This window comes from Haliotis rufescens, unplaced genomic scaffold (assembly GCF_023055435.1).
Source record: "Haliotis rufescens isolate VD_foot unplaced genomic scaffold, xgHalRufe1.0.p SCAF_12, whole genome shotgun sequence".
NCBI lineage: Eukaryota > Metazoa > Mollusca > Gastropoda > Lepetellida > Haliotidae > Haliotis > Haliotis rufescens.
This window is the reverse complement of record NW_025963802.1, coordinates 22,110,908-22,171,855: the sequence shown is the minus strand read 5'-3', so window position 1 is coordinate 22,171,855 and position 60,948 is coordinate 22,110,908. Positions and strand designations below refer to the sequence as shown.

The 60,948-nt window shown below is 40.1% G+C and overlaps 1 protein-coding gene across 1 annotated transcript; it reads right to left on the bottom strand.

Moving 5' to 3' along the window:
• Positions 1-7,959: 7,959 nt before the first annotated feature.
• LOC125378231 (QRFP-like peptide receptor) lies at positions 7,960-46,253 on the bottom strand. Its single transcript, XM_048393437.1, has 2 exons — positions 45,667-46,253; positions 7,960-11,977 (listed from the first exon to the last, which is right to left on the bottom strand). Exons 1-2 carry the CDS (start codon positions 46,208-46,210, stop codon positions 11,199-11,201), a joined length of 1,323 nt encoding a protein of 440 aa, XP_048249394.1. The 5' UTR covers positions 46,211-46,253; the 3' UTR covers positions 7,960-11,198.
• Positions 46,254-60,948: the final 14,695 nt, after the last annotated feature.

The following is a 60,948-nucleotide window of genomic DNA, read 5'->3' as shown; positions in this document are numbered from 1 at the left end:
GTGAATTTTTTTTTTGACTCAGTATATTTATATATATATATATATTCAACAATTCTTCTAGGATTTTTAAAAGAAAGATGTCTCCTAGAATGTTTGAAAAGCTCAATTTCAGCTTCAGACAGATTTAACATATCTACTGTGTCATTGACACTGGTACCGTTGTGAAGACTAATAAGAGGTTCAATGGTAAATAAATATTTAACCCCCCTTTAACACAACTGTAGTCTTTCTATAAAACAGATAGAAGGTTTAACATTCAGAACGTTGTATTCATTGCTCTATCAAACATGGTTTTATGGCACACACAATGAGTTTTGTTTTTTCCAGCTGATCCGAGGCAACTAGTACATGAATGATTGGCTTAGGGAATACAAGGGTTGACTGATAAGTTCTGAGCCTCACATAAAAGGTATTGCATAATAGTGAACTCTTTCGTTGTGGACATACATGCATATTCACAACACTTGAGACAGTTGAGCCAATTGTGTCACTGTGACAAGTCGGTAAAATAAGCAGGGATCTGTGCTCTTTGGAAAATGGACAAACGTGAGGAACGGGGAGTGATCAAGTATATACTTGCAGAAAAGTACACCTCTATGGAGGGATGCCCCTTCCTATGCCATAAAGTGGGGTGTAGCAGAGTTTTAAGCGTAGCAGGGAGAGCTTTGAAGAGGATAACCGTCCTGGAAGAAATAATCCAGAAAATCCATGACCTACCGCCAAATTTATATCCAGTGCAATAGGCATTTCGCAGGAGAGAGAGCCTAAACAACAATCAAATCAGTAGAAGCATTTGACATCACCACCACTAAAGAGAGTAAAGACTGTCCCGGAAGACTGTTCAGGAATACTGTGGGTGTCATTATAGTGGACTGTCTTCCAGAAAGCCAGACAACGACGGGGCATATTTAACGCTCTTTTCAGACAATTACCTGATGAAATGAACACTAAGAAACGTGGCAATTTGTGAAAATGTGCGCTCTTCCAACAGGACAATGCACGACTGCACAACTAAGTCATTGCCATAGGTACAATCCACCAGTGTTGCTTAGAACTCCTTCAGCACCAGGTAGAGTCTCGAACTATTACGTTATAGGACCTGTGGAAGTAGTTCTATATGAGTCCGAGAACTTCAGTCAACCCTCGTATCAGAGTCCCCCGGAAGTGGTGTAAAATCAATCTGTACCTCCACCTATGCCATCATACAGACAAACTATGCAGGAAAGTATGAAAGTATAAACATAATCAAAATGTTAAATTTATGGATGTTAGGATGAAGATGAAACTTTGTGTTAATGTATAGTTGTATTCATTAACTGTACGTGTGCTGAAACACACAAAAAGAAAACGAAATTCAATTTCAACGCAGTTTATGTTACACAGTTTATATGTACTTAAATGTCCAGTTGTATTGAAGTGACGCCCACACGCAATACCCAAACTTAAACGAAAACGAAAAAGAGCAATTTTGAATTTGCTTTTTTTCGAACTTCAAATATCTGATCAAATGTATAGAATTTTGAATTTTGCATTATTTGCCATTTTTGACTTGCAGGTCAATGTACCAAATTTGTTGGAAGATGCCATTTAAACGTTGCTGAAACATATTTAGAAATACCTTTTTTTGTCTCCAAATCCTAATATATACAGACAAATTCTAAACTTAGTTTTCCAATTCATCCTTGCTCATACAAGCATATCATAACATTTTTTAACACTATGAATGGAATATACACCACACTCACCTAACCCCGCGAAGCCCGAGGCAGACAGTTTTAAACTAAAACATCGTTTAGGTGCTAACACTTGCACCCCCAAAATTCTGCACCATACAAGATATGCATATGATATTGGCATATGTTGGAAGAAATTTGTTGAAAAAAGTTGCAACGAGTGAAACTTCTCAAAATATTTATTAATACCTTTGGCTTGCGGTTCTCTTTTGTCAGACGTTTTAGATCAAGCCTCTTGATAAACAATAACAAGGAACAACTTCAACTACACTGTTTTAATAAAACCATTTCTCAAAACGAGACAATCAACCACCAGTTTTTAAAATTTTAGTTTATACGATTTTAGACATATTGACCGACAAACGTATCACAGAAATTTTGAAGAATATATTGCTTTTTATTTTAGAAACAGTATCACCATATAGTATTAATTCATCAGCAAATAAAAAAAAGTAGAATCTGGATGTAACTGGACACACATTTTCCATCTCAGGAACTAATTCATTGAAGAAAAACTGAAGCAGGAAGTGACTTGTCTTAAAGTAAGTGAACGATCAAATGCATCTGACATAATTATTAGGCTGGACACTAGATTTTACATGTTCATAATCTGACTGTAACATTTTACCCATTTTTGAACTAATTACATGTTTGTAAAACAAATTCCATGACAAAATTCCCTTTTGTTTGAAAATACTGAGAATAGCTGCGCATCATGGACTTCAAACCAGCAACCGACTTGATCCCTCTTCTCCCCGTAACACCTCTACGTGGTTTTAACTGACGCCTGGGTTGCGTTCGGCACTCAATTTAATTGTTTGTCCTCATTACCCCATCGCTAAGATGTTTGGATTCCTTTATTGTCTGGAAGTATTTTCAGCTGAACCTTTAGTAACTTTGCAAGTTCTGATATAGGTAGATAAAGATGACCATTTATACAGATTCCCAGGCAGCAATTAAAGCTTTAAAAACTGATGAACATGGGTCCAAAAATGACATTACTATGGGATATTGATGTTAGATACATCCTTAAAAACGAAGTCCATTGCAGGCAATATTGTTTGCGGATCAGCGTGTTGAATATATTTGGCCAAATCTGGAGTACAAAATCCTGAATTTATTATATCATACATTTAGCCTAGCCCTTAGCAACAATCTGTTTTATGTTGCCACCAATTGTTGGATACAGGCACTGATTGCCTACATGTGTTCCTAAAACCTCTCATACCGAACATAGATTCTTTGCTGTGACTGGTATAAATTCAAGACGTGTATTTCCTTCGGGATAATACAGTGTTAACAGAAACGGTTCGACCAACATAGGGAGAGGTTGTCAGTTGGATATGGTCGAGATACATTTCGGTACTGGAGTAAAAAAAGAAAAAGTTCAGCGGGACAACTTTTTAGTCAATTTGACAATAATAATATATATATTGCTTCACGACGCATGAGCAATCTTACTGATATTCACATATCCTTCCCTACCGACATAGAAACAATAACAGTGATGTTAAAGATCACTATAATGTCAGTAAAAAATCACATTCAATGGTGAAACTCACACTTCAAATTAAGATCTGTCTTTTATCACAGCGAATAATTTCTTTCAAATATGCTCAATTCACGTTGTTAGAAACAGTTCTAAAATGTTCGGATATGTTTTGAGCATAGTCCGACATGTGCAAAGTCAACACAACCAAGAAAAAGTGATTGATAGGGATTGAAGAGATGCATTCAGGAGGATCCTCCCCTTTCAGTAAAGAGTATGTGTATAGTTACCATGTCCTAAACGGCATCGCTGCATGGCAATGTCATCATGACGAGTTAGTCCAGTAAATTAAAATGACATTAACACGCAATTCCAACAATAGACGGATGCAGTTTTAGCTCCAGAATCCGCTTTGGAGATATGTATACCGGTGAGGTTAAGAAGCCAACAGAACGCGATATTCCTACCAGCCACAGATAAGTCCAGATGATGACTTAAAAATGCATCTAAATAGTCTCGGTTTGTTAACGGTTCTGTGTTGCCTTTAGATCAGGCAAACTATCTGAAAAGTGTGTGCAATATATTTCAGGACCAATAAACCAGCCATAGTAAACATGGAACTTCCATCAGTTAATCTGATAGAAAATGTGCTATTTTCATAAAAAGCTGCTGCTAATACTTTATCGCTGTGTTCGATTAATTGGTAAACAGACCTTTGGTAGAGAGATATTTATGTTTTGTTTCCAAAAATGCTTATCTGTAAAATGATGTATTTGTAACAGCCTTCGTTGGTTTCGTCAATTGTAAAATAACGTCAGGCTGTATGAGATTGCGATGGTTGTATTTCTGACAAGTTAAATTGAGAAATATTGATATGATCCCATTGTATGTGTATACAGAGAGTTGGAGTTAATTTGTAAATCATATTAATTCTGATAATCTGGTTTAAGAATAAAGGGACAAGAAGAGCTAGATGGATTTGAGTGAAGATTGGAAATCTATTGGAGAGTACGACTTACTCTTCTTCACATTGAACACGGTGCATACACGTAACCATATAAGTTTTCAATGGGAGATATTTTTTTAAAAACCCAACTAATTCTAGATTTCTGATACCACAATTGTAAATTTTATCAAGCTCTGGGATATACGACTTGCGAGCTGACCATACAACAAGCCTCGATATGATCAATAATATATAGAGTAGAGGAAGGGGTGTTTCTTGATCTCCAACATATTTAGTATTTGACTTAAAAATAGAAAGTGTTTTTTAATGTGGAATAAAATATATTATTACTTGCCCGTGAAGAGATCACCCGTTTAATAAACATACAGCTTTATTACACATTGTGTAATACCAAAACGCGTGCTTATGTACTCTCGGAACACGTTTCACGAACAAATATTGAAAACTCTCAACATCCCTTGGCGTATTCAACGACATTGTGTGTGGAGATGATAGATCACTGGGAGGAGGCTATGCACACTCGATGACCCCAGCAACCTTGTTGCTAGGCTGACGTCACATTGCTTTGACTCGCCGATGGATCTTGCAACAAAATTCAACAAATTACGTCATCGGGTATTGTGACGTCATTGTAAACTTTGAGGTGCAAGGCCCCGTTCCACAAGGCGATCGTACTCTAGCGCAACGAGAGTCTTTAGTCTAAGTTAAATTATGTGAGTTGTGATAGCCTTAGCACTACGATAATTTTGTGGGACGAACGCCTGAATTCTAAAGGTGGCCCATTGTATGATATTAAATTCATACGTTTCAACTTTTGACGTGTTTGAAGTATTATTCTGTTAAACTCAATTGGATTATGCCATGGATCGTGTAGGTGTCAGCCTATTTACACTCAACAGTATAATTCTAAAAACATTATAAATGACAAGTAATAAATAAAATACTAAACTCGCTCTCGTGTAAAACCAATTTTATGAAACTCGTGAATAGTTGTGGTATCTGACTCGCTTTGGCTCGTCAGATACCAGAACTATTCACTCGTTTCATAAAATTGGTATTACACGGGAGCTCGTTTAGTATTCTATATTTTTGTCTTCAAATGTGATGCCTTAAAATGAGGTTTATTAGCAACTTATATTGGAGTCCTTATCCGTTTGCATTTGTTCCAAAATGCACACATCATGTTTCAGTTTTGTGGACTTAAAACTGTTTTTCACTGACCACCTGCATATCTTCCGGAGCTGTAATTTATTTCAATGCTATTCATGTTGGGACCACGCCATGGGATAAGAAGATCGTCGCCACAGACTATGTTGCAAAATATTTGTTCTTCATTTTTCACAGTGGACCTATTGCACTTTAATTATGTTCTAAAAGGATGTTGCAATGTTTTTATGTCTATGGTACCAATGTCGTCGAGCATTGAATTTTGGCACCATAATTAGTTTGAAGCGTCATTAAATCAACAAAATAACGAATGTAATTGTTTTTAAATATATAATAAAAATATTAAGAATTAAATATTATTCAACAACCTGTTTTCAGAAAGCAGATAGCCAAGAGTATGGAGACAATAAATTATACCATTAGTGTGGAGGTCAATGTCGCCAGATATTAAATGTTCACTAAAGTGTTTGGTTAGAATTTCACATTTTTCGTCACTAAACTTTGTATATAACTTCGTCTTTGAATAGGATAACTTCACATGGGTAATTATGTCTGTCAAGATAAGTGGTAAAGAAGTCCTAAACATGCAAATTTTGAAATTAAGAGAGTTCAATTTTCATTCATATGAACACATCTGATAACTTGATTGATAAAGGTTTTCCTCATTTCTTTAATTCTACAAATCCCGTAGGTCAAAAAGGGCCCTTACCATACCTTGTATAACAACAATGGTATAGGTACGCTTGCACTGTTGCATATTAAAAAATTGTTGAAATTTGATGCATATTTGTCAATACGCAATTCCCAATAATAGTCGAAAAATATAAACATTTCAGTTAGCTGACTGTTTATCTAGGTGAGCTACAGAACTAATTGAATGTCACGCACATAACAACATTGACAAGGACAGTGTTTTGGGGCAAAAGATGTCAAATCCTGCAGTAGATCAAAATACGAATCAAGTTAAGTATTCAAATAAACGTTCTAAGGTGCATGGATATTGTGTTGATGCATCTCTGGTGTTTCGTGAAACTTACATGGCCTATTGCGAGACGATAATCTGCCTGGGAGCAAAGTGGGTAGCTGCAAGCGCCATCTGTCTCTCCTGAGAAGTCTCGTGTCGTTGACCATGAACAGCAGACAGCCAGTAGGCCGGTAGAATTCGACGATGACAACCTTGTCTACCCACCTCCTCTTATTCGAATGACCAGTTGATCGTGTTAATACACAATGTGTAATGTTTATAAAACATTCTACCGTGACTTTGAAGAATGCCTGATTCTGACTGGTAACTTTATAAGAAGTAACTTTATACATGACAACATTTTGTTTGCAAACCCTTTTGTGATCGATAGTCATTGCCGTCTCCGTCAAACACCACCGTCAGGATTTGGCATAAGTTGATTTGAAAGTCAGAAAACACTCCTACCTTCGAAAGGCCACGAAAACAAAATTGATGAAATTCATTTCAAAACACGCACAATTAAAAAAACACTGTTTCTGGGCCACAACTGTCTCTCTGATTTCACACGCTGGTTTTGAATCCGTCAAATTTTAAAATTGACAGGTCAATTCAGATTCCGCGTGTGAAAAAAGGGGACTCGTCTGCAGCCTAACAAGCGGCTGTTTAGTCATACTCAGTTCCATTGGCAATCACGTGTACCATCAGGCTCATTCCCAGTAAATCTACAGGTTAATGTTGAACCACATCATAGATCGGGGTTGTCATCTTGCTTCGAGAATGTAAACGACAACAATGGCAGCCGTTTTGAGGGATGAGTAACCGTGATGTAGGTCAAGTTCTGCTACATCCAAGTTCGGGGTGGAGAGGCATTTATTTTGATTTTTTAAAAATTATTTACTGGGGTCAACAATTATTGCTGGTTTACTAATAAGACGTACACATGTAAAATAAATAGTAAAATGTAAATTCAAAAAGTTTGTTGGAAAAATATATTCGTTTAGTATTCTTAAACAATTTTTACAACCTGTCACCCCTACAATGGGAAATGGCACATTCGATTTTTAAGAAATGACTTGTCTCGCTGATTTCCAAGAAACGCAGGTTGCGATGAAATTAAAACATGTATCTCTGGACTAAGTTTGGAGGGTTATTTGTCAACTTCTTTTTGAACACTTATTATGAATTAGCCAAGACTATGGGTATTTTAATGTTGAACTTTATATTTGTTACAAATGAAAGAACTTGTGACCCCTTTTAGGAATGCTCTAAGATGGCGAACCTATGTACCCTGTGTAGTTACGGGTTGCAAGAGAGCACCGTTTTCAAAGCGCTGTTGCCGTCATGGTAGATTGGCGATAAACCTACTCTGTTTTGATGTAGTCCCATTGTAGAGTGGATACCTCTTATTTATCTAAAGCGCTCGGTACCAAATTAAAATAAGAGGTAACTACTCCACAGTGGGACTACATCAAATTTCCAAACACAGTAGGTCTATCTCCTAAATGGCATCTTCAACAGGTGAGTTACAAAACGAAATTCTTGAGCATTTTTACACCACGACCGCAAGTTGTAAGAGGTATGTAAGATAGCCAAGACACGAGGAAAGATGGATGCATAAAGTAATACGTACCACGTGAGAAGTAGATTATATAGCTATTTATTATTTATTTACATTTAATAAACCAGAAAACAAATTCAACAAGTTACAAAAGGCAGGAATAGGTTATAAGCTTTATTGTTACCAAAGGTATTTAAAGAAGGGAGAGTAAAGGGAATGCACAGCGTGTTTTAATACGCCCAGCATATAAAACCGTGACCATTCGCTTTTATGTGATACACGAAAGTCGTAGTAATTGTCTGTGTGGTAGTAGAGACTGTGAGACTGCCGTCTCACGGTGGGCAGAGCACTTTGGTATTCATAGCAGCCTTGGGTGGATAAAAAGGATAACCTTTCCCTTTGTAATGTGAGAATCCTTTTTACGACAAGGCAACGCCACAAAAAAACCACAGTATTACTTTGGGTTGGTCTGCAGTTACCTGACATGCACCAGGGACTGTGATGGTCAACAAGGTTGTCAACAGTATTCAACCAAGACCATCATGTATTTCACACAAAAGTCTCCTAGCTATTCCTATCAGGTGTATTGAGATATGCTTAAGATATGTAAGATATTCTCTTTGACATATTAGCCATGTAAAACTACGAACTTGGCGTATCGCCTAGATGTATCACTCCTGCCTTGTATGTTGAAGTTTTGTATGTTTTATGGCATACAAAAAGAACCAGTTTAATTACACATGACACATACATATAGATATGTAAACACAGATAATATACATACAGTATAATAGTATCAGCGGTAACAATGATATATAATATTGAGCAACAGCTTAGATACAATATTGATGAAAACAATGCCCCAGCCAATAATATGCTACACATATACTATTTCCAGAGTATGACCTTGGGCACACCTGCATATTACGTTGCATACATATTACACACTACTGTTCACATTCAGGTTATTACTGAGCTAGGGTTAAACACCACTTTGAACATTATGTCAGTTACATCACGCTGCTCGTAAATATTTATAAAGAACTACCGCTAATGTTACGCAATGTATAAACGTAATCCTGATGAAAAGCAAGCTGTTTATGGCAGGCATAGCTTAATAAAAGTGAATAGTCCGAACAAAACACATTCCGAAAACATCGTCCAAACACGCGAACAACCAACAACTTCTGAAAATAGACTCTACAATGATTATGAAAAGCGATGTAACTTAGGCAACCTATCAACACACAGGATTAGACAGAGGAGTACCCTAACAGCGGGGGTATTAGTCCAAGGCTTGCAGATGGGCAGGAGTTACATGAGAAAGGATGTAAGTTCATCATTGGCAAGTTGAGTGTTGTGAGGTGCGCCTTGATAATGGCCATATCATGAGAGTTGGCATGTGTAATTGGACGTAGAGACTAATATCACAGCTGAAACCTAGCAACCTTGCCTTCTGCCTTCATTTCATCGCCTACTAACTTGAAGTACTAGAAGAATGGTCCTGGACGTGTGATATCATTAACAAGTTAAGATCGGACCATATGCTTTGGTTATTATAATAATCGTAATATCCATGCTTAATCATTCGGTTCGAAGTTGGAAAATACAACAAAATAGAATCAGATCAGTAAATGTATCATCGGCGGTACACACGACAATTTCACTTAACAAGTAATGAAACATATATAGGCTTTACCCTGTTCATTTGTACATGAATTGTTTTGTTAGGACAAGTAGAAATGAGAATGTGGGTGAATTATATACTCATCGCCAAAAGAAACGCGAACCATAGAAACATGTAGAGAAGTATATATGCGTCAAAAAGACATGTTTCCAAAGACAAAACTAACAATAAGTCTAGTGTTACCACAGTGTTATTCTTATCACGATATTCACGTGATTTCCAAACTTTACACACTAATCCTGCACAAGATAAATGGTGCATGTCGAGTCATTGATCTGTGACGTCATATGTGATGCGTTCATGAGCGTTCGTTCACACAACATAACAGTATATTCGTTTGTGCATCGATCCATTCTAATGTCTCTTGAATATGAGTAGTTCTTCATATATTAACCAACATGTATGGTATTTGCGTTTCTTTTCTCGGTGAGTATGTAAGATGAGTGTGAAGTGTCAGTCCCGTGGACGTGTATATAAAAAGTAAGATAATGTAATGAGGAGAGTGAAGGGTCAGGCCCTTGGACGTATATATAAAAAGTAAGATAATGTAATGAGGAGAGTGAAGGGTCACTAGTCCCGTGGACGTGCATATAAAAGGTAAGATACTGTAATAAGGAGAGTGAAGGGTCACTAGTCCCGTGGACGTGCATATAAAAGGTAAGATAATGTAATGAGGAGAGTGAAGGGTCAGTCCCGTGGACGTGCATATAAAAGGTAAGATAATGTAATGAGGAGAGTGAAGGGTCAGGCCCGTGGATGTGTATATAAAAAGTAAGATAATGTAATGAGGAGAGTGAAGGGTCAGTCCCGTGGACGTATATATAAAAAGTAAGATAATGTAATGAGGAGAGTGAAGGGTCAGTCCCGTGGACGTGTATATAAAAAGTAAGATAATGTAATGAGGAGAGTGAAGGGTCAGTCCCGTGGACGTGTAAATAAAAAGTAAGATAATGTAATGAGGAGAGTGAAGGGTCAGTCCCGTGGACGTGTAAATAAAAAGTAAGATAATGTAATGAGGAGAGTGAAGGGTCAGTCCCGTGGATGTGCATATAAAAAGTAAGATAATGTAATGAGGAGAGTGAAGGGTCAGTCCCGTGGATGTGCATATAAAAAGTAAGATAATGTAATGAGGAGAGTGAAGGGTCAGGCCCGTGGATGTGTATATAAAAAGTAAGATAATGTAATGAGGAGAGTGAAGGGTCAGTCCCGTGGATGTGCATATAAAACGTAAGATACTGTAATGAGGAGAGTGAAGGACAATGGTACAACGTAACATAACGTTTGTCTCACAACACAACAAACAAAACCACAGCCAAGAAGAATGTCATTGACATTAGATATATTCTGTCTACCCATCTCCAGATCTGTCTCTGCCGACGGATTACGTATCGTGACGAGCATGGGTAAAAGTTCATGTTAATTTGGCTCCACCAAACACGAGAAGAAAAATGTATTTCTTCTTCCAGCAAAGCGTCATAAATACCACATGGTAAGAAATGTCGGATGAACGACAATGTGTGCTATTTGCAACCATGGCTATATGTTTACATTCCAGTAATATTTCGACAGTTTGATATCGACAGGAAATCTTATGGTTCAAATGCAATTGTCAGCCAAGTATAGTTCATCAATTTCACACATAGTCGACTTGGCTCACATCACTTTTCACATAGCTATAGTTCGTCACTGTCGTTCGCCTCATGGCATTGCTCAGATCGTTTTTTGAACCACATACAAGGGCTTTTCTGAAAGAATTTCGAAACTTTTGTGAATAGATGTTGTATATGATTGGGTTACCAGCACTGTTGACGTAGATGAGAAGACGAACGAATGCCATAAGGTTTTGATACTGTTCCACCCCCATGCTTCGTACCTTTTCCAGCGGGGTGAAAATCTGCCAGAGTGCTACAATACGAAACGGAAGCAGACACGAGAAGAAGAGAACAATGATTCCAATCAGCATGCTTACAAGTTGCTTCCTTGAGTTGTTGGACTGAACCTTAGCGCTGTCCTTGACATCCCCACTCATCATGGTATCCTTGACAACCTTGTAGATAATGAACGTGTACAGGAACACGAGCAGGGCCATGGGGACGACAAAGAAACAGCAAAATATGATGACCATGTAAACAGTCTTCCAGTTCTGGTTGATAGGAGTGATGCATATCGAGACGTATTCTTGGTAGATGAAATGGTATTCCTCAGTTGTGTGAGCCATGACGAGGAAGGGTGAAGTGACGGCGAGGACCACGATCCAGATGACAACCATGATTAGCATGGCCTTGGACTTGCTGCCAGAAGAGTAAGTGCGGAGTGGGTGAGCAACAGCAAAAAATCGTCCGAGGCTGACGGCCAGAATAATCATTATAGAGGCATGCGTCACGAAGTTTTCAAGGAAGCTCACAAGTCTGCCTGAAAGTAGAAAAGATGCTTCAAGTTTAGATAGTCCTAATACAGTACACAATAATCACAACACGGACAAGTAGCGAGCCTTGGCGAGGTAAATACATAGTGTTTCCTCCTAACCAGGATATTTACCATCCCCAGATACGCAAACGTGAAAACCTTTTTATCATATAATGTCATTCTTCAATTCTGTGCACGAAATGTCTTTCCATCTCTCACAAACATTACCTAAACAATGCAAGTTTTCCTGGAATGTGCGCATTAATATAATATTACGTAAGTGGGTATAAGTTATGTGTCAGTCGGACTGAAACTGAAACCTGTTTCTTATACAGTGGCGTAACTGCATATATGCAAAACAACCATTGCCTACACAGATTGTTTTAACTTGCCTTTCGCGGCAATCCATCAATCTGTCCGATAGAGTAACCGTCCTTTATCAAAGGGAAGTTACTCTAACCCTAGTCTATGAGACGTTACGGCCACAGTCAAACGTTGTTGATAGTCGGCCTGTCCTGTCATAACATTCCAAAGTGCGTCAGATGTACACACAGCAACAAAACGAAACAACTTAACAATTCGAACATATTTCGGCCAAATCCAACTGTTAATTCGTGTAAAAGGTTCCAAGCCGCAGAGGTGTACAAACACAGCTATGGAATCTGATCCCGTTTGGCTAGTGTCCTCGCAAAATTGGTTCGCAATTTATATCTCCAAAGTTGCCAAAACTTGTAAAATGCCTTTGCTACATCACAATTAGACAATAGTTTCAGTATATTAGACTATTCCTTGATAATGATAGCAGTTGTCTCAGTAGTTTCCATGGTTAAGTCTGACTCGATCGCCGAATGACAAGCTTTATCCTGCCGAGAAACATACCGATTATATGATACATTTATATATCTTGTACACGCTGGAAGAAGTTGGGTGCTGCGGTACGCTACCAACAGCTTGACTGGTGATTGCATATCCATCTTTGATTTCGGTTCATGTCAAGTTTATTATGAAGATTCAGAAACCATGTACTTATGAACCCGAATTCAGAATGTTGTTTTGACACTTTGACTTAGCTTTTCGCCATAGTAAAATAGAAATTCAAAGATTTAAAGAAACAGGATACTTTCCATGGCTAACATGAAATAAAGATCACCACTTTTACTAGAAAACAGGGCAGGTGGCATCAGCAGAGGAGGGTCGGTCTACATCAGCTGGTGCTCCGTCATTATCTCAGAACCACTGTTCTCAATTCTCAATATTAGGAATAGACAAGATGTGTGTATTATGATAACCAACGGATTTATTCCAAAAACAATAGTTGGTATTTAAGATACGAAAACACGTTCATCTGGCAATATTACATGAAGGGTTATTGAGTAGATGAGATACACAGATGTACTTTGGCTAAACGGAGACCGCCATTTGCAACTAAAACTATACCCCGATTTATTATGTACATAAGGACGATACATAGAGTTACTCTGTGCAAATATAGGGGGTATTTACACACAATAGCATGATGCAATGACATACACATACATATAGGTAGTATTAATTACAACACATGTACAATCATCTATTATTGAGCTTGGAATAACCCAGCATTTCCAAAATTCATCATGGACAATTTGAGGTTATGATTGTGTTCATGAACCTTTCGCACAAAGCGTTCAAGTATGTCCTGATACGAATCGTACCGAAATCGGCGTCTTTGTATTGTACATTGTGACCCACTAGACAATATCAAGTATATTTTAACGGGATTGTCGAAGTTATACACCCAGGTTTCCATACACTGCTACAAATTCTAAAAGGCTTCGCTTAAAGATCCAAAGAGCCGATAGTACGTTATCCTACGATAACGTACACTTTTTGAGTTACGTCATAAAGGGCTGACGTCATAATCAAATCACCCCCATGCCCCATGATCTAACGTATTCTTGACAACATTGTCCTGTCAATCAAGATGAAGCATGAATGTCTTACAATGATGCTGAAACGACCGCGAGAAGTAAAAATAGTCACGCAGGTATAAAACAAAATATTATGCCCCATTAATAGTTAAAAATTCTACATTTGAAACGAAATCAAAATTGATGGTTTCTTCCGCGCCCCCTTTCGAAACCGAAATCGGTTTGTTAATATTCTCAGCAGCCCATGAGGGTAAACAGTCTTGAAAAGATTGTGTAACGAACACCCGCGCCACGGGGTTACCACAAATACAAATAAAACCGTGTCAGTGCCACACCACCATGAAAAAGTTATCCGAGGCATTGGTGCCCTTGAAATTATATCTGAGCAATCTTTGAAACATTACATAATCACACTTCTGTTGCTCAGCATGATGCCCTTATCAACATACTGCAGTCAAAGAACAGCAGTGGCTCATGTCTCCGCCAGGTTCGTACCACCCCGACGCAATTTTACATCAAGTTACACCGCCATAAGCCATCGATTCATGTCAGTTGTACGTAACCAACCAACTCGGTAACCACTCATATTCATGGCTTGCAGTTGCTGCAGTTGCTAACATTTGCGACGGAAGACTACCCAACTCATAATAACTGGCGAAACAAAACGCCATAATGCGCTTGTGGAATATTTGGTGACACGTGATGAAAGATGCCATGACGACCTTAACACAAAACAAAATGACTGCGAAGAGATTATTGTAGTTGCTATATGGCAAGCCAGTGGATTAGACATAAAACCGACGACCCTTTACATAGTATTATCTCTCTCGTGTCTCAAGGACAGATCTTACTCAACTTCTTATGCATTTGCGCAAACTAATTCGTTTCGCACGAAATCAACATCTCAGCGTCCGGTTGGCAACATGTCAAACATAATAATGAGCTCACCTCGCCCTTATATATCAACATATACTATCAACACACTCTTCTTCCTAACATGATTTGTTTTCTCTAAATGCCATTCAATACACCTTCTGGTGTCCTGCGTCACATGTATGACATTTTGAAGTCTACATATTATGAATCCAGGTGACAATAATGTCATGACCACACATATTCTAATCGTTGATACTATTCTTTGTAGGATATACGTGTCATGTAAAGACACATTTCAAACGCAAAGAATGTTATAATCAATAGATATAGCGTTACCACACTACAGCTATTTAAACTGAAATAATGTGGTGAAAGATTCTTAACTAAGGAAACAAGTACCTGTGCTTGATATTAAGTTCAATGAAAACAAGGCAAAAAGTGAGCAGGTCTCGCTAATACCCCCAACCTCGACTCCAACATATATATTTCCTAGTTCAAAACATGAAAAAAATCATATTTTTCAGAAACTATACATATCGAAATCAAACTTTGCACTGCAACTCTCCTATTGGTATAGACACTGAACCCTCAATTTGAAAAGAATCCATGAAGTTGTTTTCAAGCTATAGGTGGCACAAATGTTGAAAAAGCTAAAAAATGGAAACTGTTCCCAAATTTGAAAACAATTCCATCTTATAGGTCGCACAAATGTTTAAATAAATAGTAAACTTTAAAGTATAAAAATGAACAAAGCTTTCTTTTTTCAGAAAATCTGAATATTGAAATCAATATTCGCACTGCACCTCTCCTATTGATATAGAAAGTGTTCACCAAGTTAGAAGAGAATCTGCAGACGTTTTCAAGTTATAGGTCGATACCAAAAACGTCCTCGGAAGGACGGAAGGAAATCCTTGATGCAACTATATACCCCCGCCCTTTTTTAGGACGGGGGTATAATAAACCGTATTCTGAAATTACAATTTATTCCTCATTACATATTCATAAAGATATCTCCTCGACTTTGAAGTCGTGATTCGCAGTTTGAAGATGCATGTTATTGCCCGGCGCACAACTTGGATGTTTGCGTTTCTGTTGGGTGCATGATACTCTTACGCGTGTTTGGGTAATGTGAACAGAACACAGATTTTTAGCTACCAGGTCTTCATAAAAACACTTTCGTTTTACGCCTCGTTTTACGTCACCCTTCTTTTAGAGCGTGTCGCTCTGTGTCCTGTTACCAAGCACTGATTTTGTCAGTGAATTTGTTATGAAAAAAACCATTGATCAGAATGACCAAATATTATGTTCTTATTTTCAATAACTAAATTTTTACACAACTTTCTATGAAGAACAAATTATTACTTCTTTATGTCAGCATATTTTCGCTTGAAACACACACAGTACAAGGACGAAACTAAGGGACGTTGTTCAACATGACAATGAATATACGTTTCATCGAACAGCAGACATTCAGCATTAAAGATACGTGTTCAAATCTGATGTTTACTGGGTCAGTTTGAGAAGTCATGTTGCTGGTAAAAACATTACTACTGGAAACCCAGAAACCTATGATTGTGGGTTCGAATCCCGGTTCGCCCCGATTATGTTTCTAGGTTTGTCAGCACCATACCCGTGCTCGTGGATTTCCCCGAAGTGGTAAACGTCTGAGACCTGCACCACGTCTGACTTTCCTCCCACATTGAGCTGACACGCCGTGATATAACTGGAATACTGTTAAAAGCGGCGTTAAACCCAACTCACTCACTCACTACTACTGGAAACACACAAAACAAAAATTGTCACAATGTCATGCTGGTTAATTTTATTTGGTTATATATCCATTCTATTTCATGAGTAATCAACGGATACAAAAAGTATTTTTAGCTTTTGGATTTTAGAACATTTAAAAAAGGTTTACATTTATCTCGACATATTCTTGTCAAAATTTGAAAGTGGCAAACTGACTTTTGTTACGAAAAGGGAGATAATTTAGGAGAGATCAAGTTATGCTGTCTATCATCTGGCATACGATCCCGCCAAAACGCTCGGTTTCAAATTGAAATAGGACGTATCTAATTTACAGTTAGACTAGGTCACATTTCAAAACATGTCGGTTAATCTCCTAACTGATCTGTTAGTTTAATCAATTAACGCAAGAGAAGCGAGAGAAGCGGAATTTGCGAAAACTGAATTTAGGACAATGTTCAACAAATTTTCTTTTTAACGCCGATTTACTCCCAAATGAGCATGGCCACTCGCCTTTTTAAATCGCGATCCTCGAAAGGAGTAATTGTAAATAAGACCTAGAAAAATCTTATTATTTTCATTATCATGTCTGGATGGAATATGTCCTGAAATTTTGCTGTCAAAATTAAAGAAAGAAATTGTTCTATAGACAGTGTACATTCACATTTTAAATCCTTCCCTCATTATCGAAAGGCTATGATGTTTTGTACTTCTGTCAGCACAGATTCGGATAGAACTTAACTTTTTAGGCTATCAACTCGATAGTTACGTGGATCGCTATCGCGATTAACAACAGTTCTGACATACAATCTGTGATGCTTTCTCTGTGTTTTCGAAGGGCGGCAATTTGAATCGCACAGATTACAAAATGAACTATCAATGTTTGATTCACACAACTTTGAAACGCAAAGTTAACCCAGAAATGGGTACGTACAGAACTAAATTGTGAAATCAATAAATAACCACACAAGAGCAAAGAACAATTAACAAATTATATTGACATACACACGACAAGGTTTACAATCATAAAAGGCAATACAAGGGGTCAAAATATGTGTTGCAGCAGTAATATACAATATCAGGTCCACTTATAAAAGTCGGTGCAGCCACGCATGTCCAGCAGTTATCACAACTGGAGGACTTAAATGAGCAACGTGTTTCGTTCTTGAATCCAGGAATGGAAACAGGCAGTCTAAAAATCTGTCTTTTCCTATAAGTATCCCGTCCGCACCGGGCAAGTTGATAAGAATCGTCCTCGTCTCGCTCTTATATTGGTATGACCAGCCTTCCAGAGTCTTCTACATTGAAGCAACTGGAATACTGTCGTCCGACGGTTAAGAAGGCAGTAGATGAGCTCCTCACAGATAAGCTCTCCTTGAAGGAGGGTACAGAAGTTATCAAGCGCTGGGACGGAGTTTGAGCTATGAACTACCATGGGAGATCACTCTAAATCAAGGTCACTGCCAAATAACACATTATACAAGCGCCTCAATCAAATTTCTATTTATTATCATCTGAAATAAAGTAACAATATACTCTGCCACATGTAATTCATTTTCCCGAGTATATTCAGGGATCCGGACAGCAATGCCCTAAGTTGTCTGGGCCAATTGTAAATTTTATTTTTAGCTTACAATTAGACGCCGGTCAGCTGTGACTGAAATTCTTTTGACAAAAATCGGATGTGACATGACGGTCGCTGAATCGAAGGATTACAAAGTCTAAATAAAGGATATCCTGGCGGTGCACTCAATAGCAGCAGAAACACTCCACGTCGTCCAGTGAATCGAGACGACGAGTTTCTCGGAATATTCGCGGTATTCTTATCAACCTATCCTCGATCATCATCATATCATCTCCCCCATCTTCATTATTAAATATATCTATGGAAAGCATACTGCTTTATTGGATGAAGATGATAAATAATCTTACGCCCGATATGGAGCTATCTTAAGATTAATGAAATTCTTACAATATCTTAGGTTTACGTAGGTTCATAGGCTGGCACTGGTAAATCGGTTTTGATAAGGGAAACACACTCTCGCCTACAAAGTAAAGAGTATCCGTGGTGGCAAGTACTGGCGTTGCTTCCACTCAATTTCCTAATGCAACAAACCTTCAGAAAATGTCACCCCAGAATGCCCAGAATATTAGACACATCTGAGTGCTCAGAATGGCGGGCCTGAATGTCAAATGCTCATAATTGTGAGCAGGTAATGTTTTCATTATCATTTCGTCGGATGTTGAAAGTTAAGACTTTTCGTTTAGTAAAAGAAAGTTCGTGACATTCTGTTTTCAATAATTACGTTTGTGTAATCATAACCTTTATAAAAAAGTATGTTTACAATCATCTAATGTGTTCATCTGTTCCTGAGTGCGACTGCAGGCTTATTAGACAAATAGGGATCTCTTTTGGAGGTGTACGTGGGTGGTTTCAAATCCCACCTCTGCCTAGGATGACAAAGACACTGGAAAGCTGATGGGAAACATCTTTTCTGTGGTATTTTCTGATGGATGCCTCTGTTATTGTCCTTCACCTTTATTAACACAGATGGTTTTTCTCCAGTCTTGGAACTCCTCTGCCCCACACTGTCCACAGATGGGAAAGCAACTTAAACATGTCTCCCGAAAGCTGTCAATCGTTAAATGAGTTACCGAAGTTGTAACTATATGATAATATTTTTATGATGATAGTTGTATTTGGTTCAGTTCTTTGTAATTTTGGTGCAATTTGTAATGAACTGGTCAAGTCACATTAACATTACAATTATGTTTCTGACAGTTCCTTCAAAACAATTAAAGTAATTGACACGAAAAAGTACCATAATATTTATAGCTATGTTAATTCTTGTATGCATGTACGTATGTATGGTATGTAAGGTTTCAGACAAATATACTATAAATAAATAGTGAACTAAATGATTGATGAAAATAGTTATGTCCGTTGCAATTACGTATTTTGACGCGTTCCACATGATATCGTGTTCATTGCAGGTGAACAATTGACTTGCAATTGGTGGGGCAGGATACCCTCTTCTTTTCACGAAGACCTGGTATCATCAATGTGTGATAGTGATTCATAAACTGCTCATGATATAGTCGGAATCTAACAATCGACTCTGCTTTTAGCAGATATTTTCTCATGAAAATGGAAAGAGTTTAGTCGCTTTTATTAACTTGCTGCCACGTTATCTTCATGTATTGTGACACTCACTACGTGCGTTTGGTATGGTTCGAGCAGCCACCAATCAGAGTGCTCGACGACATTGAGCGCGGAAATTGTGTTTACTTCTGTTATCCATAGCTTTGTTTGAGCCAATAACTCAAACGGTCACGTTCGAGAAACTTGAATATACTAAATATAGGCAATGAATTGAAAAAGGTAGGTTTGTTAAATACAGTGCCAAGGTGGAGGAAGATGAGGAGGCAGTGTGAACAAGACATACGTCAATTTCAAATAATTTAAACAATGCAGCAGATTCCACTTCACCCAATATGGCGATATGTATTCCACTCCAAAATTGCCGTCGATCACCACTTTAAAAGGTTATACGTCAGATTGTGTGCATCTGTTGAAATAGCCAAAGACAATATTGCGTGAAGACAGGAACAAAAGTCTGTTGTCATGTGCCACGCAATGCCAACAAACAACATGTGACCAATGATTAGTCAGTCCCCCCGTCAAAATGAGAGTATCTGACCAAGGCTAAAACGTAAACAAATCACGGAAATAAATTCATTGTCCTAAAGACAACTGTCAGAAGCGCGTATGTGATCCACGTGATGCGATCACATCCTGGCACCGTTGTCTTATGCCCCCATAACTGTCTGGATGGTTGCAAGGGAAGAGTGGTCCACTCTTCAGTAAGAGTATTGCCGAGTTCCTATAGAGATGCCGCAAGGACAGGGTATCATGAGAGGGCAATCTTCAGCTCGTTCCACATGTGATTGATAGGGTTGAGGTCTGGTGACCGGGCTGGACACTCTATGCGGACAATGTTTCCTTTCCAAATATGCATCAACGACCCTGATACGATGAGTTCGTGCACCAGCATACGGTCTCGCGCACGCACCCAGCTTGTCAGCAGATGTAGCGTAAACCTGTCATCGTTCCCCGCTGTAGTACATTGTGATCTGTTCTTTTAGCTCTGCTGATCCCACCCCAAATCACGATTGAGCCTCCACCATAGCGGTCATGTTCGGCTACGTTGAGATCCTGAAATCTTTCCCTTTGTCTACGCCACACACGGACACGACGATCTTTTAAATCTAGACATTATCTCGATTCAACAAGTACTGGAGCCCAGTCCTGGTCTGTCCAATTGACGTGATCTTCAGCCCAATCCAAACATGCCTGCCTGTGATATCGGGTCAGCAGGATCTGAATGCATGCCCTCCGTGACCGGAGACCAGCCTCACTGAGACGATTACGCACTCTCTGAGTAGAAGCGTTAACGTCATTGACTTTCCGCAGGTCATTTCTGAGTGTGGTAGCAGTCATAAAGTGATGACGTCTTGCTGCAATCAGCAAAAACCTGTCTTCCTGGTGTGTGGTGGAACGTTGTGGACTACATGCATGTCGCTGCGTAGCTGATCCTCGGTCATGTCCATGATAATGACTTTTCTCAGACCCCATTTTACACTAGCCACGTTCATGATAAGATCCTCTCTTACATCCCAATGTACACAAGACATTTCCATCCCAATGACATCTCTTACACCCCAGTGTACCCATTTTCCCGAGGCAAGAGAGTTAACTGACTTGGAAAGTCCAGTTTCCACCCTTGCCGAACTGGTCTAGAATTTCTGGCCTCGATTGCAGCACCACCAGAGGCTATTACGAGTCCACACCACCACCCCCTACCCCCTCCCCCGTCTATGTCCCCCTTACTGACCAATTCGATTCCAATTCTTGCCGTCAAAGGCGACTAACGGGATCGGGAAGTTAGGTTTGCTGACTTGGTCGATGCATGTCATCATGTCCCAATTGCGTGGATCGATGCTCATGGATTGTCTGGTCCAGACTCGATTATTTACAGACCACCGACATATAGCTCGAATATTGCTGAGTGCGGCGTTAAACAACCAACAAATAAACCAAACCACCTCTCATGTCATTTGCATTTGCTTCAAGCAATATGGCGGCTCCCAGTCAAGGCCATCTCATCGATGATAACGCTCTTTAACTAATACGGGTTCGATCTCGCGAAGTGCATCATATCACTTGAGCACCTTGATTCAAAACCTGAAAAGATTTGCAAAATATATGTCGACGCCGAGTTGACTATACACATGCTCTGCAAATACTGCAGTCGAACGAATACGGCACGGCAGTTGCCTTGTTGTTTGTGAACGGGATGTCGATATCGTTACGGGTTTTGATTGGACTATGTATAGACTAGTTAGTCGAGCCCAAATATTATTCCACTATTCCAACCTAGTTCGGCAAGGATGGAAACTGGACTTTGAAAGTTAGTTAACTCCATTTCCTCGGAAAGATGACTATGTCCATGATAATGACCTCTCATAGACCCAACTGTACACAAGCCATATCGACGTTAAGTTGCTGTATTTTTTTATTTAAAATGACATCCATTGTTCATGTTAACACGAATTCGCTTTATATTGATAATTCGTTATTTCTCCTATCTCTTCACTCTTCACTTAGACATTTCTTGCTGGAGGACATCTTGTCGTGAAAACAACAGAACCAACACAGTACGCCTATGTAATGTGCACGTACCAAGTCAGCGTGCGAAGGGTCGACTCACAGATGTCTCGAATCTACATTCGTTTGCTAAATACTATCATTAGGAGCCAAAGGGTTAAAAGTCAGTGGCATGAGACAATGTTTTTGTTTCAGGTCGTCAAAAGTAGACACTGACATTCTAGAGGTAGGCCCTTCACTGGCTTCAGCTGTCTTGGATGTTGTCCCTCCAGGCTGACCGACATGGTAATTGCCTGGTGCCGACAACGGGTAATCTATAGTCTGCGACACGTGCTAACGAGGGTGTAGTGAGCGCTGCACTGGCATACGATTCTCTTAAATACTTCCACCCATCAATACATCGATAACCCTGTGAAATCATGACTGACTAATAACACAGTGTACTGAAATGTTACCATGCGTAATTAATTGTAAATATTATGCACGATAATTATAGTTTGCGAATCCGTTTACTTTACTTATTATTGATAAAGGGATATCGATTGTCGAGAGACTCTTCTTTCTATGATTTCCGGTTTCCTTGAACTTATGTCTTAAAGTTAAGAAAGGTGGAGAAAGTCACCGAAATTAAGTGCCCTGCTATTCATATTTACCGTTTCTCGCTTGTTTACAGATGTCTATTGGCAGTGCCCGATCCGAGGATGTGGGTATGATCTCTGGAGTGAGCGGTGCGTGATGTTAGGAAGTGGTTAAAGTACACCATTAAGTTTGAATGAAATTGGGAGTAACGGGACATGTATATAAAAAGATGGTATAAGGAAACACTACTCAGTGGAAATCAGTATATATTCTATCCCCATTTAGCAGGGGTAGCCTTGTGGGTATAGCATTGTTTCGTCACACCAGACCAAAATGGTTGCAATGTGTAAAGCATATTGTTCGTGTCCTCCATTGTGTAATGTACTTTAAACCAGGCTGGCTTTTACATCGGTGCTTGTTTTATATTTGATGATTTCATCTAAGTAAATCCATATTATAAATTATAACTTTATGAATTAACTATTGTAATTAACTTTATTTAATATAAAAACGTTTATTACAAGAGAGTGTGAACATCATTGTGGTAAAATACAACATGAGAAACTCTTATTCTGTATCCGAATGTTGATGTTCAGAAAGTCTAGCTGGCCACCAATATTGTCCTGTCCAACCTCCGTATACACTACAGCAGCTGCATACAACGTTAACCGTGTAGAGCAAACCTAACAGAAACAGAAACAAACAGAATCACGGGAGTCACCTTGATAACAAATTCTTGCCCAGAAGACACTCTATTTTCGATATTCATGAAATAAGCCAAGAGCGAAATCTTCACAAGAAAGCCCACTGGTGTGCCCTTTGACGTTTTATCTTAAGGATACGTAACAAATTGGAAAATACACTCGTCTTTACAGGTTGAATGAGATAGAGACACGTTGTCCCTGCAGGCGGCCGACGGAGTCCATGATATAAATGATCCCAGGAGATGATGGGTGACATTAGGGGTGTTCCGTCCTGCTTGTTGTTTGTGCTGTTAATATCCACGCTCTTACAGCTTCATTAACCTTGCTCACAAATAATCTTTGAGACTTTGGTCGTAAGCTCCTCCCCATCTATCACATGTTGCGGACACAAATGGGATTAGGATGGGGAAATGTTAGCTTGGTTCCCGCAGCACTAGTGACTGGAAGAATATTGAATACATGGCATCTTTCAGTCTGTGCATTGTGCATAGTGTGCAGCATGGAAACTAAAACGGTAGCATGCGATTGCTGGCACGGTAATGCAAGGTTACTGGAAACAGGAAAGAGTCATAAAGGGATCTACAAGAGTCGTCATTGGTCGGGTTTAACTATACCTGTGAATACATGATAGATATGTTCATGATTGTAACAGAATGTTTACTGAAAACCACTAAACTAAAACCGCTTACTGTGTAATCATATCAGTCGCGAGTGCTTCCCATATTGCATTCCTGGAGCTTCTGATGCCGGGGGTGTATGAGCAGAACCACGAGAGGTGATGTACTCACATCAACACCACAGTGTGTCCATGCATTCACATCCCATTGATACTAACTGGCAATGTGGATACATGTTTGTACTATGCAATTAGTCATTGTAATAAGAATTGTAATTGCCAATAGTGTTGTTAATCGTTGTGCCTGTGTTGAGCTTAAAGTTGTCCTCAGCACATGACTACAAAAGGGTTCTATGATTCTGACAGTTAATTGCGAACAACAGTCAAGAAAAGAACAACATATTATGTTGGCACATCTATTTATCGCAGTCCATGTATTTATGGCCGAAACAGCTGGACAGGAACGTGGCAATTAATGTTCTCATACTTGTGAACCAGGCCTCGTTCACTAGTGTGTTTTCGAGCTGACATTGAATGTATATATGAAATGACCTGCGTGCGAGTGTGAGATGCATTTACCGATGTAAACTGGATTACAGAAGCGTACCTGGCTATTCATTCGTCAAACATGTTGCACCTTCAGGTATTCTTGTAAACAATACAGAACAAGTGAAACACACGTCTAAGGCGCCGCATTTCGCTGTGCAGAGTTGCGTCCCTTGGGCACACAAGAAGTCTGATTGTGGGTTCGAATCAAAGTCCGCGCCGATTAGGTGTTTAGGTTTGTCAGCACCATGTCCGTGCTCATGGGTTTCATCAACGTGGCAAACGTCTGAGACTTGCGTCGCTTTGCGCTGTCCTGACACGCTGTGATATAACTGGAATACTGTTAAAAGCGGCGCTAAACCCAACTCACTCACTCACCCACCATTAACTTTAGTAACATTTCCACAGTGAATAAATGTCTGCTTGGGGCTTTATTAGTGCCAAGCTTGCAATGGTTAATTGAGTGTCCGACTCAATATTCAACGACTGTATGTGACATATCGGCATTCAGCTCAGGCAGAAAACAGCATTAACCAACTGAAGCAGTAACGAAATAGAGCACCACCGTAATTAACAAAGATCTAGTCTCCGCTACAGTGATTTCTGTATTGGCATGCACTTCGCGAGATCAATCAGTGTCTGTGTGTAATCTAGTTGTCCTCCCGTTGTTTGACGAGATATTTATTTACTGACCAGAGTTGTTGAGAGGCCGCACAGTATGACAATAGTCCAGTTACTTGCTCATGACATGACGCGACAGGAGTGTGTACTGAGGGCTTGCCGGCTGCTAATGTAGACGTCCATGTGTAATCTATGCCGGCAAACGGTTGGATAGATTTAGTACTCACAATAGCATATTACAATATTATGATTGTCATCCATAGATCTCATAGGCTGTCTGTAGTCCACTATGCAAAATATTAATCCCCACACCATGCCTGTAAAATGATATTTTTATCATATACGTCGTAATACTCTGTGTGAGGCGTTCTCCGGGGGAGAGGCGACATGTTCGCCCATGTGTAGTATTTGTCAACATGCAATACATTCCAGGAATCGCTACTCAAAAGAACTTTCCTTTCTGGGGTGAGGTGAAATGGGGCTTAACGTCGCCTCCAAAGTTCCTGTTATTCTTTATCTCAGTCTGCTTTCTTCAATAGAAATGGTCGAGGTGAGTCAGTTCAGCTTATTAACACAATGAGAACTAATCAGAGACTTGAGCTTCTCTGACATGTCTGACACTGGCAGATATTACACAACATAGACAACCCAGAAGGAGCGAGACTTCAGCTGGAACCTAAAAGTGAATAATTAGTTATGTGATCTGAAGAGAGAGCTTGTTCCAGAGGTAGTGTCCTACTCTTTTAAAAGAGCGATCACCATTCTTTTTGTGCGTGTCGATGGCACTTGATCTGAGCGACCGAGATGGTTGGCGACGTTGAAGCAGAGAGGCGCGATACACAGGAGCTTGACATTTAGACATTTGAAGACAAGGACCAGAATTATGTAATGTATCCGGTATTGTGTAGGCAACCAGGTTCCAGGTGGAACTGGAGTGACATGGCCGTAATATTTCTCTGAGAATTGCTGCTGCTGCGTTCTGGACATTTCGCTTGTTTGTTAAAGAATGCGGCAGGCCGAACAAAAAAAACATGCTGTAATCTTTTCGAGATGTTATATAGAACTGAACCAGTGAGGAAGCTGCATGTTCATCTTAAGTACGTCCTGATCAGATCTTGATGTCCCGGCGATGATGACATGATAGTTTACAGATACCGTTGATGTAAATATATATACAATTGACGCCAATGTTTGGACCCTCTCAAATGAAACCAGGACAGACGAATTTTCAAGTGATTTGTGAAAAAAGATAAATATGGTTGTCTTCTGCATAAAGATTACATCTTTAGTTATACCATCGGGCAATGTCTCCAAGACGTGACGTGGTGTGACCAAAAATTAGCCTAAACGTAGATCCTTTGGGAATCTGATATTTTCACATATTCCCGTCAACGCATACAGATTGCTGTCATCGTGACATGTAATATGTTATCAATTCTAATGCTTTTATAATCCTTAATATCTCAATTTACGCATAATCGTTTTATATCTATAAAGGAGAATCTAAAGAGAATATGTATCATGCTGTCTGACATATGAAATTATATATTTCATGGTGTATAAATGGTGCACTGACAAAATGGCTGGTCAATTTCAGTGACAAATGTTATATTTACTATGCAGACGTATACATATCCACGTGTACGATTGAAGTTGTTTCCATAATGAATATATATAACACGATTATCTAGTTATATTTGATGAATACTATAGTACACTTGATGAATAGGTGACGTCACATTCGACATAGGCTAAAAATATTGTATGGTCATTTACAATACCTGTCAACAAAATGAAAACGGGAACTCTATGGCCATTTGTCTAAATCTAAATGTAGAGTGAAGTCACGAGGTGAAATTCTCAGGAATATTTATGACAACACGGTGAGTATCAATCATTGCGATGGTTTTCTATACAATAACGACGTCCAGACTGCTTCTCCCACAGTGCCTCAGATAGGACTGAGAAACTTTCAACAGTAATCCACAAGGGACAGCTATTTCAAAATTCAAAGCCTCCAGTATATATTGATGATTACACAAGATACTACCAATAACATGTTTTTTAGGAAAAGCGTAGAAAGACGTGAGTTTCCGTATCACAAAAAGTAACACCTAGCCGGTCTATCTGTATTTGGAATTGTGGGATAAAATGTTTCTGTGTTGTCATGAACAACAGCTGATTTAATATTAAACCACTGACACAAGCTCATTTGCGTATTACGTGACTAGACTCTTATCTTGATTTAATAAACCACTGTTGAAATCAGAGCAATCCGTAAAAATGGATCACAACTACAACCGGGTATAAGAATGAATCTCTACACATCAAAGTGACCATATCTCTCCTGGGGATTCTATGTTTGTGGTGGATTGTAAATGCAATCTAAATACGCAAATGGAAATATTTACACGTTTCATGTCATTTCCCAGGTTCAATAAGCCGTCTCATGACGTATGGTATCTAATTGTGTTGTCTTTCAAAAAGTGAAATGGTTGATAAACATGAAATTGAATGTTGAATGTGGAATAGATCGTGTTACAATTTGACTAGCATGTGGCCTGTGCACCAGACTGACCAAAGAGAACAAAGGTGACCAGCATCAGGCGACACTATCTCCAATATCGCAGCCCCTGTAGAAAATGTGATGTTTATCAATGATTATGTAAATATGTTGTATGCAGGTTCCAGCAACTTGAGTTTCTGAGAAGGAACACAAACCTTTGTTGTGTAACAGATCACATCCACAACATGATTAAGCTGCTTAGGTACCTCGAGGATTTTCTCCACCACACACGATGACATAATATAGGGGGCCTAAATAGGTTGTGCCATTTAGATAGTTACGCTGACTTCATTGGCATTATACGTGTGTCTAAATGTTTTAATTTCTATTCACAAACAAACGTAAAAACCTTCTCGTACTTTTCTTTGTATTCTGAAATACAATCATTGTGACATTGTTTTGACAATGTCTTCAAAAGGTCTCAACGTTTAGCACTTTGCACATAACACGATTACATGCCTTCTCACAAACGGTTTGCCCGTTTGTTTTCCGACTAGATAAACTGTAAAACAGAAACAGTCAATCCTGAAATGCATGAATCAGAATCGAATACATGCCAGCGGCGACAGTAAGAGAACTTTCCCTTCCAGCACCTGTTACAGCCCTCTTCCGGTCATTGCTGATCTGAATATATATAGCAAACGCATTGGTTTCACGACCTATCTGAATTCATGTCGTCGCAGTGTAGCTGTCCAATTTACCACTCCAATATAGTGACTCTTCTTGGTGACAATGCATCATTGACCGCTGTGTGTGATGATTGGGCCATTAATGTATGTCCACGTGAACATATACCGCAGATATTCATGTAGGGTAATAACTCGCAACTGTCAGTGAGACAGGTATATTGTATTTCTATCACTAGTGTTTTAATGAAGTACTAATGTATAAAAAGACCTGAACTCTAGGTTTCTGCACTGAATTCATATTATTCTGGATCGTGTACCATGTTTCAATTGTTGGCGCTATAATTCATAATATAATATTTGATCCTGTACCATATTTTTCATATAACAGTGTCTAGCAAAGGACCCACGGGGGAGAAGAATTATCACTAAAGAAGTGAACTGTGATGTAAATCACACACATCATGACGCTGTGGCATTGTCAATCTAAACAATGTAACAGCTTTGTCATTGTTTGGTAACTTTTTTATGTTCATCTTACGGAATATGTACATTCGACACATTGTAATGTATTTGGGTCCAAAGGATTTTGTAGATATACCTAGTTATATATATATCGATGTCCCTAATATGGAGACAAGTCTGGGAGCACGTCCCTTATATGTAGACAAGTCTGGGAGCACGTCCCTTATATGTAGACAAGTCTGGGAGCACGTCCCTTATATGTAGACAAGTCTGGGAGCACGTCCCTTATATGTAGACAAGTCTGGGAGCACGTCCCTTATATGTAGACAAGTCTGGATTGAGGCCGATGTGGCACTGCACTCCAATACCGTTCATAAAGGTCAAAGATAACCGTCTATATGCCAGTTGACTGTCAACTGGAAGAACATATATTCCGAAATGCACGAATATCAGCGACTATCAAAAACAATCTATCAGTGTACGATGTATGGATGGGAGATGCTTGTGTGTACTCGCCTGCTGTCGGTGTATGGATGGGAGATGCATGTGTGTACTCGCCTGCTGTACAATGTAGGGGGGGTGGGGGGGTGGGGGGGTGGGGGTGGGGGGGTGGGGGGGGGTGGGGGGGGGGTGGGGGGGTGGGGGGTGGGGGAGATACATATGTGTACTCACATGTTGTACGATGTATGGGTCAGAGATGCATGTGTGTTCTCGCCTGCTGTACGATGTATGGGTGGGAGATGCATGTGTGTACTTGCCTGATGTTCGATGTATGTGTTGGAGATGCATGTGTGTTCTCGCCTGATGTATGATGTTTTGGTGGGAGATGCATGCGTGTTCCCGCCTACTGTACGATGTATGGGTGGGAGATGCATGTGTGTACTCGCCTGATGTTCAATGAAGTGGTTGGAGATACATGTGTGTACTCGCCTGATGTTCGATGTATGGGTGGGAGATGCATGTTTGTACTCGCCTGCTGTATGATGTATGGGTGGGAGATGCATGTGTGTACTCGCCTGTTGTTCGATGTATGGGTGGGAGATGCATGTGTGTACTCGCCTGATGTTCGATGTATGGGTAGGCGATGCATGTGTGTACTCGCCTGATGTATGATGTATTTATAGGAGATGCATGTGTGTACTCGCCTGATGTTAGATGTATTGGTGTGAGATGCATGTGTGTACTCTCCTGATGTTAGATGTATGTTTTGGAGATGCATGTGTGTACTCGTCTGCTGTATGATGTATTGGTGGGAGATGGAAGTGTGTACTCGCCTGCTGTATGATGTATGGGTAGGAGATGCATGTGTGTACTCGCCTGATGTTCGATGTATGGGAGGGAGATGCATGTGTGTACTCGCCTGCTGTATAATGTATGGGTGGGAGATGCATGTGTGTACTCGCCTGATGTTCGATGTATGTTTTGGAGATGCATGTATGTACTCGCCTGCTGTATGATGTATGGGTGGGAGATGCATGTGTGTACTCGCCTGCTGTATGATGTATTGGTGGGAGATGATGGGTGTACTCGCCTGATGTTCGATGTATTAGTGGGAGATGTATGTGTGCACTCGCCTGATGTATGATGTATCGGTGGGAGATGTATGTGTGTCCCCGCCTGATGTTCGATGTATGGGTGGGAGATGCATGTGTGCACTCGCCTGATGTATGATGTATGGGTGGGAGATGTATGTGTGTCCCCGCCTGATGTTCGATGTATTGGTGGGAGATGCATGTGTGTACTCGCCTGATGTTTGATGTATGGGTGGGAGATGCATGTGTGTACTCGCCTGATGTATGATGTATGGGTGGGAGATGCATGTGTGTACTCGCCTGATGTTCGATGTATTGGTGGGAGATGCATGTGTGTACTTGCCTGAAGTTCGATGTATGGGTGGGAGTTGCATGTGTGTACTCGCCTGCTGTATGATGTATGGGTGGGAGATGCATGTGTGTACTCGCCTGCTGTATGATGTATGGGTAGAAGATGCATGTATGTACTCGCCTGATGTTCGATGTATGTTTTGGAGATGCATGTATGTACTCGCCTGCTGTATGATGTATGGGTGGGAGATGCATGTGTGTACTCGTCTGATGTTCGATGTATGGGTGGGAGATGCATGTATGTACTCCCCTGCTGTATGATGTATGGGTGGGACATGTATGTGTGTACTCGCCTGATGTTCGATGTATGGGTGGGAAATGAATGTGTGTACTCGCCTGATGTTCGATGTATTAGTGGGAGATGCATGTGTGTTCTCGCCTACTGTACGATGTATGGGTGTGAGATGCATGTGTGTACTCGCCTGCTGTATGATGTATGGGTGGGAGATGCATGTGTGTACTCGTCTGATGTTCGATGTATGTTTTGGAGATGCATGTATGTACTCTCCTGCTGTATGATGTATGGGTGGGACATGTATGTGTGTACTCGCCTGATGTTCGATGTATGGGTGGGAAATGAATGTGTGTACTTGCCTGATGTTCGATGTATTAGTGGGAGATGCATGTGTGTTCTCGCCTTCTGTACGATGTATGGGTGTGAGATGCATGTGTGTACTCGCCTGCTGTATGATGTATTGGTGGGAGATGCATGTGTGTACTCGCCTGATGTTCGATGTATGGGAGGTAAATGAATGTGTGTACTCGCCTTATGTTCGATGTATTAGTGGGAGATGCATGTGTGTACTCGCCTGATGTTAGATATATGGGTGGGAGATGCATGTGTGTACTCGCCTGATGTTCGATGTATGGGTGGGAGATGCATGTGTGTACTCGCCTGCTGTATGATGTATGGGTGGGAGATGCATGTGTATACTCATCTGTTGTTCGATGTATTGGTGGGAGATGCATGTGTGTTCTCGCCTGCTGTATGATGTATGGGTGGGAGATACATGTGTGTACTCGCCTGATGTTCGATGTATGGGTGGGAGATGCATGTGTGTACTCGCCTGATGTTCGATGTATGGGTGGGAGATGCATGTGTGTACTCGCCTGATGTTCGATGTATGGGTGTGAGATGCATGTGTGTACTCGCCTGCTGTATGATGTATGGGTGGGAGATACATGTGTGTACTCGCCTGATGTTCGATGTATGGGTGGGAGATGCATGTGTGTACTCGCCTGATGTTCGATGTATGGGTGGGAGATGCATGTGTGTACTCGCCTGATGTTCGATGTATTGGTGGGAGATGCATGTGTGTACTTGCCTGAAGTTCGATGTATGGGTGGGAGTTGCATGTGTGTACTCGCCTGATGTTCGATGTATTGGTGGGAGATGCATGTGTGTACTCGCCTGATGTTCGATGTATTGGTGGGAGATGCATGTGTGTACTTGCCTGAAGTTCGATGTATGGGTGGGAGTTGCATGTGTGTACTCGCCTGCTGTATGATGTATGGGTGGGAGATGCATGTGTGTACTCGCCTGCTGTATGATGTATTGGTAGAAGATGCATGTATGTACTCGCCTGATGTTCGATGTATGTTTTGGAGATGCATGTATGTACTCGCCTGCTGTATGATGTATGGGTGGGAGATGCATGTGTGTACTCGTCTGATGTTCGATGTATGTTTTGGAGATGCATGTATGTACTCCCCTGCTGTATGATGTATGGGTGGGACATGTATGTGTGTACTCGCCTGATGTTCGATGTATGGGTGGGAAATGAATGTGTGTACTCGCCTGATGTTCGATGTATTAGTGGGAGATGCATGTGTGTTCTCGCCTACTGTACGATGTATGGGTGTGAGATGCATGTGTGTACTCGCCTGCTGTATGATGTATGGGTGGGAGATGCATGTGTGTACTCGTCTGATGTTCGATGTATGTTTTGGAGATGCATGTATGTACTCCCCTGCTGTATGATGTATGGGTGGGACATGTATGTGTGTACTCGCCTGATGTTCGATGTATGGGTGGGAAATGAATGTGTGTACTTGCCTGATGTTCGATGTATTAGTGGGAGATGCATGTGTGTTCTCGCCTTCTGTACGATGTATGGGTGTGAGATGCATGTGTGTACTCGCCTGCTGTATGATGTATTGGTGGGAGATGCATGTGTGTACTCGCCTGATGTTCGATGTATGGGTGGGAGTTGCATGTGTGTACTCGCCTGCTGTATGATGTATGGGTGGGAGATGCATGTTTGTACTCGCCTGATGTTTGATGTATGGGTGGGAGATGCATGTGTGTACTCGCCTGATGTTCGATGTATGGGCGGGAGATGCATGTGTGTACTCGCCTGATGTTCGATGTATGGGAGGGAGGTGCATGTGTGTTCTCGCCTGATGTTCGATGTATGGATGGTAGATGCATGTGTGTACTCACATGTTGTAGGATGTATGGGTTGGAGATGCATGTGTGTACTCGCCTGATGTTCGATGTATGGGTGGGAGATGCATATGTGTACTCGCCTGATGTTTGATGTATGAGTGGGAGATGCATGTGTGTACTCGTCTGTTGTTCGATGTATTGGTGGGAGATGTATGTGTGTACTCGCCTGATGTTCGATGTATGGGTGGGAGATGCATGTGTGTACTCGCCTGTTGTTCGATGTATGGGTGGGAAATGAATGTGTGTACTCGCCTGATGTTCGATGTATTGGTAGGAGATGCATGTGTGTACTCGCCTGATGTTCGATGTATGGGTGGGAGATGCATGTGTGTACTCGCCTGCTGTATGATGTATGGGTGGGAGATGCATGTGTCTACTCATCTGTTGTTCGATGTATGGGTGGGAGATGCATGTGTGTACTCGCCTGATGTTCGATGCATGGGTGGGAGATGCATGTGTGTACTCGCCTGATGTTCGATGTATGGGTGGGAGATGCATGTGTGTACTCGCCTGTTTTTCGATGTATGGGTGGGAGATGCATGTTTGTACTCGCCTGCTGAATCATGTCAGTAAGTGGGCAACACGTTGAGTGTTAGCATAATTCGTATCCGTAAACGTTCGTGTTTTGAGAATATGACAAAAAAAAGAACCCTAAAAGATTCTAAAAGTGCCTGTTGATAATTTTCCAAGTATTCTGAAAATAGAGCCATCATGGTGTTTATTGTCGAAATTACTGCGGCGGTTATCTATGTGGCCACACAACATGTGAACTACGTGACATTTGTACATTAAACACACGTTCTTTAGTTATACAGATCCAAAAAGATGATCAAGTTATTTTATAAATGAAGCATTATGAATCACGAGGACGCCCGTCAGCGTTTGGACAGCAGGGTTATGTCAGTACTGTTACTCCCCACACACATACACACGATGATAGCGAGCAACACGTGACTAACAGATGGGCGTCGGCTATCTTGTTTTCTCTATCTTGGCGCCCGCCGTTGAAGGAGTGCTACTTTAACCTGTTGGTCGATGGTGTTAGACGATAGGGAGATATTTGTAAATATGTCCTCAGATAGCAGTCAGACGTTTGGCCAAAACAACTATTTCAAAATTACTGTTTCAGGCCATTTCCGATTGACAAGATAATTTTGTTCTCTGAATTATTGCTGAATTATCGTCTATGGTCACTTCTACAAATATCAACTCTCACATGCAGACAAATATGTACGGTTGGGGATTTTTCTTTTTCAACACCCCTAAATCTACGCTTAAGTATCTAAAATGATTAATAGATTTTGCGTTTCCTGGACATGAGTTTCCTTAAAGATGACATTTCATGTTTCTCATGTTTCTCATAGTTATACTGTTTCCTCATATTACGAACAAAAGACAATCGTGGGCGTCATGGCATGGCCATACATTCATAGGTTCATGAATGGCAAGATTCCAAAAACCGGTCTAGCGCTTACATTGGAGAAGGTGGTTATAAGAGATAAGTGAGCTGCAATGTCGTGCCAACGCATAGGTGTTGCTCTAACCAGCATCAGATCCAATGTATATAAGGGTCTATTCTGTTTAATTGTGAAGTATAGTGTGGATGGCATATCACAATGGGTTGTGGAAAGCATGGTGTACCAAAGGCTGTCAGTTTCCAGTGATGACTCCTCCATGGTCTGGTGGTAGAGTGTCTGCCAGGAGAGCGGAAGGTCGGGGGTTCGATCCCCGGCAGCGTCATACCTAAAGACGTTAAAAGATTATACTTGTTGTTACCCTGCTTGCATTAAGGGGCTAAAACAAGTGCAACAAGTGCAATAATCTTGAACGCGCCGTTAACCCTCATTCCACCTCACTTCACCAGTGATGACACAGACTTCTGTGCGTGGTCTCGCGAGTATGTTTATTGTTGAACACCGCACTCAGCATTATTCCAGCTGTATGACGGCTTCCTGGGTGCACGGGTGTCTACGGCTTGACTCTCTTCCTTATTTTCCCACTCGTCTTTGTCGCGTGCAGAGTTTCGCCTTGATCTTTCGCGTGCCAGAAACCTATGATTGTAGGTTCGAATCCCAATTTGCTCTAATCTAGTTTCCAAGTTTGTCAGCACCATACCCATGACCATGAGTCTTTCAAAACTGCTAAACGTCTAACACCTGCATCACTTCGGGCTCTCCTCCCACATCTTATATAACACTCACTCTTCCTTAATTTCAAAACCTCGCCAAAGTAGTTGATCGGGATAAGAGGGTTTTCCTGTGACAAGTAACTAATCTGGCAGAGACAGATAAGTGGTTGCTAGAATGAGTAAGAATCAACACCGGCCAACTGGGCAAGGCTATACCTTGCTAAAGCCCCAGTACTGGAATGCGCATATATACGAGTACCCACGCCAGTCGTGAGTTGCTGTGCACGGTAAGTATAACTACCACCAGTCAAATACCTACGTTTCAAAGTCGCGGATCTTCCTCAAGAGTTGGCAGTGAAAGTGCACTGTGTACGGTCACCTTCAAATACCCCAACCTCACACCAGGGCTGATTATCTATGTTTTTTTCACCAGGCAAGTACGTCTCTGCCAACGAATTTTACAATTATGTGATGCTATCCTTTTCCATGGTTTTGCAGAACAACCTGCCCACCTGGGTGGTAGTAGTTCTTTTGTTCGCTTCAACTGTTCATGTATACGCGATTGAAAATCCCCAACAACGTCTTATACGTACCCAACAGAACTGTGCAGTGTGAATATTGCATGAATGTTATAAGCGGAAACAATAGCCAACAATCTATTACCAGCCGCGCTACTGAATGCTGCTTTGAGGCTTTGAGTAGTCCTGCACCATGACTGTGGAATATATGCATTTTATAGAAACAAATCCAATGTAGATTTGTATAAAAGCAAGTCGAGCCAGCTCTATTCCACATGAAATCAGCATCATAATAAATTGATTGTCTTAATTTTATAGGAAAGACTGTGTGAAAAATGATTTCATAGACTATATGTTAGTCTAGCCGATGAGGTGAGCAAGATGACAGCTGCATTCCTATAACCCGACATGAGTTCAGATCTATGTTTACGCTAGCATCGTTTCTTGGTTATCCCCAAATCATAGGGAGACTCTTACGAAAACACGAAAACGGATGTTACGATAAGAATAGATAGACTGACCTGATTTGTAAAGCATGACTGCGCCAACTGCACGTACACAAAAAATGTGTTCTTCCGCAGTCCAGACATCGAGATTGCCTTCACGTATATATACTTCCTTCCGAGATCTAAAAATGATCCACCTGCGTATGGCTGCCCTTGGTGTTGCCCGCCATTCCGGCTGAAAAGCTACCCTAAGCTGGACCACGTTGGCGGGTGCTGGTCTCTTGCGTACACTCTCCATCCGAGAACATCCCACAGATGCTGTGATGGGAGTGCCATGGGACTTAGCGGACCAGTTCAACGTCCGTATGCCTTCTCATGCACCATGTGGTCTGGCATTACCATCTTACTTTTCAAAATTTCTGCCGATAGTTCTATCGAATGGATCAAGGACAGGATGAAAAATTTCGTCAACATATCGCTGACCAGTCAAATGTCCAATCACAATAACCAAATGAGATCGCCTGTCATGTGTGATACCGCCCCACAACATGACACTACTGATTATGGGCAAGAATTGTTTTTTTCCTTGCGCACTGCTCGCGGCCATGTCGCCAACAATGTTTTCTGCCATCTGTGAATCGGAGGCAAAACATTGATTCTTCTACCCCACCCAAATCTGTGTCGCCTATGTTAAGATGTTAGGGTCACACCCTCACACGGGCTGGATAGAGTCGGTTTTTAACGTTAGATTTTGAAATTCGCCTTCCTGTTATTCTACGGAATTCTCTATTGATAACAGGAGCAGATTTGAATCTTAGCTCCGTTGCATTAGAGATTGTGAGTTCCCCTATGGGCGGACAAATGTTGGCTTCTGTATGCACGTACATCACGTGTTGTAATTATTTCATTGTGATTAGATTTTGCGATCAGTTGCAACGCCACGGCATTGTAAACATGCAGCTCCACGAAAGCTATATTCAAATAATTAGTTCCCTTGTTTTCTGTCAGTAGTATATATATTTTACATCTTCTCTGTTGAGACATAATCTATAATGTTGTAATGTAATCCCCATAAATATTAGTTGCTTCTGCATACCGTGAAAGGGAGAGCAGGCCGCCTTGTGGTTAAGTAAAAGCCTACGCTTGACACATCGAAAAATCAGTATACGGTTCAAGAAAGCGAAGTGAAACAGATACTGATGGATACTGAAAAATTGGACCTTAATGTCAACATTGTCAATGCCATCACTATAAGAAAACATTATTGGTTTAACGATTCAAAACTACTTTCATCAGTGCACCTCCCATGACAGGAGAGACCAAATACCCACAGTTATTGTGAGGTGACGACAAATCTAGGACAGGAGATATAAGCAGGTCTCTGTAAACATCTGAAACAAGTGCCGTCAACAGGTCAGCTATACACGGTATGCATGTGCTACTGCGGATGGCCCTACACGAGGTGTGACAGGAGATATAAGCAGGTCTCTGTAAACATCTGAAACAAGTGCCGTCAACAGGTCAGCTATACACGGTATGCATGTGCTACTGCGGATGGCCCTACACGAGGTGTGACAGGAGATATAAGCAGGTCTCTGTAAACATCTGAAACAAGTGCCGTCAACAGGTCAGCTATACACGGTATGCATGTGATACTGCGGATGGCCCTACACGAGGTGTGACAGGAGATATAAGCAGGTCTCTGTAAACATCTGAAACAAGTGCCGTCAACAGGTCAGCTATACACGGTATGCATGTGATACTGCGGATGGCCCTACACGAGGTGTGACAGGAGATATAAGCAGGTCTCTGTAAACATCTGAAACAAGTGCCGTCAACAGGTCAGCTATACACGGTATGCATGTGCTACTGCGGATGGCCCTACACGAGGTGTGACAGGAGATATAAGCAGGTCTCTGTAAACATCTGAAACAAGTGCCGTCAACAGGTCAGCTATACACGGTATGCATGTGCTACTGCGGATGGCCCTATACAAGTATTTTGAGTTCACTGAAACAGTTTGTTCCCTGAACACTTTCTTCTCCTAAACACACTTTCATGAATCTTCTGTCGTCACACGTTTGTGTGTGCACTTGATCGATGATCTTTGTTGTCACACTATATATACTCGGTGAATGTTATTGTCACACTAATATACTCTGAGATCGTTATTGTCACACCATATATACTCTGTGATTGTTATTGTCACGCCATATGCTCGGTGATCGTTATTGTCACGCCATAAGCTCGGTGATCGTTATTGTCACACTATAAATACATGTTCTCTGAGATCGCTATTGTCACACTATAAATATATGTACTCGGTGATCGTTATTGTCACACCATATGCTCGGTGATCGTTATTGTCACACCCAATGCTCGATGATCGTTATTGTCACTCTATATGTACTCTGTGATCATTATTATTACTCTTACTATACTCTGTGATCGTTAATTTCACACAATATGCTCTGTGGTCATTATTGCCACACCATCTCAGAAGTATTCGTCATTGCCAAACCATCTGATGAGTCACAGGTATCAGTTTAACGCCGAGGCCTGTATCACGACAGGCCTGTAACTAATTGGCAAGGCAAGCATCGGCTCATGGGGGGCGTCAGATTTCCAAAGAGGTTGATCGTTATTGCCACCCCCCATGAGAAGGGAGTATTATTGCCACACTGTGTGAGAAGGGAGTAGTATTGCTACACTGTGTGAGAAGGGAGTAGTATTGCTACACTGTGTGAGAAGGGAGTAGTATTGCTACACTGTGTGAGAAGGGAGTAGCATTGCTACACTGTGTGAGAAGGGAGTAGCATTGCTACACTGTGTGAGAAGGGAGTAGTATTGCTACACTGTGTGAGAAGGGAGTAGCATTGCTACACTGTGTGAGAAGGGAGTATTATTGCCACACTATGTGAGAAGGGAGTAGCATTGCTACACTGTGTGAGAAGGGAGTATTATTGCCACATTGTGTGAGAAGGGAGTAGTATTGCTACACTGTGTGAGAAGGGAGTGTTATTGCCACACAGTGTGAGAAGGGAGTAGTATTGCCACACTGTGTTAAAAAGGGAGTGTTATTGCCACACAGTGTGAGAAGGGGGTGTTATCGCCACATTGTGTGAGAAGGGAGTGTTATTGCCACACTGTGATAGAAGGGAGTGTTATTGCTACACTGTATGAGAAGGGAGTGTTATTGCAACACGGTGTGAGAAGGGGGAGTTATTACCACACACTGTGAGAAGGGAGTATTATTGCCACACTGTGTGAGAAGGGAGCGTTGTTGCAATACTCAATGGAGAGTTATTGCCACACAGTGTGAGAAGGGGGTAGTATTGCCACACTGTGATAGAAGGGAGTGTTATTGCCACACTGTATGACAAGGGAGTGTTATTGCCACATTGTGTGAGAAGGGAGAGTTATTGCCGCACTGTGTTAGAAGTTTGTGTTATTGCAACACTGTGTGAGAAGGGAGTGTTATTGCTACACTGTGTGAGAAGGGAGTATTATTGCAACACTGTGTGAGAAGGGAGAGTTATTGTCACGCTGTGTGAGAAGGGAGAGTTATTGTCACGCTGTGTGAGAAGGGAGAGTTATTGCAACACTGTGTGAGAAGGGAGAGTTATTGCAACACTGTGTGAGAAGGGAGTATTATTGCCACACTGTGTGAGAAGGGAGAGTTATTGCCACACTGTGTGAGAATGGAGTAGTATTGCCACACTGTGTGAGAAGGGAGTGTTATTGCTACACTGTATGAGAAGGGAGTATTTTTGCCACACACTGTGAGAATGTGCCACCCAGTCAGACCATCCAGCCCGATTCATTTAGTCGCCTCCTACTACAAACACAGGTTTCTGGAGATCAATTCTAACCAGGAATCCCCAAGGAATATTGCTTATGAAGATACCAGTATCTGAGATATTCATATGGATACAGAGGTGACTAGAAATAGCTGAGATAAATAGGAATAATCGGTTAGGATATTTGCTGGAGACATTGTCCTATTGCTTGGTGCTGCTCCAGTGGAGACAAGGTTGTACAATGATTCCAAAAGTTTTCCGTCGGGTCATTTTGTCTGGTATATTCTCATTCATTGGGAACCCGAGATAACGTTATTCTTAATTGGTTAAGCTGGTACCAGCAAGTTTAGCGTGTTCAGCCAATAGGCGGCGGCAAACTATGTGGTTCGAATCTGTACCATGTTTGATGATATGTAAAACGTATAACAAGATGCTTTGCTGTTAAATTTGGGGAGAGCATTTTTACTTCACAAACAGATTTCGCATTGTTCGCAATTCGCATTGTTTGTTGCAGTGAATGCTGATTGAGCTCAGAGTCATCAAATAGCAGCATGTGATAAAGCAACCACCGCCTGTCTTCTCGCTTAGGTTGACAGGATTCCAGCCAATTATAGTGCTAACAGTCCTCAACAGTTACTATTGAGTGGTTAGTACAATGACGCTTTCAGAAGCATAGAGTGTATCGTCGTGACGTCGTTGTCAAATCCATTCTACTGCCCCAGTCGACCAGGTATATCTACACATCCCACCTGCCCAGTTGGTCCACAGCATGACCAGACTCAGCATCAAGAACTACACAAAAAATCCTCTCGGTAACTTGCAATACAGTTTCAAATAGTTTGGAACAGGTGCACTTGAACCATGCAAGCAATGTAGATGTCTGTACGGTATTCAAGTGATCTGGAAGCGATGGCAGTAAAACTCCTGCTTCAGAGGTTCCTATCACACGTTGATGCTACGAGTTATTTTAACTGGCGAGGTGTGCAGTGTGTGTTGGTCCCCGTCAATCATGGGCCCTCACACAGCAACGCACTTCACTCAATGAACATTACACGGCCCTCCGACATAGCATGGTAGGTTTCCAGTAATTGCTCATTTGTACATCAATACTGTAGGGAGTGTAGACTAAGTAGGGGTTGGATTAAGCGAATGATCATGGTAATACGTCTACTTTCTGTGGATCCACTTTGACGGCCACAACAGCGGAAACAACGATGCACCGCGGGAAGTAGTTGTCCTTGTCAGATTTAAGTGCGCTATCGCTATTTCGACACATCTTTCTCCTGATGTATCTGTGACTTAGACTTTGACTTGGTAATCGCCGTGTACAGCCATCGTGCATTGACCAAACCGCCCGGATCTGATGGCCGTGACACAGCATGTTTTGTCAATATGTGCTGATGTTAGAGCGCAGTCCATATATATATGAAATTGTAGGCACGTGACAAATGCACGTTGGTCTTAATTTATTATTATAAACTGACCACAATAACTACGCAATATAGCTTTAAATTCATATCTTAATTTCACCTAAAAAGAACTTATATGACAACGTTTAACGCGTCGACAAATGTTTGAGATTATCCAAGTTGACGGAGGTTGTGGAGTCTTGACCAACACAGATTTTAGAGATTCTATTTCCCCATAAGGATAACTGAAAGCTGGCAGTAGTGGAGCTGCTGGCGATTAGATCGCTAATAAGCACAATGTATAGTGTGATTGACGTTCAATTAGGACACTATTATAATACATCATGTATTTTATTTCAAGCTTAATGTTTTTGCATGTAAATTCGTTTTATAATTACCCAAACTCATTACTTAGATAATATGTGGTGTTAGAATGCATACTGAATAGGAAGTCTAGCTTGCAAGTTGCTATCTTCAGCGACTTTAAATCTCCTGCTTGTCTCTGTCGAAAATAGCTAACGCCTTTCATCCAGCTTTATCAAAGCATATTCTTAAGTAGAGGACGTTTTTTTCCCGTTGATAAGAATATAGTTATGGCCACATATGACGAGCATGTGACAGACAGACTACCATCTTCTCCGGAACTCTATAAACTTAAAAAGTGATATGAAAGAAATCTCTCATTTGGAAGTACCTGTAAGAATATACACTGCAAAGAAATGAATCAGGAGAGAAATGGTAATTAACCAGTGAAGTTGGCACCAGGAGGATAATACATCCCATTATTTCTATATTTATGAGTTATCTCATTCATTGTCAATATTGTAGGAAAGGCGTGTAATCATAATGTATTAATAAGCGTAGTGAAACAGTGTGTCGAGGTGAACAACTATTCCGAACTACAACACCCTATGTGTTTGTACACTGCAGACCAGTAAATAAGGGACATTCTTACCACAAACTCTGGAAACATTCACAGTTCCATCATATTTCAGATAAGGTTTCCTATAGTCTTAGACACATTAACATAATACATGAATGTCCATTTTTGAAATCAGCTAGAAACGAATTGATGTAATTGTGTAAGATACTTGTAATGTAAATATTGACTTGATGCTGGTTCTCAATACAGTTTTACCCAATCATGTGAACGAAAAGTTGTATACGTATTAGCAAAAAGGTTTCGGTGAGCAATGAGTAGGAGTATGAGTACATACGTTTCTCCATATCTCTTCTTCCCTCTCTTTCTTTAAATGTATTTATTCTTAATAAGCATAAGTTGTAAATATGTAGAAGAGGGCGTTCTAAGCTTGTGCCCAATCCTGAGAATATACATATGTTTATACTAAAACAAGCTCTTCCAAGACATGGAATGACTGACTGACAAGAAATACAGGGAACATAGCATTGTAATTTTCTTAACCTCGTTTCCTGATAATACTGTACATGTTTCTACGGTAAAATACCATACCAATGTTTCCTGTTATGAAATACAATTTACACGATTAGGCACAAATTGTTGCTGGACATTAACACCGCTCTATTTCAAAGATTAAGGCACATATTTTGAAATAGTGCACTTGGTGAATGGGCCTACCTGTGTAGTGTCAGATATGGATATGTGTGCTGTTCCAGATATGTGACACACAAATGTACACAGACAATAGTTATTTTTTATATATGTAATATGATAATTGCGCCCCATCCATAATTGTGTCGGAAAGGTGTCGCCAGTAATCTATATACGAAAGTTTCATGATAATGTGGAACAATCATGTTACTCGTATATATAATATATAATTATATGTGACTATTCATACAAATACCACCTGCCAGATTGTACGATACAAATACCACCTGCCAGATTGTACGATACAAATACCACCTGCCAGATTGTACGATACAAATACCACCTGCCAGATTGTACGATACAAATACCACCTGCCAGATTGTACGATACAAATACCACCTGCCAGATTGTACGATACAAATACCACCTGCCAGATTGTACGATACAAATACCACCTGCCAGATTGTACGATACAAATACCACCTGTTAGATTGTACGATACAAATACCACCTGCCAGATTGTACGATACAAATACCACCTGTTAGATTGTACGATACAAATACCACCTGCCAGATTGTACGATACAAATACCACCTGTTAGATTGTACGATACAAATACCACCTGCCAGATTGTACGATACAAATACCACCTGCCAGATTATACGATACAAATACCACCTGCCAGATTGTACGATACAAATACCACCTGTTAGATTGTACGATACAAATACCACCTGCCAGATTGTACGATACAAATACCACCTGCCAGATTGTACGATACAAATACCACCTGCCAGATTGTACGATACAAATACCACCTGCTAGATTGTACGATACAAATACCACCTGCCAGATTGTACGATACAAATACTACCTGCTAGATTGTACGATACAAATACCACCTGCCAGATTGTACGATACAAATACCACCTGCCAGATTGTACGATACAAATACCACCTGTTAGATTGTACGATACAAATACCACCTGCCAGATTGTACGATACAAATACCACCTGTTAGATTGTACGATACAAATACCACCTGCCAGATTGTACGATACAAATACCACCTGTTAGATTGTACGATACAAATACCACCTGCCAGATTGTACGATACAAATACCACCTGCCAGATTGTACGATACAAATACCACCTGCCAGATTGTACGATACAAATACCACCTGCTAGATTGTACGATACAAATACCACCTGCCAGATTGTACGATACAAATACTACCTGCTAGATTGTACGATACAAATACCACCTGCCAGATTGTACGATACAAATACCACCTGCCAGATTGTACGATACAAATACCACCTGTTAGATTGTACGATACAAATACCACCTGCCAGATTGTACGATACAAATACCACCTGTTAGATTGTACGATACAAATACCACCTGCCAGATTGTACGATACAAATACCACCTGTTAGATTGTACGATACAAATACCACCTGTTAGATTGTACGATACAAATACCACCTGCCAGATTATACGATACAAATACCACCTGCCAGATTGTACGATACAAATACCACCTGTTAGATTGTACGATACAAATACCACCTGCCAGATTGTACGATACAAATACCACCTGCCAGATTGTACGATACAAATACCACCTGCCAGATTGTACGATACAAATACCACCTGCTAGATTGTACGATACAAATACCACCTGCCAGATTGTACGATACAAATACTACCTGCTAGATTGTACGTTGGCACGTGTGTGCGTGTACGATAAATTGTATTACCATAGCGCAATAAAATCTGGCAACATGTTGATATGTTGACGATACAGATAAACTTCGCTGAACGTTATCCAATTTACAATAGTTTTGCGAATTAGATAAACGTAAACATTTTTTTTATCATAGGAACTATACATGATATATAGGATTAAAAGTTTTCCACAAAACGAAAGGGGTGGCTTATCAGGTTTATTGTTTTGATTTGATGTAGTTTTGAAGAACCGATTAGGTGATGCGTTAATAAAATAACTGTCTGTCTGTAGAGTCTGAAGCGAAACATTATCGAGCATGGCACAACTGTGTGATTAAGGTTACAGCGTACATAGAATGCTTTTGATAGCTTGTTTAAAACTTCACTATTATTTACAAACTGTTACATACAGTTACAGAAGTGGTTATTCACGCCGATAAAAGAGACTGGCCTTGATTTGAATATCATAGATACACACTGAATACGGGATAACATAATCTGGTTGATGGACTATTTAAAGGTTTGCTATTCCAAATCACATTATAGTCATCATACCAAAATCATTCATGTGAGCTTAAAACCAAACACAAGTCTCACAGCGCATTCGACATTTTATAAATATTTTGCATGTCTTTAAGGTTCGTAGTCACCACCCGTGTTTGCTGCTGTGTATGTACTTATTGAAAACAAATTATAACAACTGTCTTTTCACTTTTCATCTTTAAACATTTTCTGCTGTGTCAATTATGATTATTTTATATTTTGAGTTTAAATACTGATTTTTGTTAAGCTTGTGTTAATGACTTCAAAAGACTTAAACACTTATTATACTTACACATGAAGTCTCCCAGCATCCACTTCTCATAGCAAAAAAACTCGAGCAACGCGGCGGGTTGGCAGATTAACAAAACTAATAGGTCTGCAATACTGAGGTTCATGAGACAGAAGTTGGTGGCAGTCTTCATCTCCCGCACCCTGGAAACTACGATGATAACCAGCGTATTCCCGAACACACCCGTAATAAACACCAGCACATTAGCCACAGTCACCCACGCCAGAAGATATTCTGGACTACTTTGAACAGGAGATGGGCCTGTACCATTGTCCGATTCATTTCCCCCTAAGACGGTGTAACTGTCATTTGTTGGCATCTCTGTGCCCATCAGGAGAGTGAGATTCGTGACTGTCACATTCCCGTTCATGATGCCGCCGTAGCCAAAGTTAGTCAGCCGAGTGGAAGTTCGAGCATCTGGTTTTAAAAGCTCCTCTTTATTGATTTTTTTCCAATTATCCAAACCACGAATCAGCTGCCGCCCAGTGCTGTGTGAGAACGGTATGCAGCCAGAAATCAAGCCTGCTTCCTCTCGCTCAGGAGCCATACGCGCCGACTGCGTTTCAACGGCTGTGGGTTCTCATCGTTTCGGTTTGACTACTGTATAGAAGCGAGTCCCCATGTTGGTAATGCCTAGCCAATAGACTGATTTCGATTGCCGAACGCGCTGTGAATACATGAATTCCGGCCTGCAAGTCGTCGTGATTGCTGTACATTCATGTCGTAAAGTGATGTTTCAAAAATCCTCAGATTGAGTTCGGAAATTTGTCACATTACTTGATAAACAAATTGGCTTAAAAGCCTAGAGTTTGATATTCGACAATCAGAAGTTATTAGAAGTGAATATTTCCCCAAAGGACAAAAAGTAGGACTAATATCCATATTCAAGTGCTGGTCGGTGATAGAAAGTGTTTATAGCCCACATATTATGATAACATTTGGAGTTTCATTATTTTTCGGAAACGGCTGAAAGATTAATTTATCGATAGTTCTTTACTTGCAAATATTGGTTTGAGTGCCGGCCGTAATACAACCCACATATTCGTAGATGGTGATAAAATGAATATGAATAAAGGAGTTGGCAATTTCCCAGTCAGGCAAGCTATTAGTCTCAATGTATTATATCCAGTTATTAAACATTTATTAGTGTAACCTTTACTGACTTTACACGTCAACTTGATTTTGAATTTCCCATTTAACATCAAATAATGATTAAAACTTCTTATCGCTGAAATACTTTGGGCTACGTCGTGCTATGGCATTGAGCAGCAAACCAAAACGTCCCAAGAGGGTGTGAACAGAAATGATGTATTCTTCCAGTTTAAAATTGGTGTATTTTCGAGAGAAGGCAATCGCTTGAAACAATCTATAAATGGGACCCACAACTGATATTATTGCGATAGAATAAGAAGTGGTACACGATGTTTTCGTTCATATCTTAATCATTTAGGGTCGACGGATTCATATAACATATGTATGTCTTTTTTCAAGCAAATCGATTTAGTTCACCTAAAGGTATTGAGCAACCAGTCTTTTGTTGAACATCGCTGTTGAATATTACGTTTTTTCTTAGAAATGTAATCTCCAACATTAAGTGCCAGCGACTACGGTACCTAGGGATGACGGATCAGCTGGCACAAACGACAACAGATGCTAGTATTGCTGCTGGTAATACTCTTCGAAACGAACCTGATACGGACGCTGTCAATTGGCTGACGGTAACGTGAAGCGGGTATTGTAACGATCCCGTCGCCTTGCGTCGGGTGTCAGAAGCCGCACTCTGATTCTACGGACGGCAGTAAGTGTTGATAGCAATCAAATGGGCGGTGGAGTGGTATTGCTGTGACACAGTGTGATATTGGTGTGACAACAGCGAGTGTAATATTGGTGTGAAAGAGTAACATTTGTCAGACAGAAAGTTATACTGGAGTAACAAAGATATGTTGATATTATGATATCATGTTATATTGGTGTGACGGAGATATTGTGTGACACAGAGATGTGAAAATGGGGTTTAACGTTGCGTCCAAGATTATTGCACTTATATAGCGTGTGTGTGTGTGTGTGTGTGTGTGTGTGGCTGCTTGTACTAGTCCGGACTGATGCCGATTTGTAGTGCTAGCCCTCTAAAATACCATGCCGCTGTTTAACATGAATACCCAATCAGACACAGTATACTGACTCCGATGCGACCAGTCCTTGTTTAGCCCCTCAATGACGAGCGTCAGACAGGGTAACAACAAGTATCATCTTTTAAGACTGTTGATATGACGCAGCCTGGGATCGAACCCCTGACCTTCCGCTCTCCGGGCGGACGCTCTACCACTAGACCAATGATAGGGATGTATGTGTGTGACAGTGATATATTGGCATGACAGAAATGGTGATATTGATGTGACAGAGAAATATTGTTTAATACAGAGAGTGTAATAATGTGCATGTATAGGCGCCAAATCCACACCCAAAAGTATACTTAAAGCGCTACAATATTATCACTGGATCAGTGTGCACTCGATTGTCATTCTACACTCCCTAAGGAGAATACAGCCCAAGCTGCTCGGGAGGCTCTAAACAGTTAACAGCCACATAACGATATTATCCTACCGGGTACCCATTCACTTCTGGGTGCACCGAGGCTTATTAACAACAAAGTCATTTACATGGCCCTCATTGGCTTCCAACGTTGCCTCAATCATCTGATTTCTGACGAGAGAGAGAGAGAGAGAGAAATAAATTAACCCAAAACTTGCTCACATTTGGCCGGGAAATTCGAATGACTGTAGGCATTGTATGTGGCAGTCCAAAACAAATAATTGTAGATGCTACCAAATATACAGATAACATTAGGACAAAAAATGGAAGTAGCGTTCAAGGAGACAAAATGAGTTTCGCACACACAAAAAACAAATACAACCAGACAGCACATAGTGGCCTTTTAAAATAAGTAGATAAGGTGTGGCTTTATAAGCCTGTTCCTGGCCGAGGACAGTGCTAAGAATTACATAAATGGTGGGAAGGCACGCACGAAGTGCTATCGTAGCTGTGAAACGTCCTGTATTGGATGCAACATCTACAACAGAAAAAAAGGATATTATTTGTTCACAGGAATAAGTTGAAACACCTTACTGGAACACCTGCACAGGTACCAGACATACAGAAGCAATATCCCAGGGAACTAAACATGAAAATACAAAGTAATCTGACGGCTCAGAGATCACTGATAAGTGGTCCAACAGTTATCTGTGATGATTCCTGTGATGATGACATTAACAGTGATAAGTGCATTACATATTAGGAGATTAAGGTGCAGTCGGTCACAGGTGGCAGTTTTAACAGTACATGTCAATATACGAGGTAGAAAAGTCACCTATGACGTCAAATAGGCGACCTGTTGGAGACAGGCATCCTCCAGTCTGGCTGAATCACTATGCCTGTAAATTGTGATATCATGGTTAAATTGTGTATGCATCATATCGGCTGTTGACAATATTAGCTTTGTTAAAGTTTGAAGAAGACGAGACATAACGCTACATAAGCTTTAACAAACTGGAATTGGAATAATTTGTCATGTGTCCCAGAACTTGACTCCGGGAGCCTTCTCTTTTTTCATACCCTGAACTATAGGACTTTGACCCCAACAACGTATCCGTCTTATCTATATGTTTCTATTGTAACTGTCACCTGTAGTGACTGAGAGGAAGAACCAACAACCGCTACAACACCCCTACCGCCCTCTCTTTGATCAGTTTTTTTTCTAGAACAATCCTTGAAGCTTTATCCACAATATCGGACTAGCTATGACTAACAGCCATTCTCAGTTGACCTGGTTCTAATCCCCTAATGAATTACTCAGTAGCATTCCATTGGACTCATTTTAGGATAAACTTGCATGGATAGCTTCCATCAGTCCATACACCACCAATGATTCAGTTTCTTTCCTTGTCTCGAACTGAATTGTAATTTGTAACTTCTCTTCTTCCCTTCACCATCAATACATAACTTCAGCTCATTAATTAGCAATGTGAAATCGGCTTTCTGTTCTAATGAACAATTGTAGACATTAAATTGGGAACACAGGATACAATAACCTGTACACAAAAATTAGGGCCTATAGTGTCTTTGGTTTTGGCACGGAATAATTGACGCGCTTGTTGTCTCCTCTGTTCTATGAACTTTTTTCTCGTCTTTGCTAATACCACTGGTCTTACAAGAATTGGATCGAATCTCCTGCTTCATTGCATTCTATTTGGTTAGTTCTGACCACTTAATGAAACTAGTCCTCAGATATCTTACAATCAGCCATTGCTGTTGAAATAATATCCTCAATGCTGTTCAACTTTGCTTCGGCGAGTATCCAAATATTATCATGTTTTAATGCTTTCTTTTGCAACTTACGAGAAATAATTCTATCGCTATTCCTGCAAATCCTGAGACTCCGGCTGCTATTTCCATACCAAGCACGATAAGGGCGGCGATTATAGTTGATAATAGACTAACACCGGCGACACCGAGTCCCATGCCAGCCGTTACAAGTACAGTGTCAACTCCATCGAGAACATTCACAGCTCTGCGATACTTTTCATACAATCCAAGTCTCAACTCCATCTCCTTCTCTATTCTATGTTTTATGTCACTTATTTGATGTAATCGAAATCCGTCAATAGTATCCATCTTTTCAAACGCTTTATCGAGCACCAAATATAAACCCATAATGTATATTATTTTATCATATAATAGTCTTTAATTGATCTTGCTTAAATGTTTTGAGAGTATACATCAACCTTATTAAATGTATATTATGTGGCATAAATATCTTAGTAAGCAAAATGCTTTCACCTTTATTGACTTGGACCCCCTCAAGGGTTGCAACGGGTGATACTCCCATATAAATAATACTGCAACGTTGACGCTCGGGTTTCTTGAGCCATTTAATTGATAGACTTTCGAAGGCATCTTGTGGTGCATCTCCAAACAAGACTTCAATGATAATTGTAGAAAGATCAGGTATAGCATTCAAGTTCTGTTTTATATCATTGAATTCAGTAACCAAATTTAAACTAACATTTTTCATGCTGGACGCCTCAATAGCATATGACCTGGGTTTTCTGGCAGGGGAGTGACTAACACACTTTTCCGTTTTGAGGGGATATAAGCCCCGAGTATGATCACACTGTTAATTATCTTTGTTAAATGATGTCCCTTACCCGTCATCACATATGGTGGAGCAATGACAATATTCAATAGCCATTCGATTTTTGCTTCTACCATAGTCCATTTATTAACATCATTGCGAGTAAGATTGTATGAAGTGTTTTTATTGAGTCTACTAAGGTCGACATCACTTAAATCTCCCAGATTAGCTGTGAATACAACTTCTTTCCGCTTGTATACATTATCTTGTAAGTTTAAAGCTTATAACTTGCCATTGGTACCGAGTTTACCGAATCCTTCTGTGTCTCCAAGATCGGAAAGCGCAATTGTATTACATTGCCTAAGGTTATGCATTCCAGGGCCTGATGAAACAACCATTATTTATAATATGGAGCACTACGCTCAAGTATCCTATATGTACAGGTTGATCTTTTACATCTAATACAGAAATTTTGAGGTCTGAAATAATACCCCACTTGAACTTTTTATATTGTAATGATGAAAAAGATTCCGTTCTACCGCTATTGTATTTTACATCTTTGACTGGAATAGCTCTTTGCAGAGTTGAAGGACTTTCGAGTTGAATATTATCCTCGTACTGATCTGATGAAGATGTATGCACATCTCTTTAACAAAGTCGGGTAATTTAACTCCCTGCAATGTTTCATCAGGTAATATATATTTTCTCGGTCATCCAAGTGTATTTCTTCCTCAGTTAATGTGAAGATTTATATCCATTTCTCCAGTGCTTAAAATCAGCATCCCATTCGATTTATTCTCGCAGCACTTATATTGGTCCACCGTGGGAAATATGTTACATCGCATAGAGTGACTTCAAGTTGACCAGCTGATTTGAAGCAGTTGAATAGACTGGCCATTTGTTATTCCTGGGAGTGTAACATACATATTAGATATACAAAGATACTATATAATAACTTAAATATGAAATCAAGTTACATTACTAATCAGTCGATTTTAGTAAGTGCCTCTGGTGCTAAGTTTTTTTGTTCAATTCCCTGATATCTTTATGATGAAAAAATAAAAAATACAGGGTCACCGCAACAAGTGATAAAATGGTGCATGATTGGTTCCAAAATCCAAAGCAATTTTGGCAAAACCAGTTAAACTTTGCCATATGGTACGCCACAACAGGATGTGGTGTATCTCTTTATGCCCCAGGATTTGAACTAAATAAGTCTGTTTTATCATTTCACGTCTACTATCAGATAAGACGTATACTTAAAGAAAATAGTGCCCCATTACCGCAGGATCGAGCATGGAATGCATCAAATAATCCATACAATACGTTGGCATATGAGCGTATTTGTCAGGAATTTGGTATTTCTATGACTAAAGATTGGCGACTGCGTTGATTTAAGCATGTTCTAGGTATTCCATATGCTGTTGCACACTCTGTTAAAGAAGTCAGCGATTATTTACTGAAAAGAGGTCGGCTTCTTCTGAGCTTTGGTCTCTCGAGTAACAAGTGGATTTTACTAACCCAGGAGTTGTAAGAGTTAATGAATCAATAAGAACTTATGTATGGGCAATTCTTGGTGCACAATCGCAAACACGAACGGGAATCATCGGTTCTGGGACGGCGCTCGATGCACAAAAACAGTTTGTCACAAACGTGGAGGATGCTATTAATTCACCAGTTGATATACCATCTTTTCTATTAAGCGTTACCAAGATGTATTACAGTATGCTCAATCCAAAGTAGACTACGTTTATGCGCCGGGACTATTCATGTCTCCGAGTAATATGGAACTTAAGATCGGTAAAGTGATAGGTTATAATAATAAAATTGTTGTTGCTACCGATCAACAAAAACCAGGTATAAATTCAGATATTTACACCGAAATATTAATGCAAACAAACACAGGCGAAACAGGAATAGTCAAGCCACATATATCTTCAAAACCACAGCCATCTACTGACGCACAGTCACAAGTGCTACCACATATTGCAGCTGAAAATCAACAACATATCGATGAATAAACAGCGCTTATAGTAGGTGGAGTCGCGGCTGGTTTACTCATAATTTGGATAAATAGTCTTTAACGGATAAGTAGAACAGCCAGGCAATTTCTACGATCAGTGCCCACAAGTTTTGACTAAGCCAAGTAGTGGTCTTGGCTAATAAATTCAAGAGCCAGGAAACAATACTCTCTATTATACAGGGAAGTGCAGATGCGGCTTTCCCAGCAAGCTTTCCCAGTGCTTCTCCTAATGCTTTTAAATGCTTTTTTATCCATTCTTTTATACCATTTAGCATGGGTGGTGTGGGTGGTCCACCTCCACTGGTTAACAAAGTCAAAGTCGATATAATAAATCCCAATGTGGTTAAGATACTGGCAATGATTATCCCCTGGTCTCTGAACAATGTTTTAATTTTATCGGCCAGTGTAGTATCATTGTTGAGGACTTGATTGATAGTTTCTCGAATTCGACTGATTTTTGAACGAAGTGCCTCTCTATTAGTGGAAGCCGATTTGGGCCTAGTGGAGGCGGCACAATCTTTCATCATCTAAGTTATGCAATCTTTCCCCAAAGCAGCGTCTATTGAATTCATCGCCTGCCTGTTCAAGTTTTGTTTTCTCATAAGCTATATGCTTGTTGAGTTCAGATAGCTTGTCTATCTTATTGGTGAGTTGTCCCCGCATTGTTTGCATTGCCTTGTAAAGGTCTCGTAATTCCCTTGCATTGTACTCAAAGGATGGTACCTGTAACGTGGAATTATCGTAGTAGGTATTTCTCTGAGTCCGTCCGAGGCCAGCTTCCAGCTTTCTTCCAAATTATCTTTATGTATGGCACCGAGTTCAGTACGCACAGTCTGAAGAACCTTAGAAGTCTTCGCAGAAAGTTTTTCTCATGAGTAGTCTACAAAACCTAATTCATTATGAACAATGTTGCTGCGGTGTTTACTAGTACTGGCTATCATAGACAAGGCTAGGGGCTTACGAGTATGAGAATTCATAAGATCAATATCCGGAGAGCCACGCAGTCGCAATATTCCTTTACTATCTATCGTAAACTTTGAATAGTCATGACCAATAGGAGTTTCTTTTAAGGCATTGTAATAATCATTAACGGCTGGTTTCAAAAGTTCATGTAAAGATTCATAAAGCTGGCTTCATCAGTACCCTCTTCGATTGTACTAGTATCAGTGATGTTATCTAGATTAAAATCATCAATTTTTATATTAAACATAAGGTTACATAAATTCAATATAAACAATGTCTTCGCAATACGGACGCAAGTTAAACCCACAACGTAGACTTCGGGATCCATTAGGGGTCAAAGCAATTTGCCAGTCTGTAACCATAACTGATAACCCAAGTACCATTGATCAGAATCAAACACTTCTGGTTCACTTTCCTAATCTAGGCGTTCACGATGTGATAGTTCCAGGAACTGCTCGACTATCATTTACAATTAATTTGACTTCTGGCGACGCTAACGGAGAGCTTGTTCAGAACATAGGTCGTGCAATTGTTAAAAAAATTGCGGTAATGAAGTTTTGAGTATTGATGATAGTGATGTATACTTCTGTTACATGGATCTCTGGAGCATGGATAAAGAACGGGAAAACTTACAGTACCAAGGTATTTGTAATCAGAACACATTGAGACTGTGTGTGGGTGCTGATAGTGGCGATAATACCATCGTAGAAGATAAGGCTGTTGCTGATGCATTAGGTAACCGATTCTATATTCCGCTCGACTTTGAATTACTAGATAGTCTCATGCCCTTTTATCAAGCATCCCTAGGCGATAGGTTAGAATACAAACTCACTTTTAATTACTACGGCAGAGTAATCAAACTTGCTGAGGGTGAACTGGATAGCTATTCTATTGACAATATCTCACTGGAGTATGATATGATAACAGATCCTGAATTAGCCAGACAAATTTGTAACCATTATCCTGGAAGTTAAGCCATTTTGTACGATCGCATGCTTTGACACCAAAAGATCACCAGGAACAAAAGAGATATGACGTGGAATATCAATCTAAACGTCACTGCTAGATTGTTAAAGGGTATTTTAATGTTGTTTGAGGACCCTTCGGAAGCATTTCAAAGAGATACCGAAAAGTTCTACAACCCCAATATTACAAAAGTAGAATTGACTATTGAGGGTGTGCCTAATCAACTATATAGTCAATTCATGTGAGCATATCAACAGTGGGATGAGATTAAAAAACTCCCTTCTATAAAACAAAGTCGTAAAAGATTTGTCCCTTGGGGATGTATTGCTGGCTGAATTCCTTTCCACGAAGTATGCGCTATGGCTCGACATGCAAACCACAGATGATGACCAACAACACGGTAGTGGGCAGAGAATAGAAAATGCCAGTGAGGGTGTTACTATACAGATAACGAAGCTCTTCGAAGCGGCTGGTAAATTGAACATATATTTGTAAGTGATTATGGACGCGCAACTTAATATGCAGAATGGAAGATTCGTGGAAGCAATCTATTAATAATCTTTTACCTAAAGAACCGCACTGCACTATCATCTGCGGGCAAACGGGTTGCGGAAAAAACAGCTTTTATTCTAGATATTTTACAAAGTCATTATCGGGATGTTTTTGACCATATTATTATTCTGTGCCCGACTATAAACGTTAATAAAACATACCTATCGAGAGATTGGGTAATGAATGATCCCGGGGTGTACAAAGTTGATCTGGGCGATCGTTTACAAGATTGTTTACGAGTATGTAATGAAAAATACAAAGGAGAATCAACCCTTTTCATCACAGACGACTGCAGTGCAAATAAAGAACTTACCAAAAAGAAAGATATGGTTTCATATTTAGCATTCTCCTGACAGAATAGCGTTTGGGTACTTACTAAAAAATACAACCTGTTTCATTGCAAAGACCAAGTTTCATTTGAGGAATGACTACGTGAAAATGACGTTATTTCTACCAAGCTCGAGCGAGATAAAGTCGGAAAACTGTTAGCAGAAACGAAGCACTGTAAACTTGTATTAAAAACCGATCAACCAGCTGCTTATGCAATTGCTTCGCAAAAATAGCAAAATATAGCAACTGCTGCGCAAAATATAGCAAAATTTAGCAAAAGAATTGCAACATTTAGCAAAAATTTAACAAAATTTAGCAAAAATAGCAAAAATATAGCCAAAATATAGCAACTATAGGTTCGGCTATGTTACAACTATACACAGTTGTAGCTAGTACGTTTCTTCCTATCCCGACAGAAAATCTCATGTATTTATGCGAATCTCTCGAGAAACACCTATTCATCAAACACGCTATAAGCCCAGTAAGCTGTGAGTTTTATCATAGATACGAAATGTTCCTAGCGCCATTTACCACCGCTTTAATAACGGCTAGGTATTGTCAATTTAAACATACGTGCCCACTTACTAATAATGGAGACGGAAATACAAGTGAATGAAGAAACACAATCCCCGATTCCACCACAAACACAAGCGATTGCGTAATCTCCACAAGCGACTGCACCACAAGTCAGAGTGACTAAGAATCATCGAAAAGTCGCAGCTGGTAGGAAGGGTGCAGTAGCGAGGGAGGCAAAGGCCTACAATACTGAACATAGCCCGATTAAAACTTGGGCTCCCTATGTACTAGGGGTTGTTGCTATAGCAGCGTTATAAGACCGGTTTTATAAGACCAGAGAAGAGAAAACACAACAAGTTAAAATATTAGATCAGGTTCAATTAGAGTTAAGCCCTCATGTAATGTCATAAAGCAATGACTACTCCAGTTACAGACAGTAAAATGTTGGTAAACGCAATGTATCATTCAACGTAGGTCAGCGGCTTGGCCATTGGCTATACCCATATAGCTAAAGTGATTACTAAAGCTACACCACCAAAGCTAGATTTTAATGGTTATGATATCGGGATGATGGTCATAGATGTAGGCCTAGCTATGGCCACTAAGGATATGATAATCAAACAAAGGCTTATCCCAGGAGGCTAATGAAGTAACTAAGCATTTGAATATTTTTTATATATAGTATGGCATCAATTGTGATGATGGTCGATGGAGTTATTGTTAATGCTCTAGCTTTTTCGGGGAGTTATTATTTATTTTCTAGTATGAGGGAATCGAACGCTAAAAAAATTGGAGAGGAACGTAAATGACATAATAAAGCATTAGAACAACTTGAAACAGCCCAGTCACAATGGGCCAGGTGCAGAATGGAGAGATTAGATTTTATTAACGATGAACTGCATAAACAAGGACATTCAATTCAAACATTTAAGGATGTTGAATCTGCCATGCATGAATACTTCCAAGTTTATGGAAAGACACTTGACCCATTACCAAGGCCAACACCCTCTCAGATTTATACACTGTCAGAGGCTCAGAAAGACCTTGAGATAGCGTTTATAGTTTTTGGGTTGACTTGTGTGTCCATATTTAGCTACATTATTATGCATAAGCTATGATCTATTACACACTATGTCTTATCAGCTATGACTGGTGCATCTATTTTTAGCTTCACAATTACGCAGAAGCTATCAGCTGAGCAATGATATGACAGGTGTTTCTTACACACCTGTGGGTGAGAAACCCATTTGAGATAACTGGTATCAAACATATGTGTGAGATCGAATTCCAGGCCCCTGATTGGTTACTCCATGGTGATGACCTGAGGTCAGATGATGACGGACTACTTTCCTGAGTGTAATTCATAAGTTGCTCGTGCTTCAGTTGAATGTTCACCCTCGTACGTCTGTATTGAACCACCCTCCGGCGAAGTCGAATAAAATTAAAAAAAAAATCACGCAGACTAATACACTTCACAGTTTTGAATTCCCCCTTCTGTTTATCATTTACTGTCATTTTAGGCAATTCAAAATTACTGAAAGTGACTTCATGAAATTAGGTACATGTAAATCTCGCCAAATCACAATTCACGGCATTATGTAGATATTTACTGTGTGTTTAGAAATCTAAATATCAGATATTTACTCGAATAATTAAAGTGGAAAAATAGCATATTAGCGATCACGGGTATCAAATCACTAATGATAATTCTGAAACGTCGCTGATAAGCCTAGAATCGTTTAGAATGTTTTGGAAAATACGCATACACGAACGACGAAGTGTACGTTCCGCCATATTGGATTGTGTTTACAAAATGCAGGTTATGAGACGCCTATTCGATCAGGTATATTTCAAACTCAGCTGCTATACATGCATCCCTGAATTCCTCATACATTTTCGAAACAATGGATAAATGGTCTTTGTCACCAATGCAAATTATCTAGGTGAAATCATGAGAAATACAATAGGTATGGAAACGAAAACCGTGCTCGGAAAACTCGGAAAATTGCTGAAATGTAAACAAAGCAAAATTCAGATTTTACACTGTGTAGCATGTTTAGAGGTACTTTCGTCTAATTGTTGCATACATTGGCTCGATCACGCGTTTGAGAATATTCATGGGAAGAGTATCGTTGCACTAATTATGGAAATATACATTACAATGATGTGGTAAATTCAACAGGAGTCGTAAAAGTTTCCGTCCTGTGTGACGCCATGACTGATGCTAAATCACGCACAACGATGACGGTAGTTATCTGCATTTCTGACTAATTCTCTTGGTTACATTGGAAAACACGGTAAACAAATAACAGTACGCAGATTGTCAGAATGTTTCTGATTACTTACGTGACGCATTTATGTGTATACGATCCCTCAATCAACGAAAATCCTCCTCTGGAAATCCCCCTTACTGTTGTCAGTGAACACGCCATTTTGTAAAAGTCGGTAACCGGTAGTGATGTCATACGGAAGTAAACATTGTTGGACATATTTGGTAATTTCTTTGAGGTGTAGACTTTCAACTTGGCGCACAGCGTGTTCTTTGTTTTTGTCTAGTTTGCATTTTTATCATCGCTTTGATAATCCACAGATATGACTGAAACCTTTTTGTGTAGGGTCACATTATATATGAGTAGTAAGCAGCACATAGGATGACGTCACCTATGACAATGGTGTTATGTATTAATGCGCTACTGCAATCATGAGAATAGACAAAATGTATCGGTTTGATGCTAAAAAGGTGCGATTTTAGGGTGTGTAAGAAACAGATTACTGCACTCGTGCCTGTCAGATACCATTGATCTTACAACTCGTTGTTACAAAGCGTATCTAACTCGCTTTCGCTCGTTAGATACGTTTTGAAACAACTCGTTGTAAGATCAATGGTATCTGACAGACACTCGTGTAGTAATCTCTATGTAACCATGAATCTGTGTAGATTTACACTCATGGGTAATCCAATTCAATGTAACGGACGTTGCGTCGATATATATTGTGGAATTCATGCTTTTAACATCAGACAAGGAAATGTATATTATACATGTTATGTATGTGGGATGGGGGTCAAAGGTCATTATTGTTTATGTAAGAAACACGGTGCTGATAGGGTCAGGAATCAGATTATTTACGCTATAGAGTTTACATCAACGAGAGGAATAGGTTGGGGAGAATACCTATTTAAATATACAAAAATATAAACATTTAGACATTTGACTCATTTTGCATATACCATTAAATCACAATGTTTTTTTGTCAGAGAGTTCACGGCTTTGGCAAAACAATGTGGTCTATGTGGTAATTCTCGAATGAGAAAAGCTGAATTGATTGATTTACTCGGTTTGGAATACAACAAACCCCAGACTGTAAGAGAACTCAAAGCTCAAGCGAAAAAAAGTGGGCAGAGAGGTTATTCTTGAATGGGAAAAGCTGAATTGATTGATTTACTGAATGTTGATGTTGATAAACCCGCTGTTGTTGATAATAATCAATCCGTTGTTGAGTTAAGATTTGTACCCACAGCTGGCGTTGGTAAATATCTAAGAGGTTGGAAGATGGATATTAATTCCAAATGGATGTTAATGATGTTCGTATCGAGGAAAATTAACGAGGAATTAGATGATTTAAATAGTATAAAATACCAGCTGACGATTAAAATGTCATTGAGTAAAAGTAACTCAGACGATAGCACTGAATATACCGAACCATATTTCCGAAGTAACCAAGAAGTTATAACCGAATCTGAGTCTAAAAGCACATCATGAGATGCTTCAATTCAGCGGATACAAGAAACTTTAGAACGCTGGACTAATAGAGGTTCAGGATGGGTGTCAATAGAATCGATAGTTCATATTTAGATGTAGCAAATTATAAGCCTTTCAAAGGTGGATCTTATATAGATTTACCCTCGTATTATAAGAAGAAAAAAGCCATAATTAATGTAAAAAATAAAGGCGATGACTGTTTCAGAATGATGATAAGATCTGCATTGTTTCCCGCAGATTCTATGTTATGTGTCTGAAAGATGTGTATCACCCGTTTTTATGTGTCTGACAAATGTATATCAGGCGTTGTTATGTACCTAACAGATGTGTATCAGCCGTTGATATATCCGACAGATGTGTATCAGCCGCTGTTATGTGTCTGAACGATGTATATCACAAGTTGTTATGTGTCTGAAAGATGTGTATCAGCCGCTGTTATGTGTGTGTCAGATGTGTATTAGACGTTCTCATGTGTCTGAAAGATGTGTATCAGCCGTTGTTATGTGTCTGAAAGATGTGTGTCAGCGGTTGTTATGTGTCTGAAAGATATGTATCACCCGTTGCTATGTGTCTGAAAGATGTGTATCAGCCGTTGTTATGTGTCTGAAAGATGTGTATCAGCCGTTGTTATGTGTCTGAAAGATGTGTATCAGCTGTTGCTATGTGTCTGAAAGATGAGTATCAGCCGTTGTTATGTTTTTTAAAGATGTGTATCAGCCGTTGTTATGTGTCTGAGTGATGTGTATCAGCCGCTGTTATGTGTCTGAAAGATATGTATCAGCCGCTGTTATGTGTCTGAAAGATGTGTAACAGGCATTGTTATGTGTCTGAAAGATGTGCATCAGCCGCTGTTATTTGCATGAAAGATATAAATCAGCCGCTGTTATGTGTCTGAAAGATATGTATCAGCCGCTGTTATGTGTCTGAAAGATGTGTATTAGGCGTTGTTATGTGTCTGAATAATCAGTACCAGCCGTTGTTATGACTTCGAAAGACGTGTATCAGCCGTTGTTATGTATCTGACAGATGTGTATCAGGCATTG

Coding starts and splice junctions, on each gene's coding strand:
- LOC125378231 (XM_048393437.1), bottom strand. CDS start 46,210: ATGGCTCCTGAGCGAGAGGAAGCAGGCTTGATTTCTGGCTGCATACCG. Junction 11,978..45,666: donor GATGCTGGGAGACTTCATGT/GTAAGTATAATA, acceptor TTCTACTTTCAG/GCAGACTTGTGAGCTTCCTT.